The following is a 67,009-nucleotide window of genomic DNA, read 5'->3' as shown; positions in this document are numbered from 1 at the left end:
CTCACCCACAAGCAAACGGACAAACGGAAGTAACAAACCGTACTTTGGTGAAAGGATTAAAAACTCGGTTAGAACAAGCCAAAGGACAATGGGTAGAAAATCTTCCTCAAGTCCTATGGTCTTACCGAACTACACCAAAAACCTCCAACGGTGAAACTCCGTACAGTCTAGTGTACGGCACTGAAGCCGTAATTCCGGTTGAGATCGGCATACCCAGCCCCCGAACCCTTAATTTCTCAACAGAACTGAATGGCGACGGACTGAGAGCCGAACTAGATCTTGCCGAAGAAAGAAGAGAATTGGCCTTCATAAAAGAAGCCAAGTACAAGGAGCAAGTAACCCGGTATTATAACCAAAGGGTGAAAAAGCTGCAGTTTCAAGTGGGAGATCTCGTATTGAGAAACAATGAAGTAAGCCGAGCAGAAAAGCTGGGCAAACTTGAACCCACATGGGAAGGTCCGTATCGGGTGTCAGAAGTACTGGGAAAAGGGTCTTATAAATTGACTCACATGTCAGGAGAACAAGTACCCCGAACATGGCACATTTCCAACCTCAAGAAGTTCTATTTGTAAGAGACAAGGTCCGGTCAGTCTCGTGTCTAGTTCGGTCCTAGGGGTATGTGCTTTCATATTTGTATTGTTCTTTATACTTGTCGTTTTTTAAAAGGTTAAAATCTTTTTCGTCCTTTTTATTTGTCTCTCTATGTGCGTTTTGTCTCTCTATGTGCGTTTTGTCTCTCTATGTGCGTTTTGTCTCTTATAAATGTTACTGAGGTATATTGTTCTTTAAAGGCTGATCCCCTTTTTAGATCAATTATTAAAGACAATTGTGAGTCCAAGCTTCTAAGGAAGATACAAGACTCCACAATTCAGCTTAAGAAACAAGCAATTCGTCTGAAACGAACTGCAATAAGCCGAAAACCACTTCGGTTAACTAGGGAAAGTCCAATCCAAGCGATAAAACTCGCCAAATAAGGACACAAACTAAGTCCGGTCAAAGAAGAGTTTACTTCATAAGACCGAGGACGAGTACAGGGAAAGTCCAATCCAAGCGATAAAACTCGCCAAATAAGGACACTAACTCAGTCCGGTCAAAGAAGAGTTTACTTCATAAGACCGAGGACGAGTACAATAAATGAAATAAAAAATCGCTGAACTGTAAATACGCAGTGATAGAAGCGAAATGAAAAAATTTCATTTACTAAGTCTTGTTGGGCATACAATTCCGCTGCCCTACGAGAATGCGTTTCACTATTACAAAGGACTATTCTACTGTCTACGATTGCTAAAGTTGAGCCACCTATCCGAAAAATCCTCATGATGCTGAGTTCGGGCGTTCCGAGCAGATGAAGAATAAGTAGGTGGGCGAGATGCTCTGATCGACCTACCGCCTCTTCCCTGAGTCCGGGAAGTTCTAGCACCTCGGCGGCGAAGAGTCTCTTCACGAAGCATTCGCTGATCTTGCTCACTCATATTCACAACTCCTCTACGAACTTCAGGGCGTTCTTGTCTTGACGTTTCCGGTTGCTCCTGAGTCCGTTGCTGATTTGGAGTACAAATTTGAGTAAGTGGATTAGAGGTTTGAGTTGGAGTGTGAGCATCTGTTAGCGGGAAACGGCTAAGGAATCTCTCGATTGAGGGACGCCGGGAAAGAATGATGTCGTACAGAGAAGCCAAGCGCCGCAATGATTTCACAACTTGTTGGCAAGCCGAGCTCTCCAGCACATTGTTCTTCCGGAGTACATGAAGCTCCTCCCACAGTTCATCAACTTGATTCTGAACTTCAGATATAGTCATTCCCCCGCGCCCGCAGATGAAATCTTCATATGCAGTCCTCTCAGCGATGACAGTATTCAGCTCGGCCTCCAGATCTTTCTTTATGGACTCTAAGTCCTTATTGTTGGACTCCAGCTCCACTAAACGAGCCAAGAGTTCATCGTACTTCATCTGGTCATCTATAGCTTTTTTCTCAGCTTCATTTAAAGCCGAAGAGTATAGCCGCTTCCAGTGAAGTACCTCCAGCTCCTTAGAGTAAAGAATACGAAGCAGCTATGTCAGTTCGGCATTTCAGTTTACCGAGCAGGCAGTAAACCACAATAGGAGTAAAAGAGATTAAGAAAAAGCTATAAAGAAGACACGAGTGTAGAAAGGAGAATTTTTTCATTCAAAGAAAAAATTTACACAAGGAGGGCTTCAAGGCCATTTTACAAATAGAAAGAAACTAAACTAAGAGAAGGGAGACGAAATCATACTCCGCCAGTTTCGTCTCCGGCTTCTCTGTGGGTTTCAGCTTCTTTCTCCTTGTCTACCTCGGTCTCAGCCTCGGCCTCCCTACTCCCTCCCTCCTGCTCGGCGCCCCCATCGCCGGTCTGCTGATCCTCCTGCTCGGTCTCCCGGCCGGCCTCATTTTCCTGCTCACCCTCTTTGAAAATTGAAGCGGGTGAAACAGGCCCCAAGGAGGCAAAGATGGCCTCCATGTTCTCGTCACGGTCAGCACGGCAATTACGGACTCGTTCAGCAGAAAGCAGGACCGATGAAGACGCAAGCTCCTCAAGGAGCGGCAGACTCTGGAGGCGCGCTGCAATCTCTCGGCCATACAGCGGCAAAACGACTTCGGGTTCCTGCTCAGCGTTATCGGTCATCAATTTCAGCAGATCGCCGATAAGGGCCGAAAATTGATTGCTCAAAAAGAGTTTCTCCGTGTAAACACGGAGAGCCTCCCCCTGAGCAACCACGGCAGCAGCCTCCCTCTGTTTCGACTGCTCTCTCTGGATGATGAGCTGGTTTTTGGCACGCTGGGCTTCATCCTGAGCCGAGATCCTAGCGGCCCTTGCCTCCTCAAAGTCTGCCCGAGCCTGTTCGGCCTGGTGACGAGCAGCATTCAAATTCCTCTGCATCTCATCATAATCGCTGGACGCTTTAGAGAGTTCAACTGTGACGAGCTTGCAGAGCATATTGTTCCTCTGAAAATGGAAAAAGGAAAAAAGTCAACAGAGGGGCCACAAAAAATATAGGAAAGAAGCAAAACCAGAAAATCAAGAAGGAAATTCACCTCCACAAAGTCCTTTGGCCATAAAAAGGGCTCAGAGATATGTTCCGAAGTGGCCGCAACCGCTCCGGATCCACAACCCCCCAGGACAATGTCTCTCTGTGGCGCTTTTGGGGGTTTCTGAGTCTTCGCCTTCCCCTTTGCCGAAGTCGATTCCGGCTTTTTTGGATCCGAAGACTGACTCGAAGAGGTCTTCTGCCTCTTCGGATTCTTCTCGGCATCAGACGCCGAGCTGGTGGCTCTCTGTTTCTCCGGCTCCTTGGATTCGGAGGGTTTGCGACCTAGCCTGCTTAGCATGTTCACTGCCAAAAAGCGAGAAAACAAAGTTAGTTTTCGCCGCTAAAGCAGTAAAGCATAAAAAAGAAATCCTCACCCTCAGTCTCTTCGTCCGAAGACGAGGAATCGAACACGAAGTCACCCTTGACGAGCTCAGATTCCGAATACTGTTTCCTAATCATGGGAATCTTATTGAGCTCGCCCTCGAGCTCGTCCAACGGTTCTACCTGAGGATGAGGAATTACGGACTTCGGCCCTCTCCAGGAAAAGTCCGGAGCCGCTGTCCTATTGTAAAAAAAGAAACGATTTTGCCACTTCGGCCATTTGGTTTTACAGAATGCTCTGAAGGGCTGTAAAGGGATCAAGTAAAACCAGGATCCCTTTCTCTTAAACTGAAAGAAATTAAGGATTGCCCTCAGAGACAGATCCTTTTCTAGTCTACGCAGCTCGGCAGCAAAGGCCGATAAGTGCCTCCAAGAATTTGGAGTCACCTGACCTAAAGGAAGTTGAAAAAAATCAAGAAGCTCTACAAAGGCAGGGGGAAGAGGGAAACGAAGCCCGCATTCTAAGCAGGCTTCGTAAACGGTGGCATAACCCTCCGGCGGCGAGTTAGCCCTATGAATGTCGTCGGGAATCACCACTAACCCCCCAGGAAGAAAATATTTTCCGTGTAAGGATATCACAGTATCCTTACTCAAAATGCTGTGAAAATATTCTATCGTCTTCTCCCCGGACCTTTTCCGGCCAGAAGACCCCTTACCCCCCTTCCTACCACTACCTGATTCAGAAACAGATTCAGAAGAAGAAGACATGATTCTTACTCTTTGATGGTCGAAAGCCTCTGAAGAAATTCTTGAAGAAGCGGAAGAAAATTTTACGAAAAAGAGAGAGAATACAGAAGAAATAATCGCAAAAGTATTCCAATGATGAAGAGAGGAAATATTTATCAGATTCGCAAAGGCATTTCAAATTCGTCGCACCGTTTCAAATCCCACTTTTTCTGGATTCTCTGGCCGGATTTGCTGTCACATTTAATGCAGACACGTGCAGAGCACGCCTCCTGACCCCCTTACAAAATGCCGAAGTGATTTACTTCGCTTTTCGGGGGGGTGGTGATGGGGATACGAACTAAACAACTAAACAATAATTGCGAGCCCAATAGCAGTGACTGCCCATCAGCCCAAAACCCAAGAAAGAGTATCAGTTCGGCACAACCAAAGAGTTCGGTCACAGCCTATAGCTCGGTAGTATCAGTTCGGCACAACCAAAGAGTTCGGTCACAGCCTATAGCTCGGTAAAAGCCGACCAATCGAGCTCAACTCTCAGATCGGCAAAAGCTGATCGGCAAAGTTCAGCAGTTCGGTCTCAGTATTCGACCGAACAAGGAGATAGTGGACCCATGCAGGATCTCCACGACCTCCATTACACCCACGATCTATTTAGTGGTATTAAGCAGTTATCAACCCCACTACTAGGGCTGCAAACCACGATCTTAGTTCGAATGTATAAATAGAACTTAGATCAGATAGACAGGGTTAAGCTCTCTAGATCCTGAATCTTATAGCAAATCAGTATTGTAATCTGTAAGCGAGACCAAGCAATACAAATTTGTCCTCTCTTCTTCCCGTGGACGTAGATTTACCTCAGTAAATCGAACCACGTAATTTTCCGTGTTGTGATCGTTTATTACTTGCATTTATTCCCATCAAAAATTCGCCACATCATCACACTTCAACAAATAATCTCCTTATTCAATTAATTATGTTATACATTTATATTAAAGCAACACAACGAGGTAGCTAAATCGTATTATTGTCTTTATTATGTTTGTTGATTTCCCATTGCTTTTTCTTTGATCTACTTTACCAATGAATGGGAAAATAATTTAGTTAAGTTCGTAGATAATAAATCATCGAAAAAGTTTCATAGTCAATTACTACTACCTAACCACATAATCCAATAGATCTAGCTATCCATGGATGCAAAATAAAGATCAAGCATTACAATTGAAATCTTTGCTTATGTTGAAACTCTTGCTTTCATAACTTCATATGGCCCTTTTCCAAGTTAAAGACTAAATAGAAAGATGTAAAATATGATGATAAATTCAAAAATTTGAAGCATGCTTAAATATTTCAAATAATTGATAGAAGATTAAATAAAAAGCATATTTCAAAAGACACAAATTAAAATATAATCAAATTTATCGCATATTCCATATTAATATATGTGTGAGTTCAAATAAGAACTCTTTAGTATTTTAATTCTCGTGATATTTGTAATTTTGATAGAAGTTGATTATTGTGGTAATTAAATATGATAATGAAATGAGGAAAAAACGTGAATCAAAACGTTAATGCGTATCTTCTTGAAAAATACTCTGAAAATAGTGAAGATATCAGTATATACTTGCATTGCATATCACAGACAATGAAAATCAAGATATAGATTTGCTTCTCTTAAATCCCCATTGGAACTTGAAACATGTGAAGAAGAAAAGCATATGCTTATCAACTCCTCCATGATTTTTACTCTTTCTTTAAGGGTTAATAACATTTTATCAAATGTACCAACTTTGAACATATTTCCTAAAATGTCACTATACAAATATTTCTCCCTCAATACATGAAACGATGTTGTTAACCAAAAATTAGAAAAAGTGTAACTTTTTTGGGCCCCCAATTTTTATTTTCCTTAATAATTAGGGATACTTTTTAATACTATAAGATAAAAATTGGAGATATTTTTAAAAATTAAAAAATACTTGGAGACGCAATACACATTTAACATGTCTTATCTTTTTGTTATAACGACTATGTTCTACGTGTCGAGGAGGTAAAAGAATTTCACCTCAGACTACGACGAGATGTAACATATATCTGTCAATTATATAACGAGATGTTTTATGGAGATTGTCGAAATTTTCAGACATATGATGAATTACACCAAAAGTTTGGAACTTAAAACACTATTAAGCCTCAAATAAAATAGAAAATCCACTGCAATGGCTGGACAAATTGAGCTCCCGACAAAGTTGAAATCTTTGCAAAATGATTGATCATAACCATCAATAATTTGCAGACAAACTATTCAAATCAAACACTAGTATCAATAATATGCAAAAACCCAATATTGATCTTTTTCCCTTCACTAACTGCCCAACATGGGCAACAGACTCTTTGTCTCCCTAACAAATTTCAATTTCAAGTCAACATATCAAATTAGATTTAGATAAACTCATTATCATTGCAGCTAATACATTGCACTAATAATTCACATACATTTGCTCATAATCATCTTCAATCATTATCCTCCAAGTTGCTAACCACCATCTTCTCTATCAAATAATACATGCCACACTAAAAAATTCATGTCCCTGCATATTTGTCTATATATGCATAGGTACAACATAGACAAAGACAACACACAAACACAGACGACGATATGGCACAGGGAACCATCATCTCTGAACGAGCTAAGCTCGTGGCATCGTTGATAGTTCTGCAGCTATGCTTTGCCGGGTTTCACATAGTTTCAAGGGTTGCTCTCAACATTGGTGTTAGCAAGATTGTGTATCCTATTTACAGAAACATTATTGCATTGATATTGATAGGGCCTTTTGCCTACTTCATGGAAAAGTGAGTTTCTTAAACATTCTAAATGTATAATTATTATCTACACAAAACGTTTCCTAAATATCTTACACAATCCTCATCTACAGGAAGGAGAGAACACCTCTCACATTCTCATTGTTGGCTGAGTTCTTCCTACTAGCATTAGTGGGGTGAGTTCAACTAAGCATCAACACGAGCCATCTCGTTTTTCAACTACTTATCTCATCTTCCTATTAACAAAAAAATTGGTGTTTTCTCCTTGCCAGAATCACAGCAAACCAGGTGTTCTACATACTAGGTTTGTACTATGCATCACCAACCTTTGTATCAGCACTGCAAAACACAGTACCGGCACTGACCTTTATCATGGCGTCTGTTTTGAGGTAACAACAGAACTCAAATTGTAGTAAATTTCAAATCTAGAGGGAGAGAGAGATCAGATAGGATGAGGCTGAGGGCTTAACTTTGTGTGATGGTTTCAGGATTGAGCAAGTGAATGTTGCGAGGATGGATGGTTTAGTGAAAGTTCTAGGGACTTTGGTGAGCATCGGAGGCGCTACGGTTATCACCTTGTACAAAGGACCACTAATTTTGAATGGAACTAATCCATCAACAGAGAGTTCAAACAAAATGCAAAGCTGGGCATTGGGTTGTATATTTACCTTTTGCCACTGCTTATCCTGGGCTGGATGGATGGTCCTTCAGGTAGGATGATCTAACAATGCAACAAATTCAAATTCCATATCTTATACTTGTAAATTAATAATGCATCAGTTTGAATGTAACAACTAACTAGGCTTCTTCATGTGTAGGCTCCTACAGTAAAGAAGTACCCTGCCAAACTCTCACTTACATCATTCACACTCTTCTTCGGATTGATTCAATTCCTATGCATAGCTGCATTCACAGAAAGGGATCCAACGCACTGGAAAATAGTGTCGGGGGAAGAAATTTTAACCATCTTATATGCTGTAAGACTTTACACCGCTTTATTTTATTGTCTACATGCTATGATAATCACCTCATAAATCTCAACTATCTACCAATCATATACATATTGCAGGGAATAATATCATCAGGACTTGTCATAGTACTACAGACCTGGTGCATTCAAAAGGGTGGTCCAGTGTTCGTGTCCAGCTTCCAGCCAGTTCAAACAGTATTAGTTGCCGGAATGGCATCCATAGTTCTTGGTGATCAATTATACGCTGGAGGGTATGTCCTCAATTTTAATGTCAAAATAATTCAAGGCAAGTAAAAAAAGTGAATCAAATAAACAATCTGACACTTTCCCCACTCTTGCAGAGTCATTGGAGCTACACTAATCATGACTGGCCTGTATCTAGTTTTATGGGGTAAAACAGCAGAAGCAAGATATCAAAGCCAACACAAGGAAGAGACTCTCACAAAACATCTATTAGATGGTGACAACAGTAGTCAAGAGTGCCCTACAAGAGCTGATATTCCGTAAAAAAATCTGTCAGCAAATTTAGAGCCTTCACATGCTGAAAGGCTCACAAGTTATAGGTCATTTCCTGTATAATGTCCAAAACAGGCTCAGCATAAAAAATATTAACACGTAGATCTTCACTTGACTTGTTCAATTTTCCTTGACCTCCACATTATCAAATATAAAAATTAAGCACCAAGTGGAAGCAGACAAAAATAATACTACCATGAACTGAAAAAAGACACTGTGTGTTGAAAGTGTAAAATATCTTTCAGATCTATCATAAGCTGTTACAAGTAAGGACATGAAAAGGCAGTGCTTTTGTTTTCAACAAACAAGAAAAGTAAAGGAGGCCTAGAAAGATATTGCTCAAAAAACAGAATAGATAGCATCCAGCAATCTCACAATAGCAGCAGAAGGGAATTCAGTAACATAATATCTGCCCATTCTAAGAAACCAAATTGAAAGGCAGTGAAATAGTACATAACAAATAGGTAACACCATTCACTAGAAAAACTAATGAGTCAACTTGGAAACAGCCAAACAGTCACAAAATTGAGTAAAACTAACACAAAATATAGCAAAAGATAATAACTGAAAACAAACCCTCCAGTAGCCAATAACTTTAACAAATGACCACAGCTCTACCTCACGGTAACTATGTCATCAATCTTCAAGATCATCCTGACACACTCTGAAGCCAAGGAAATTGCACTTGTGCTCACTAGCAGGGGTTGCACTACATTCTCCTCCAAAATGTTGGTGATCTGTCCTTTCCTCACATTGATCCCTGCATTGATTTCACCTTGTGCGTGCCTGTTCCTCAGCTCGGTGACAATGGCGATTGGATTCAACCCAGCGTTCTCAGCCAACGTGTAAGGAATCACCTCAAGAGCTTCAGCAAAAGCTTTGATACAATACCCTTCCATTCCCTGGAGTACCTTAGCCCAAGCACCCAACTGCCTCGAAAGCTCTATCTCAGGTGCTCCACCACCAGCAATCAGAAATTTCTTGTTAACCAAACACCTTATCACACACAAAGCATCGTGCAAACTCCTTTCAGCCTCATCAAGCACCAGATGATTTGAACCACGGACCAGCACACTCGTTGTCCTCCCCATGTCCTTAATTCCCATAATCTTCACAATCTTCCCACCATCTCCCAGTGGCACCTCCTCCACAATATCAGCAAATCCCATCTTCTCAGCACGGAAGTGCTCGATGTTAGAGATTGGCAGGCAGTTCAAAGTCTTGGTGATGAACTCAATCTCATCCCTCTCAATGTCTTTAATGACTAGAATCTTAGCCTTAGCTAAGTAATGCAACGACAAGTCCGTGACAGCATCCCTCAAGATACTCTTCTGAATCAACAACACGTTGCACCCTGTAGCTTTTATCTTCTTAATCATCCCCAAAATATAATTTCTCTCCTCTTTCAAAATCCTATCCATCTGTGAATAGTCCGACACCACAATGCTCTGCTCTATATCAGTTTTAGGTGGGGATATCTGAAACTGTATCACACCTATCTTAGCATTTTCCACTCTAGTGGGGCCACCTGCAGCATGACTCACCTTCTTATCAAAAACAAGCCCATTCACCAATTCAGTGTCATCAACAGTCCCCCCTAGTTTCTTCACTATCTTAATATCTTTCAAATCAACTAAATCAGGCTTCTCAGAATCCACAACAGAAAGCACAGCATCAACAGCTAAAGGCGCCAAAAGAGTAGAGTACTGGGAGACAACCTTAGAGTTCAGCGACGTAGATGCAGATTTCACGAGCGAATCACGATCCGAGAGCTCCACGGGAACGGCGACAGCAGACAAAATCTCGACAGCCTTAATCGAAGCCTTGTGAAGCGAATCGGAAACCACGGTGGGGTGAATACCGGAGCTCAATAGAGTAAGCGAGGCCTTGAGCAGCGCGCCGGCAATGACGACGACCGTGGTGGTTCCGTCTCCGGCGACGACGTCCTGAGATTTGGAGAGCTCGACGAGGAATTTGGCGGCGGGCTGGAGGACCTCCATTTTGTTGAGGATCGTGGCGCCGTCGTTGGTGATAATGACCTCGCCGGAAGCGGTGGAGATCATCTTGTCCATGCCCTTGGGACCGAGGCTAGTCCGCACGGCGTTGGCCACGGCCTCCGCCGCCGTGATGTTGGCCATCCGGATGTCATCTTTACGCTTGTTGTCAACGAAGGTCTCTGTGGGCTTTGCCTTTGACACAGCCGCGGACGCCATTGAATGGGTGTTGAGAGAGAGCGAGATTTGATGTGTAAAACCCTAGAGAGAGAAAGCGCGATGGAGGGTGAGGCTGTGAGTGAAAGAGGGTTTTCTAGTGAATTGGAGATGCGCTGTGCGATATATGCAAATTCAAAATGGAGTGAAAAGGGTTTTTTCTCCTTTTTCAATATTTTCTATTTTTAATTATTACTACTATTTACTTCAAATCATTCTGTTTTTCTCTACAAAAGCTAACCTTTTGTCAAATAGAGTATCGATTTATGTAAAACTCATTTTTTTATTAATAATAATACTTAATTAGATTCTTATCTTCTCTCTATTTATTTTGTGAACAAATCTCATTATTTTCTAGTATTTCTTCTTATTAGTATCTATTTATTTTTATATATAGAAACTATTTTGGTCCACTAAATATTAGTAGTATTTGATTAGACGAAAATGTTTTTATCCATCTTAATTGTGAGGACATTATCTGATTGAAATGTATGAAAGCTAACACATCCCACCTACAAGTTAGTATCTGGAGCGATTTCAACTCGGAAAACTCTCGAACAAAAACAGTACTCCCTTTTCTTCACTGAACTTTCAATTCAATGCCATCTAAAATAATTTTCGTTCTCGGTCATAAATATAATCCTATGAAAAGTTGTTGTTTCGATATCAACTACACTAGTTGTTGCTACAAGGACATGGAGCGGATGCAGAAGGGGAAGGACATGAAATTTGCTTTGATAGTGTAGTGATTGAAGACATCGTCATGAACCACCGACGCATATGTGCATTACTCTACTACTCAATCGAATCCTAAAATGCATTAAATCTTGGATACAAACAATATCATTTTCTTTTATGTTGTACTATAATATTTTATCGTTTGGCCTATTCTTACTTAATATCATAATCCATTCAATATCGTTTTCACGATCATATTATAACATTTTCTTTGTTTAGAAGTATCATGTAAACGCAAATGCGATCTCATTTTTCTTGTTCAATCCGGCTTTAATTTTATTATTTATGTGAGTGAAAATTGTCAATGACATAGAATCAAACTAATACTATATTAAACATAACAAATAATGTTAAATTTAAAAATTTTATATCTATTTTATTTATCAATTATGCATAAAATATATTAAATAAATTTAAAAAATTTTGGGTGCACAAGTGATCGAGAAGAAATAACCTCTTACCTGAGAGCATCCACAACCGTGCTCTTGCCAGCGGCACGGTTGTGGGTCCGGCCCCACTTTTTCTGCCTGCTCTCTGGCAAGAGCACAACACCCACAGTTGTGCTCTTCCGCAAGGACGAGCACAATTAATTTAAAATTCAATTAAACAAAAACATTTCCATAATACTAAAATTCATTAAAAAAACCTAAATAATATTACAAATGACAAATAAAATAAAAAAGACATAATTAAAATGCTAAAAATTAAAAATTACATAATTAAAATACTAAAAATTAAAAAACTACTACTCGTTGCCGAATATCGTCCACATGTGTTTGATTAGGTCTTCTTGTAGCTGAATGTGGGTTCGGGTATCGCACATTGTGTGCCTTGTCTCGATCCTCTGGCCAACCGTCGTATGCTCACATCGGCATGGGGGAGACCTCGATGTTGAGCTTTCGGCTTCATCCTCGTCGTAGAAGCTAGCCGCCCTCGGCCCTTCGTCGGCTATAATCATGTTGTGTAAGATAATACACGTGAACATGATGTCGGCGATATTATTCACGTACCACAGCCGAGCCAGGGCCTTCACAATGTTGAATCGGGCTTGAAGGACCCCGAAGGCTCTTTCGACGTCTTTCCGCACGGACTCTTGACGCTGCGCAAAGAGAACCCGTCTCGGGTCGTGCGGGTTGCTGAGCATCTTCACGAAAGTCGACCACCTTGGGTAGATACCATCGGCGAGATAGTAACCCATGTGGTATGTAGTTCCGTTGACGGTGAAGTCGATCGCCGGTGCTATACCATTCATCACATCATTGAAGAGGGGTGACGAATAGAGCACGTTCAAGTCGTTGTTGGCTCCGGCAACGCCGAAATATGCATGTCAAATCCATAGGCGGTGGTCGGCGACCGCCTCAAGGATAAGTGTTGGGCCGCCGCCTTTGTGACCGCTTAAGTGTTGCCCCCTCCAAGCAGTCGGACAATTATTCCACCTCCAATGCATGCAGTCAATGCTGCCAAGCATTCCGGGAAAGCCATAGACTGATTCGTGAAGACGAAGCAACCGTTGGCAATCATCGGTTGTGGGTACCCGAAGGAATTCATCCCCGAAGGCTGAACGAACGCCCTCGCAAAAATTCTTTAGACAAAGGATTCTAGTGGACTCACCGATATGCAAATACTCGTCGAAGATGTCAGCCGTTTGCCCAGTAGCGAGTTGTCGGATGGCACATGTACACTTCTGCAACGGCGTGATACTTTGCCGGCCGACTGCATCTGGACCTGTTTGGAAGAATTCAACACGTGCGGACAATGTGTTGACAATTCGCATAAACAAGCGCTTTGACATGCGAAAACGGCACCTGAAGTAATCTGCCGGAAACCGCGGCTGGTCGGCAAAGTAGTCGGCAACGAGCCTTTCGTGGGCTCCCTCCCGGTCCCGATGGATGTAGCGGCGAGTTGATCTAGTTCGTTGAGGAGGAGGAGCGGGGGTATTCGATGCGACATATTCTTCGTAAGCGGCACGATATTGTTCGTAGTATTCTTGTTCTTCGCGCTCCGCTTCCGCCATGAGATGGGTGAAATCCATTTGCAGTTTTGAGTGAGGGATGAATGTGTTGATAGTTTGTATGAGAATTATGAATGAGAAATGATTTGATGCGATAAATGGATGATGAATGTGTGTATTTATAGATGATTTTGGGGGAAAAAAATTTAAAAAAATTCCAAAAATTTTAGAAAAACGGGCAAAAAACGGCAATATTTTTGGGATTTGGAAAATATATTTTTTTATTTTTTTATAATTATTTATAATTAAATAACGAATTTTAAATAAATAAAAAAAATATTTAAAGGCAACGGCTATGCCGTTGCCCAATCGCGTGCCGTCACGTCACCTGCTCGCTGGCACGGCGCAAGCGCAGTGGCGGCGAGACACGTCTGTGCCAGCGGCGCGGACGGACGCGGGTTACGATGCCACTCGAGCAGCGCCGTGCCAGCGGCGCAAGCACAGCGGCGGCAAGACACGTCCGTGCCAGCTGCGCGGACGAACGCGGGTTACGACGCCACTGTTGCGGATGCTTGTAATCCTTAAACCCTAACCACAACTCCCACACAGCATCAACGCCATGTCTTCTCACACACAGCACACACTGCTCATCGCTTATTAGCAACCCTTTCTCCTCAATGCTCGCCCAAAATCTCTTCAAGCCCAAGCTCAGAGCCATGTCTCTGGCTCATCTTACATGTCCCACAAAATCCTGGTCCTCCGCCGTGACGGCGTACCGCAGGCTTCACAATTTGTACCCGAGAACTCAAACTAGGAGGAATCTTCTAGCAGGCTTCTCTTTTTCCTGCTATGCTTCATCATCATCATCATCATCATCATCATCATCATCTTCGTCCAAGTCTTTTGTTGTGGTGAGGCGCAGCAGAAACGCTGCTTCTACGTTTTCCTCTCCGCACTTCTATCAGCGCAGTTTGAGCTACGGGAGATTTGTCTACGACGAGTATGCGTCGGAGGAGTCCGACTGCGAAGTCCAGTCTTCGCCCAAGCAATCGGTAAATTTGGCGCTGATTCAGATTCTCAATTTCTTTTGTTCACCGATGTGGAAATGCTGTTCTTTTACTCGTATTGTGTGTTTTCCCCTTTTCTCTTTTTCTTTCTGGGAATTTTGTAATTAAATTATTCTGTCTTAAGGACAAGTTAATTGATATTGAAATTTGATATAGTTAATTTGGATAATGGAGCTCGAATTTTAATTGATATTGAAATTTGATAATTAAGTTTGTGATTCTTTTTATATATCATTGCCAGGGTGCTTCCACGCTCGATAATGTTGAAGATTGGCAATGGAAGTTGACTATGTTTTTGCGCCGTGAAGACGAGCAAGAGATTGTTTCGCGAGAGAAAAAAGATCGGCGTGATTTTGAGCAGCTCTCAGCTCTTGCAACCAGAATGGGGTTGCACTGGTACTTGAAGGATATATATTTTATATATCTGCAACCTCACACTTGTTATATGCTACTATATGCATTGATGTTTGTTTGAGATAGTTGCTAAAATGAATATGCACGAAAATAGATCCTTGAACTTTCATAGTTTCTGTCGTAAAGCTCCTTAAGTTCTCACTTGGCTCAGTTAGGTTTCTTGAACTTTGGGTTCTCACACTTTTAGCATTCTCAAATGACTGCCATAGTTGGACCCAATTATGACAAAATAACAAAATTAAAAGACCTTCATGAACTAAATAAAAGTTTGAAGACCTAATGACATGAAAGATGAAAGTTTCAGAATCTAGTTATGCATGATTCTTTTCTAAAGGTCTAATCACAGAGAAGATGCAAGTTTAAGAATCTAGTTAAGCATGATTCTTTCTAAAGGTCTCTTTTTTATTTGCAGTCGTCAGTATGACAGAGTAGTTGTGTTCAGTAAAGTTCCACTGCCAAATTATAGATCTGATTTGGATACAAAGCGTCCTCAAAGGGAGGTATACCTTATTATATTAAAAAAAACTTTCTATTGATCATTTCTTTTGTTTCTTTTTACTATTCTAAAAACATTGATAGTCTCCAAGCACCTCTCTGAGAATAGTTTGGTTATGAGCGGTTCTACAACATCTCAACCTAATTTATGACTGAAGCTGGAAACTACATGATTTGTAGTTAACAACTTAACATACATATGTGTTTCTTTTGGCAGGTTCTGTTGCCATTTGGGTTGCAAAAGGAAGTAAATTCTCATCTCAGGGCACACCTTGCTAAAAAGGCTGTAAACAAAGAAAGCCTTCATAATGCTTATCCAGCATCCAATGTGGGTCAGGGTCAGTTAATTGATGAAGGACTGGAGGAGCAGGAGGCGTCCTCGACCAAAAGTGTTATAGCCGAGAGGGTTCTTCAGCGAAGGAGCTTGCAGATGCGCAATAAACAACAAGATTGGCGAGTTAGTGTGATCCAGATTTCTGTTATTTTCTAGTTATATATGCGTTACCATACCTATTGCTAACTTGCTAAATCTATCTTCAGTTCACTATTTTATAGTTGCTCTCTATCATACTGTGCTGGTGTCAGAGATTGATTTTCTAATAGTTGAATTCCTATTCCAATACTCCCTCCGTCCCATAAAAATAGTCTTTTTTCTCATTTTGGCCCCTCCCACAAAATTAGCCCACTTCTATTTTTAGTAAGTTTTTCTGTCTTATGAGGTGGGCTTCATTCTCCATTAATAATACTTCAACCATTTTTTCTTTCTATCTATCTCCTACTTTGCCAATTGCGCATTAAAACCCTTTCCGTCCCCGAAGTCTCCATTTTTATGGGATGGAGGGAGTATATTAATACGAGAAAGTATATAATTATAAACATATATGGCTCTGGTCGGCTGACAAAAGCATGTGTATTTGATGGACTTGATTTACTCTTTTGCATGGTACAGGAATCTTCAGAAGGTCAGAAGATGCTGGAGTTCCGGAAAAGTCTTCCATCTCATGAAGCCAGAGAAACATTATTGCGCACTATTTCTCAAAATCAGGTACTGGATTGAATTGATTAGTCTTGTTATGTGGCAATTCATTTGGCTTATGTTCTTCGATGGGTTTCAACTCTGTGCATTTTGAGTTTCTCTTGCTGACTCACCTCATCCAACACCTCTCAAGCTACCAAATGAGCACATATAAAACCCTTAGGTATTAGCTAATGTCATAAAATGGATCTTCGTATATTATTTAACATTGATTTGTCAATTGATATTGATCTTTGGTAAAGTAACAACAGTTACACGATTGTTCTGAGGCCAATCTACCATGTTCATATTAGATTTTTAAGAAAAGTAATTTCAACAGGTAGTTTGGTAATTTCTCTGTTGCAGTGTATGTAGTGAAATAAGGGGTATGTTCTGCTTAAAACTAGTTTTAGGCTCCACAGTAGAAAAAGGGTGGCATGCCGGTAGAGGACTAAATAAAAAGAAGGTAATATGAGCTTGATGTGGATCTGGGGCGTGGGGTAGGGCAGTGTTTAGGAGGGTGAAAATTTTCAGTTTTTGGTGCCATCGCTAGGACTTTGGTGCTTCACTCTGTGCTGTTCCTGGTCTCTCCATTGCTTGAATCAATTCTGTAGGAATTTAGTGGATTTATTGTAGAAGTGCTCAGTTATTTAGCTGTTGGCTAATTAAAAAATGCCCTAGAATCGTTTTGGCTTGTACAAAGACCTTAGTTGTTACTACCCATACTGATACAGACTGCTGATCCCGCCTAATTCATAGTGTTACTCGAGCCCAGTGATACTCAATAGTCAATTCTCACTGGAATAGTTGTTTGAGTCATTGTGACTAGTGGTTATTGGACAGTGCCTTGAGCTTCAGCTGTTCGAGGGACAGTGACACAGTGACTTGAGCAGTTGAGCTTCAGGTAGTGCCAGCCAGTTGAGCCACCCTTGACCTGAGTGACTTTGGTGGAAATCATGGTACCAGAGTCCGGATTTACTATTAAACGTTGCTGCATTATCTGAATAGATATTTCCATTAAATCTTTTGCTTTCATCCAGTATACATTGTTTGATATTTTTTGCTTTTTTGTATTATATTAATTTAATAAATTTGCAGATAAATTGCAAGTATCATCTAGCAATAGTAATCTGCCTGCATGACGACTAACATTTTTTGCCCATTGATCTATGAAGATTTCTCCACTTCTTTCTATATATATAAACCTTAATATATGCCCTCGAAAAATCCTTGACAAGTCTTCTCTCAAGAAACTGTGTCTAAGTTCTGTTTCTTCTTGACTCTTGAGTGCAGAACGGTAGAAGATCTACATGATTTTGCTTACTGAACTTGGTTGCAATTTGCTTTTGTAGGTTGTCGTTGTCTCTGGCGAAACTGGCTGTGGGAAAACTACCCAATTACCACAATACGTCTTGGAGTCAGAAATTGATGCCTCTGGAGGAGCTACATGTAGTATTATCTGCACCCAACCTAGACGAATTTCTGCTATAGCTGTTGCTGAGAGAGTAGCTGCTGAGCGTGGTGAAGAAATAGGGGAATCTGTAAGTCTCTTGCATATTCTGATTGAAAATGTTCTCTTATGTTTGTAGCATATATATAATATATTTACTTTATAGGTTTAATGTAACAGTTCTCAGTACGGATATTTATTTGAATCGCACACTATATGTTATAAATGTACAAATGATTTTCTATTGCGTCTGAAGGTTGGTTATAAAGTTCGCCTTGAGGGAATGAAAGGAAGAGATACTCGTCTCCTTTTCTGTACTACTGGCATCCTTTTAAGGAGATTATTGGTGGACAGAAACTTGAAAGGTGTAACTCATGTTTTCATTGATGAAATTCATGAGCGTGGGATGAATGAAGGTATTTCTTTGATTGCAGTTTTCTCTGTATTAATGAATTTCCTTATTTATGTATTCTTTGTTTTCAATGTCGTCCATTCCGTTGCAGATTTTCTTCTAATTGTACTGAAGGATCTTCTTCCTCGCCGACCAGAACTAAAATTGATTTTGATGAGTGCTACCCTAAATGCTGATCTTTTTGCTTCTTATTTTGGTGGAGCTCCAGCTATACATGTTCCTGTGAGTTGGAATTGTTTGAGTTCAAATTCCTAATTTCATGTTGCTTAAATGTACTCTAATTCACAAAGTAGTACACTAAAATTTAAATTTTATGAAAGGACTTTCTGCTCTATTCTAGTTATAAAGTTGCTTTGCTCTCTTGTTGCTTCCCTATATAATTTCATATTTTTCGATGGATACTACCCGCACACTTGCCCCACCCCTTCTGATCCAATAGTTGATTCAGTATTTTGGTCTATTATCAGGGATTTACATACCCTGTTCGGAATTACTTTCTGGAAAACATTCTAGAAACGACTGGGTACAGATTGACACCGTATAATCAAATTGATAACTATGGTCAAGACAAATTGTGGAAAATGCAGAAGCAGGGTCTCAGGAAAAGGAAGACACGGATAGCTTCAGCTGTTGAGGTATATTATTATCGTAAAACTAAAATCAGATTATGATTCTATGTCGCCTAACCTTTTTACTGATTCTGTTATGGATTGTCTTTGAATTCTTGAAACAGGAAGCTCTTATGGCTGCTGATTTTAGGGAGTACAGCCCCAGAGTTCGGGAGTCACTCTCTTGTTGGAATCCTGATTCAATTGGCTTTAATCTAATTGAGAATGTGCTCTGTCACATTTGCCGCAAAGAAAGGCCTGGTGCTGTATTAGTATTTATGACTGGTTGGGATGACATAAATTCTTTGAAACAGCAGCTTGAAGCTCATCCACTATTGGGAGATCCAACCAAAGTTTTGTTGCTTGCATGCCATGGTTCCATGTCTAGTGCAGAACAGGTTACTTCATGGATCCTTGCTGTGTAATAGTTGTTAAATTATGAGTGCACATCATCACTCACATGTTGCATATTTTTATGACTAATAATTTATGCTTAGTGTTGAGGGCACTTTACTGAAGGGTAGATCTAGGACATACAATTATGGGTCTCTCTCACTCTCACATAGTGAGGTTGCTTGCCAGGGGATTGATGGAGGATGTTATGAGCTGTTATAAATAGCTTAGTCATCTTAAACAGCGCCAGTTCATTTTTATTCTTTATATAACATTAATTTTGCTCTTTTTGGAGAACAGAAATTGATTTTTAATAAACCTGAAGATGGAGTCAGGAAGATTGTTCTGGCAACCAATATGGCTGAAACAAGTATCACAATTAATGATGTCGTTTTTGTGGTTGATTGTGGGAAAGCAAAAGAGACTTCTTATGATGCTCTGAATAACACTCCTTGTTTGCTTCCATCCTGGATTTCGAAGGCTTCTGCTCGCCAGGTATATGCATTTCTCAAGATTTTGAATTAGCTCTTTGATATGAAACTGTTTAAAGAAATATATGCATTTAGAAAGCAACATGGATGATTTTTAATTTCATGTATCAGAGGAAAGGTAGAGCAGGCCGTGTACAACCAGGAGAGTGCTACCATCTATATCCTAGATGTGTGCATGATGCCTTTGCAGACTATCAATTACCAGAACTTTTGAGGACACCTTTACAGTCTCTTTGTTTGCAAATCAAGAGCTTGCAACTTGGTAGCATATCAGAGTTCTTAGCTAAGGCCTTACAAGCACCTGAACCGCTCTCAGTAAGCTTAATTGTCCACCCTCCCTTATATGCAACTCATCCTTTAACCATTGGCTGTGCATTTTCACCCAAGTACTGTAGCTGCCTTATAAGGTTTTGTCTTTTATACATGTATATTTATTTGATTCTCAGGTTCAAAATGCTGTTGAGTACTTAAAGATGATTGGGGCTTTAGATGAAAAAGAAAATCTGACAGTGCTTGGTATATGTCAATTTTTACTAATTGTGTACATTGTATTTCTGATAAGAGCTTGCAAATATCCGTTGCTTTCTGATGATGATATGCTTTCTTATTCCAGGACGCCACTTGTCGATGCTTCCAGTCGAGCCAAAGCTCGGTAAAATGCTCATATATGGTGCTATTTTCAATTGCTTGGATCCAATAATGACAATTGTAGCTGGTCTAAGTGTGAGAGATCCATTCTTGATGCCATTCGACAAAAAAGATGTAAGTAGCATAACAGTTTAAGTCGTGTGCTTTAGTTGATTTGTTAGTAGGGATGAGCATTGTGCATTGTGCATTGTTAGAGCAAAATAGTAAGTCCACTCAGTGCAACTGGTTTTGCGATTTCTATTGAAAAATATTTGATGCGCTTCCAATTTTATAAGAATCCTTCTCCTCTTTAGGGAATAGGGACCAGTTACTCGATATTTCTTACTCTTATTCAATATAGATCTCCTAGTTTTGAGTTACTTGATGGCTGATAACTGTAAGTGTGAACAACTCCTACTAAGCTGTTCTCCAATCTCCATATGCAGGTTCGTAGTATTTCTTTATATTCTTTCAGAAGAATGTCTCTAAAAATTGGCTGTTGATATGTATAGGCTACTTAAGTACACACTACACAGTTTTATGCTCTGTTTGGTCTGTGCTATGTCTTGTCTCTCAATTAATGCTAGACCTTTAGCTTCAACATTGTAGAAAATAGAGTGAGGATTGATTGATTTTTCAATTCTGAAGGGATATATTCAGGATGCATTGAGTTAACCTTTGTTCCAAGCACAATGAATAACTTGGTAATCTCTTTTGACTCTTGCAGCTTGCTGAGTCTGCAAAGGCCCAGTTTTCTGCTCGTGGCTTCAGTGACCATCTTGCACTGGTCCGGGCCTTTGATGGTTGGAAACATGCTGAAAGGGAGCAGTCTGGCTATGAATATTGTTGGAGAAATTTTCTATCTATGCAAACTCTGAGAGCCATTGATTCTCTAAAGAAGCAGTTCTCTTATCTGCTCAAAGATATTGGTTTAGTTGAAAATTTTGAGAGTTGTAACACGTGCAGTCACGATGAACATCTTGTTCGTTCTGTTATATGTGCTGGTCTGTTTCCTGGAATATGCTCTGTTGTGGTGAGTAAATCATCATTTTTCTGTGTTCTCATTTCTCAAAACCAATTGTATACTTAAGTGAGGACACTGAGAATGTGAGTTCACTTGGGTTAATCTCTTAATAGATTTATTTCAACATGGTAATAAGGATGCATATTTTTCTCCACATCTTGTTTATGCTAGGTTGAAGAATTTTTTAGAAAGCAAGAAATATCCAATGAATGCATTGTTTGGTTGCTTTACTTTGATATAAACATTTAATTTTTTCTGATGGCCAGTTCTTGTTCATTGGCTCATAGTTTTTGGCTGCATTTTTATCGGGTACTAGTGTTGTGTGTTAGAACTAATTCAAAGTATATTGATCCAGAACAAGGAGAGGTCAATATCATTAAAAACAATGGAGGATGGTTCGGCGCTGTTGCATTCAGTAAGATAGTTCATCACATGTCACTAAATGCTGTATTTTCACGTTTGTCATGTACTAATGATTCCACACGTTCTTGTTCAGAATTCTGTGAATGCCCAGGAAGCCAAGATTCCATTCCCATGGCTTGTTTTCAATGAAAAAATCAAAGTCAATTCAGTATTCCTTCGAGATTCAACTGGTGTATCTGACTCTGTGGTTCTCTTATTTGGAGGGAATGTTTCTAGCGGCGGACTAGTAAATCTATGCTTTCCCTGTTTCTCATAATTATGCTTTTCTCATGATTGCCATTTTCTCAGCTATTTTCATTATCTTTGTAGGATGGCCACATGAAAATGCTGGGTGGATACATGGAGTTCTTCATGAAGCCAGAGTTGGCTACTATGTATCTTGGCATAAAGAAAGAGCTTGGTGAACTTGTTCAAAAGAAGGTATATATCCGTCTGTTATGTGTCTTGCTCATTGTTGGCATATCTAATTATCTGTGCCTTGTTGTTTTCCTTCTTCGTTTAATCTCATGCTTATACGACTGCAGCTCTCGAACCCAAAGTTGGACATAAAGAGTCATAACGAGCTTCTAACAGCAGTGAGATTGCTGGTGTCAGAGGAGCGGTGTGAAGGTAGATTTGTTTTTGGGCGGCAGCTTCCAACAGCCTCGAAAAAATTCGAAAAGGAGATTCAATCAGGTTCAGCCAACGTTGGAGGTAGTAATGCAAAATCTCACCTCCAAACCCTGCTAGCTAGGGCAGGACATCAGCCGCCTTCCTATAAGACGAAAGAATTAAAAAACAACAAGTTCAGATCTACTGTTATGTTCAATGGTCTAGATTTTGTTGGCCAGCCTCGCGGTAGTAAAAAAGAGGCAGAGAAAGACGCAGCTGCAGATGCTCTGACGTGGTTGACTGGCGAAAGCCAATCGTCTCAAAAAACCGTAGAGTACATGTCTGCCATTCTGAAGAAAAGCAAGAAAAACAAAGATTATTCTTCTACAAGGTGGCAGTAGTTAGTTCCTTGTAGGAAGCATATTTTGATGGAATTGGATCAGCACACCACCATGAACAGATGGTCTCCATAGTTTTATTGTTTCAGAGCAATATCGCGCCTTGGTTTCATGCAATTACAGGAAGTAGTCGACGTTTTGCTGGTATAGAAGCTTTTGATTCTTACCGGGTGGCTGCTCTTTAACACAGCCAGACAGCTGATTCTCTAACATTTTTGATGCAGCAGCCTTCCCCCATTATCTGTATATATTACTTGAAGTGGATACAACGACACCACAAGTGAGTTCTTCCATTCATAGGAAAAGTCCTCTTGCCTGCCTTGATACATTCACGAAGTTGGTGATTTACGTTTCTTAGATTAATCGATCAAGTAAGGTGGAGTTACGGCTATCTCAGTGGTCAGTTGTATTATATAGGATTTCCGTAGTATGAAAAGATTAAAAGGTGAATAAGGCAGCATATTTATCATAATTTAGTTGATTCATTCCTATCAGTAATTGAGTAGTATAGTATGTAATGATTTTGACATTCGGTATTGCCATATGTTGGCATCATTATCAGAGTTATGCCCGAAACACAGGTAGCCATGACCGGTTTTCCTGTTTATATTAATGTTGAAGAGTTATACTAATAGTGATTCGTATTCATTTTTAGAAGTCTTTGATGGCCTCTTGCAATTTTGATGTTGCAGGTTTTAAAATTGCCACACTTTTATTGAATTTTGTAGATTTGCATTCTTTGGTCTTTTAGAATGATTTTAAGTTGTCTAGTTAGTGTAGATTTGGGGTGATTATCTAGTGATAGATAAGAGCTTCTAGGAATATAAAATTTCAATATATTTATAAGTCTGCGTTTGCTTTGAGGTACTGAGAAAATGAGGAATAATGGAAGTGTAATTTAATTATTGGAACATCATTACATTTCAATTTAATTTACAGATTCCCATGCACCAAGAAAAAACCCTAACTAACTATTACAAACAAGCTCCATGGCTTCCAATAGAGTTGAACTAAACCTAAACAAATCAACACTAACATCTTGTTCATCCAAATAAATCGAACGATAAACATTCCATCCCTTATTATATAAACTTTGAAGATCAAACACCTCACTCCCAACCCCATATTTCTCAACCAACGAGCTCTCCCTCACTTCCACCTTATACTCCAAATATCTCAAATTCATATCTCTCGAAGAGTTTTCGAAGCAATCCTTCGCATTAAACTCCACACCAAATGGCACAATCTGCACCACAATCGCATTTTCGGGAAGAAAAACCATGTTGGTCATTCCGGCACCATGCACTGCCACCATAACGTCGAAGTCATTCACAAATCTCGCCACCGATGAAACATCCCCTCCCATTTCCCTCATGCTCACGTTGAATCCAACGCTTCGTGCCAGCTCAGCCACTTCGTATTCGTTCCTCAGGCGCCGTGTCCTTTGCCTCGAGATGATGAGCAGGCGAGGGCGCCGGCTCTTGTTCTTGCAACCACCGACAAACCCCCTCTCCAATTCGTAGGTGGTTTTGAGAAATTTAGTGAAGTGAGTGATTGAATAGTTCGGTGAAATCGATTTATCTATGCTTAACACTTTGTGAGATTTGAGCCCTGCGATAATTCTTGGGAAACATAGGACCTCATTTTGGTTGGCCATGTCGATAATTTCGTATTTTGACAACATGTTTAGGATTGGTTTGTATTTGGAAATCCACCAAGGATTCATGTCAACTACGAGGAAGATTACCGTCGTGTTGAATTGTCGAGAGGTCAAGTAGAGTGGGACGAGCACGTCGGTGAAGTCGTGGAAGGGGTTTCCGAGGTAGCCACCGGTGGAGAAGACGACGGCCGGGTCGGTGAATCGCCGGGTGCAAGTTGGGGTGGTGTTAGGGTTTTGATAAGTTATGTTGATATTTTTGATCATTTTCATTATGCTTTGCTCGAAATTTCGGGCGTAGGGTTTGAGGTTCCAAAAGGAGGTTGTGTTGAGTTGTTGGGTTGTGGGTATGAATATGGTGGATGAGTTGGCATGGACCCTAATCTCACCATTTATTTCGTACACTTGTGATCTTGAATTGGTTAGGTTTTGAGTGATTGGTGGTGTTACACTCTCCACGGAACTATCTGAAATGAGGAAAAGAAATTATAGCATGTTATAACTAGAAGCACTCCAAAATCATTAGATTCATTATTTCAATAATACTCGTTTCAAAATTAATACTACTATGATATGAGGGGATGTATTCAAGTTCAACATGTAAATATTGTCCAAACATTCAATCGAATCGCAGCCTCACAATTTTGTCATCTAATGGTTAGATTAATATCACGTGTCATTTACAATGTAGATTTTCATTCTAATAATGTACACCAACTAATAATGCACTCCCTTCATTCCATAGTAATGGAGACGTTTCTTTTCGACACGGAGATTAAGAAAATTTGTGTTGGATGAGTTAAGTAAATGGAGAATAAAGTGGAAAATGAAAAAGGTAGAGAGATGAAGAGAGAAAAAAGTAAGGGGGAGTAAAGTAGGTGTTAAAAATGTGTTGACTTTTACTAAAAAGGGAAATGACTCTATTACTATGGAACGTATCAAATGGCAAAATGACTCTATTACTATGGAACGGAGGGAGTAGCATTATAGTCTAATAATGTAGATTTTCATGCTAATAATGTACACCGACTAATAATATAGATTTTCCATCAATTAATGTAGCTCGGCTATTTTGATCACAACAATTCAATTCAAGGACCCAAGGGTTGTGATCTGTTTGAAGCTTAACACTAAAGAGCTGTGAGGACCGTAATACACCCCTATGATATGAGAGATATATAGAATTTACTAAAAGAAATAAAAATAAAAATTTGACCTAGCCTTTTGTAATAAAAGAAGAATCTGGCCTATGCCTTCTGTTTAGTAGACAATCCGACAAACTATTCTTGTAGCAAAAGTTGCCATGATACTCAGTCCAGAAAAGAAAATTATCCATTTTCACTTATAATAATAAGGTTTACACAGCTCATTAGTCACATATTTGAAGTGACTCCACTAAAATCACAATATCCACTACACAGTTAATTATTTTATTAAAATTTGTGCTGTCTATAATAATATGATAAACTTTTCGTGGACCAGATGATGTACATGTATGGTAAGCTCTCAAGATTTATTTTTTTTGTGAAAAGAGACAAAATTGTTTTAATGATGTGGTTTGACTATAAAGATGTGAGGTGCCGGCTACCATTTTTTCTAATTAAGTGGAAAAGATGATTAATTAATTTGTCAAACAAAATCCCCTTATTTAGAGTACTTCCGACAAATAAAGACATTAAATTGGTTGATATCACTCATACAAACAAAAGAGTTAATTTATATCAACGGAAAAAATCATTTACAAGCAATCACAACTTCAAATATAAACAATTTACGAAATAATAATCTTAAACAATGAACTAATTATTGAATTAAGTCTTACATGATTGTGGTGGTTTGTGTAAAAATCATGGATTAAATATGCCCGGTCAATGGATTTTGACCAAATAATAAATGTGACGAGACATTTAATTTTGTGAAATTAAATGACATAGCGTCGATCTACATTTTACGTAGATAAATGTAGTATATTCACTTTCTCAAATCCGATTTCCGGTGAGTGAGAAATAGTGGATTAAAGTTGGGCATAATTAGCTTTTAATTAAAGCTTGGAGATGGAGCTTAGGGAATAATTAACTAGTGTTAATTATCCCACATTGGAGGATTAACACATCTTTAATGTGTATAAATTAAGTGACTTTATGTTACTTAATAATTATAGTGGACCAAGATGGGTGAAAGAGCCCACACGCGCGCGCCGCCGCCGCCGCCCGCCCGAGCCCGTGCCCGTGCCCGTGCCCGTGCCCGTGCTCGCGCTCGCGGTCGCGGGCCGCGGGCCCGATCTCGATCTCGATCTCGATCTCGATCTCGATCTTGGACTTGGACTTGGACTTGGACTTGGCAATTGGTCTTTGGGCTTGGTGCTTGGCCCACGTGAGAAATCCACACGCTCCACACACGGGTGGCACATTACAGCCACACGCCTGTAACCGACGTCAGTTACGTTTTTGCCATGATGAGCCTTCAATGGCTGGTTGACCCTGCATGGTGGTTGGCCTATAAATAGGCTAGCCATACCACTGCATTAGGACACACACCTACAAGCATTCTCTGCATAAGCTCTCTCCCTCTCCCTGCATTGTCTTTCTGTCGAAGCTCTGCCCTCTCCTCCATCCAGTTCGCCGGAGCTCTGTTGATTGCGGTGCTGCATCAATAGAGACGTAGCCGTTTTACCTTTGGGGACGACACGCCAAACCGAAGAGCACTACCGGGGCTAATCACACTGGTTTAGTAGTTTCGATTATACGTTGTATTTTTAAGTTCAGTTCTTCCTTTCCTTTCTTTTGGGTTGTATTACGCCCGGTAGTTATCTTTGTAATCCCAGAAACCAACAATCGCAAGACGAGATAGCTTGCCTTTGAAGGAATTTGAACTTCTAAACTGAACTAAAACTTTCGAAATATTAAACACCTTTTGCTGGAGATGTCGACGGAATCCAACACTGCTGCTGCCAACGCCACCGCCGCCATTCCCTCCACCATGGCGACCACTGGACCGGTCAACACTTCATCGATTCCCTCGATGATGCCAACTCCTGGCTTCCCAGCCGCTTCATCCACCGTCCCTTGGGTTTGGGACAACCCCTTCGGGGCGTCCACTGGTTCCACCTTTGGTGGTTCGGTTGGTTCCACTTTTAGTGGTTCCTTCGGATCCTTTAATGGATCGAGTGTTGGTGCCTTCGGGCTCAATACTAGTGTTGGATCTTTCGGGATCAACACGAATGCTGGGGCCTTCGGGTCTCATGCGGGTGCTAGTCCCTTCGGGGCTGGTACGACCATGGCGGGCTTTATGCCCAACATGAATGGTGGGGGCTCTATGCCCAACCAAGTTGTTGGCTCCTTCGGGGGCAACGGAATTGGTTCCTTCCAAGGACCAACTGCGGCACCTTTGGCACCAAGAATGATGCCACCTGCCGAGAAACCACCCAAGTTTGGAGGATCAGACTTCAAGAGGTGGTATCAAAAGATGTTGTTCTATCTGACAACATTGGGCGTCGCCAACTTCCTCACGGAGAACGAGCCGCCCGCGCCAAGCGACCAAGAGACTAGGCTCGAAGTCATGGCGGACTATGAAGCTTGGAGAAAAGGGGATTATCTATGTAAAAACTTTATTTTAAGTGCATTAGATGATAGCCTCTATAATGTATACTCCAATGTAACCACATCTAAACAAATGTGGGAAAGCCTAGAGAAGAAATATAGCATAGACAATGCTGCAGGGACTGAACAGGTTGTAGCATCCAAGTTTATGGACTACAAGATGGTCGACTCTCGACCCATCATGGAGCAAGTCCAAGAGCTCCAAATGATCATCCACTCCTTAGTGGCTGAAGGGATGACCTTGCCCGATAAGTTCCTAAGGTGCACGATCATTGACAAGCTCCCTCCAAGTTGGAAGGACTTCAAGAGTTATCTCAAGCACAAGCGAAAGCAGATGACCCTTGAAGACTTGATCGTGAAGTTGCGCATTGAGGCCGACGTGCGCAAAAGTGATCAGAAGGCTAAAGGCTTCACCCCAAATGAAGCCAAAGCCAACCTGTTGGAGCGGGGCGGTCCCTCCAACAAACGCCCTCGCCCAAACCGTCCAAATGACAAAGGGAAGGGAAAGCAGCCTTCAAGGAAGTTTGAAGGCGACTGCTACAAATGTGGCAAACCGGGCCACTTTGCCAAAGACTGCCGCAGCAAGAAGAAGAAGCCGGCAGCCCACGTCGTTGAGAAGGAGTTCAAGGACTGGGATGAGAACGACCTCATTGCAGTGGTCACTGAAGAGGTTAACCTTGTTGATAACAAGGGAGGCTGGTACATCGACACCGGCGCTACTGCTCATGTTTGCTCCGACAGGAGCAAGTTTGCCTCCTACACTGCTGTTGAAGGGAGGAAGATCAACATGGGGAATCAAGCATCGTCAGAAGTCCTCGGCGTTGGCAACGTGATTCTCATGATGACGTCTGGCCTAACTATCACTTTGAAGGATGTGCTGCATGTCCCGGACATCCGCAAGAACCTAGTGTCAGGATCAATACTAGTTAATAAAGGGTTTAAACTTGTATTTGAGTCCGATAGGTTTGTCTTGTATAAGTTTGGAAAATCCATCGGAAAAGGTTATGTAACCGATGGGCTTTTCAAGCTTAGTGTAGCAACTCGAAGTGTTGCGAAGCCATTGGCCAATAAGAATAAAGCATCTACTTCCTCTTATTTGATTGAGTCTTCAAATTTGTGGCATTGTAGATTGGGACATGTAAATTCAAAAGCCATTAAAAGATTAGTAAATTTAGATTTACTAAAGGCTAATGAATTGGATATCCAAGATAAATGTGAAATTTGTCTTGAAGCAAAAATGACTAAGTTGCCGTTTCACTCGGTTGAACGAAGCACAAAACCCCTTGAATTAATTCACACGGATGTATGTGATTTAAAGATGTTGCAAACTAGAGGTGGTAAAAAGTACTTTATCACTTTCATAGATGATTGCACAAGATATTGCTACATTTATCTTTTAAGAAGCAAAGATGAAGCAATAGAGGCGTTCAAAAATTATAAGAACGAAGTTGAGAATCAACTTGGTTGTAAAATCAAAATGATTCGAAGCGATAGAGGAGGCGAATATGTAGCCCCGTTTGAGGAGTTATGCAACGCAAGTGGTATAATTCATCAAACAACTGCTCCATATTCACCACAATCTAATGGTGTTGCAGAACGCAAGAATCGAACTCTAAAAGAGATGATGAATGCACTGCTACTCAGTTCAGGATTACCACATAACATGTGGGGGGAAGCTGTTTTGACAGCAAACTATATCTTGAATAAAATCCCTCTCAAAGGAAAAGATGTTACTCCTTATGAGTTGTGGAAGGGAAGGAAGCCATCCTACAAATACCTCAAAGTGTGGGGGTGTTTGGCAAAGGTGATGGTTCCTCCGCCCAAAGAAGTTACAATCGGACCTAAGACGGTTGATTGCATCTTCATTGGATATGCACTTAACAGTAGTGCATATCGATTTGTTGTTCACAAGTCTGAAATATCGACTATCACAGTAGGAACAACAATTGAGTCGAGGAATGCTGTATTTCTCGAAAATACCTTTCCTTGCAAAGATAAGGAAAAGGTATCAACCAATTCTGAGACAAGAATTGAAGAAGCCACTAGTTCTAAACAAGTGGAAGAAGAAGCCACTAGTTCTAAATCAACAGATGCGGAACCTGAATCGCGCAAGCGTGCAAGGCCCGATCCAAAAGATACAGTACTAAGACGTGGTAATAGAGTCAGAACACCAAAAACTTTTGGTCCTGACTACATTGCTTTCATGTTGGATGAAGAACCAACATCGATAAAAGTAGCCCTGGCCCAGACGGGCTGCATTGGAGAGAAGCTGTTCAAAGCGAAATTGATTCAATTTTGCTGAACCACACATGGGTGTTGGTTGATTTGCCCGAAGGTGCTAAACCTTTAGGATGCAAATGGGTTCTTAAAAGAAAGTTTAAGGCCGATGGAACAGTTGATAAGTATAAAGCCCGATTAGTAGTAAAGGGTTTTAAACAAAAAGAAGGACATGACTTCTTCGATACCTATTCACCTGTAACAAGGATTACATCTATCCGGGTGCTTCTCGCTATTGCTGCATTGCACAATCTCGAGATTCATCAAATGGATGTAAAGACCGCGTTTCTGAATGGTGAACTAGAAGACGAAATCTACATGGAACAACCCGAAGGGTTTGTAGTACCTGGACAAGAGAAAAAGGTATGCAAGCTCGTGAAATCCCTATATGGATTGAAACAAGCGCCATTGCAATGGCACTTGAAGTTTGATAATGTGATGTTATCAAATGGGTTTAAAATCAACGAGTGCGACAAATGTGTCTACATCAAGAGCACTAATAACGGTCATGTTATAGTGTGTCTCTACGTTGATGATATGTTAATCTTGGGTAGCAACACTCAAGTAATTAACGATACAAAGGCCATGTTAAAGAGAAACTTTGACATGAAAGACATGGGTCTAGCCGATGTAATTCTTGGAATGAAGATTCTAAGAACGAATGATGGAATCATCTTAACACAATCACATTATGTTGAGAAGATATTGAATAAATTCAAAGCCTATGATGGCGCGCCGGTTAAGACTCCAATTGAACTCGACGTTCACTTGAGCAAAAACAAAGGCGAGCCCGTTGCACAAGAAGAGTATGCACGGGTCATCGGGTGCATTATGTACTTGACTAATTGCACTCGACCTGACATTGCTTGTGCAGTGAACAAGTTAAGTCGTTACACGAGCAATCCAAGCAAAGAGCATTGGAGAGCTCTTGTGAGGGTTTTGAGATATTTAAAACACACTCAAAATCTTGGGCTACACTTCTCGAGATACCCCCCGGTGCTTGAAGGGTACTGTGATGCCAATTGGATATCCAATAATAGAAACTCACTTTCAACAAGTGGATATGTCTTTACTATTGGGGGTGGTGCTGTATCGTGGAAATCCACAAAACAGACATGTATAGCCCGATCAACAATGGAATCGGAGTTCATTGCCTTGGATAAGGCTGGTGAGGAAGCCGAGTGGCTTAAGAACTTCCTTGAAGACATTCCATGTTGGTCTAAGCCAGTGCCACCAGTGCTGATTCACTGCGATAGCCAAGCGGCTATTGGAAGGGCAAACAATGGTTTCTATAACGGTAAGTCTCGACATATACGTCGACGACATAACACCGTGAGACATTTGATCACAACAGGGGTGATTACAATTGACTATGTGAAGTCAATAGATAATCTAGCGGATCCGCTAACCAAAGGGTTAAACCGTGATCAAATGAATAAGTTGCTAGAGGGAATGGGTTTGAAATCCACAAACTAAAGAATTGTCATAGTGGTAACCCAACCATGATGACTGGAGATCCCAAGAACTTGGTTCAAAGGGACAACTAAGCTATGAGAGTTCATGGAAAAACACTCAAACTATATCTATTCCCTAGAGAGCAATAGAGTGTTGGAGAACTTGCCTCGTGGTAAAGGCTAAGTCTATGACTTTTAATGGTTCTTAAGGATCTCAAAGAGATGGAATTCTCAAAGAGACCAAGTATGGCAAGGTACTTGACTAAGAATCACCTACGTAAGTGCGAAGTGTGGTCGCTTCATAAAAAACGCACTTATGAATCCAAAGTGGTGTCCAAGACCGCAATGGACACAAAACGTGAGAACGGATGAGGTTGAGGTGTTTAAGTGTTAACACCATTGTCTCGGTGCACGCCGTGGGGGATTAGTTCAAAGCATCGCGCTACTAAGCCGCCTGTGTATCCGATGGTGTCGACTATGGAGGGTTCAAAGTCAACAACTACCTATCCTTATGCTTATATACCTCGCGAGGGTTGAGCTTGTGTCTGCATGCATATGCATTCGGCTATTTCCACTCATGTGGGGGATTGTAAAAATCATGGATTAAATATGCCCGGTCAATGGATTTTGACCAAATAATAAATGTGACGAGACATTTAATTTTGTGAAATTAAATGACATAGCGTCGATCTACATTTTACGTAGATAAATGTAGTATATTCACTTTCTCAAATCCGATTTCCGGTGAGTGAGAAATAGTGGATTAAAGTTGGGCATAATTAGCTTTTAATTAAAGCTTGGAGATGGAGCTTAGGGAATAATTAACTAGTGTTAATTATCCCACATTGGAGGATTAACACATCTTTAATGTGTATAAATTAAGTGACTTTATGTTACTTAATAATTATAGTGGACCAAGATGGGTGAAAGAGCCCACACGCGCGCACACGCGCGCGCCGCCGCCGCCGCCCGCCCGCCCGAGCCCGTGCCCGTGCCCGTGCACGTGCTCGTGCTCGTGCTCGCGCTCGCGCTCGCGGTCGCGGGCCGCGGGCCGCGGGCCGCGGGCCCGAGCCCGAGCCCGAGCCCGATCTCGATCTCGATCTCGATCTCGATCTTGGACTTGGACTTGGACTTGGACTTGGACTTGGACTTGGACTTGGACTTGGACTTGGCAATTGGTCTTTGGGTGGTCTTTGGGCTTGGTGCTTGGCCCAAACTATTCTTTTTGGACCACCGCCGAGTCAGCAATCCAAGTGGCTTGACACGTCGTCAAGCGAGGCACAGTCACGGTTGCCACGTGAGAAATCCACACGCTCCACACACGGGTGGCACCTGTAACCGACGTCGGTTACGTTTTTGCCATGATGAGCCTTCAATGGCTGGTTGACCCTGCATGGTGGTTGGCCTATAAATAGGCTAGCCATACCACTGCATTAGGACACACACCTACAAGCATTCTCTGCATAAGCTCTCTCCCTCTCCCTGCATTGTCTTTCTGTCGAAGCTCTGCCCTCTCCTCCATCCAGTTCGCCGGAGCTCTGTTGATTGCGGTGCTGCATCAATAGAGACGTAGCCGTTTTACCTTTGGGGACGACACGCCAAACCGAAGAGCACTACCGGGGCGTATCTCGTCTTGCGGGAAGAGGCCTCCTCGACTCGGCTAATCACACTGGTTTAGTAGTTTCGATTATACGTTGTATTTTTAAGTTCAGTTCTTCCTTTCCTTTCTTTTGGGTTGTATTACGCCCGGTAGTTATCTTTGTAATCCCAGAAACCAACAGTTTGCTTATTTCTTGTGTGCTCATCAATATCTTGAGACCAGATGCCATTGATATCCCAAAATCCTCTGCAGAAAAACTTATGGAAATGTTATTGTAGGTCTTCATGATAATCATGCAAATTTAATGACTTTATACGTTAATTGCAAGATTCGTACTTTTAAGATAAAAAAATCAGATTTTATATGATTATAATTAATGCTTAAAATGTGAAAGGGTTCCTATGATTATATAGAAATTAATCAGATGAAGGAGAATAATGATTTGAAGTCATTCTATAAAAAGTTCAATTTTTGTGTTCTCATGAAAAATATGGTTATCACGATAACCAACAATGAAGTGGAGAAACATGGAGTACATTTTTGCGAAAGAACAATCCATCAATTAAGAAGGTGTAAAATTTGATATTGAAATGAAAAATGTACTTACTAATTAGGGGTAAGTTGGCAATAAAAGGTTTGAAAAGAGTGAATGCCATAAAAAAGCAACAAATGAGAGCTCCCAATCCCATCCTTTTCCTTTCATACTGACTGAAACTTCTTCCTAATATCGCCTTTTGCTTCATTCTATTATTCACACTTCAACTTCTCTTTATTCACAACTAGACTACTAGAGGTGTGTGTGTGTCTATATATATATATATATATATATGTTGTGTTTCTCTTTATTGGAATCAATTGCTAGCATTATTTAATGACAATGTCAATGCCCCCAATGATAGTTGTTCATTATTTGTATGTATTACTCACTCCATTATGTTTTACATACATTGTTGCTTAATATATTTCTCTCTCTCTTGCGGGTAGCTATGAAAAGGCCATTGGAGTTGACACAAGGAAAGTTATTTGTAATTGTACTATTTAATTAATCATTCAACTCAACTGGATTCGTCCATACTTAATTATTTATTTATTTATGGAATAGTTTAATTTGAGTTTTAGGTGTAGTATGATTTTCAATGCAGTTGTGCTGCCCCCTTCAAAATATGTAAAGAAGGGGAATTCATTCGAATAAGAGTTTAAAAATAAATAAATTTGGAAGCTTAAAGGTCATTATACTTCCAATTAAATAACATGTTCTCTATTACTACTAATAAATCTAAATAAATAAAAATCACATGTCCACCGGTGCTTATTACTGCATCCATCCGTCCGCTATTAAATGTCCAATTCTTTTTTCCGTCCGTCGATAAATGTCTCATTTCACTGTTACTATTGTTGACAAATGATTCTCATATTCCACTATCTTTTTTGACCATTTTTTTCATAAAGTCAAACAATTTCTTCAAATCTGAGCCTGTCAAAATTGAGAAATCTATTGACGGACTGAGGAAGTACTATTAACTTGTGAGCATGAAGATTTATCATTTGTTAACGCGAGACGTGCTCTTTCGAGGATAGGGCACAAGGGACGGCCTAGACTTGGTCGAGTATAATGAGATGGTTACGACGATTGACAGATATTATTACCGTCGTCCAAGAACGCGACCTTAACAACGAAAAATCTAATACTGCATTTTTTACTTTGAGAATAATATCGCGGGAGGCCAATGAGTGTATTTTAACTTGATAGGAGACGCACAACGCTAGAAAAAGATGGGTGATGAAACACAAGCTGGGGTGGAGCGTGTAGCCCGCTGCGTTGCGGGAGTGGCCGAGTAGCGGTCTGGCACCATCATCACCGTAATGCGTCCACTGGAATGGTGGAGTTATAGACTCTTTCTCTGGCCTTGTATGTCTACACAAACAAACAACACAAAATTCAACAATAAACAACATCAATCTTAAAGTCTAAATTCATCTTACTTGATGTTCCCAGTTAGTCCGTAACATGATGATCGAAAGGCAAACGACTTGAACCAACAGCGCGCATATAATCCCCATCCACAGACCCTACCAATGCACCAAACAAATCAGTCACAATACTCAACCTTATATGATAGCATATCCATACCCATCTTTCAAATCCATACCTTTCCTCCTACATGCGCAACGAACGCTAGCAAGATGGACACAGGGATGCCCACAAGATAATACGATCCGAGGTTGATGCACGCCCCAATTTTCTGCCATCCGCATCCTCTAACGGCCCCTGCACACACCAACACCAACACCCTCAATTTTGGCACCACCATTTTCATATTTCATTACTTACGTGGTAGAGTGGTTGATACCTGATAATACTGACTGGAGGCTATCTATCAAGTTGGATGTAGCAAGAATAGGCATCATTTTTGCTACATATGTCACAACTTCTGCCTCGTTGCTGTAAGCATATCCCCACACATCGCGTATTACAACAAGAACCAGCCAGAGTACAACGCCCTCCGTGAGTGCCATTACTAGCACCACATGCAGAGCTAGACGAGCTGCTTGTGGGTGCTCGGCACCAAGCTCATTTGATATCCGCGTGCTGCCATTCACCAGATAAGATTGAAAGACTAGAGAACATTAAAAACAGATGAAAATATGTTGGAATGTGATAGATAACATACTCTTGAAAATTCATTTCTTAACAAACAATATTCAACAATGCATCATATTTGATTACCTTACAACACAACTGAGCCCAAAAGGTATCATCCAAACCGTCGAAGACGTATTAAGGCTGTGAAAAACAAGAAAACATCAGTCTCAACACAAATTGAAGTGATATTATCCTCTCATAATTAACTTGAACCAAAAATTTACCAGATTGAAAGAACAGATGTTTCCAGTGCCGGATTCGGAAGCAGACCAGACAGCAGTACCATCATCTGAAAAGACCAACTCTCCAAGCTGTTCAAAACACCAAATATTCCATGAAAAAAACACTTTGGATATTCGATTTCCACGACTGATCACTCACCAAACCATCACTGCAGAAGGGAAGCCGAGTCTGATGAAATTGAGGACATCTTGCAGGGCTTCCCTTGAGTATCCAGGCCATGTCTTGGAGCAAGACGGAGAGAACTTGATATAAAGAGAGAGAAGCAGAACATTGAGCCAGTAAGATACACAGCTAGCCAAAGCAGCTCCCTTGCTACCAAGTCCAGACTCGAACACAAGAATCCAACACACAACGAGGTGCACCACAGTTGTGATTCCGGAGCTTATCATCATTGGGAACACGATGCTCTGAGTCTGCAGGAACCTGACTTGGCATTGCAGTATGCCGTATCCAAAGACACAGGGGATCATGTAGCCAGCATAGGTCCCCGCCTCCATGGAGATGGTGGGATCTTGGCCTAATGCTTCGAGGATGGGACCGGTATTTGCCCAGATTATGGAGAGGGGTATGCAGACTAGGAGAAGAACAAACATGGCTCTCTGAGCGTGGATACCGAGCATGTGGTATTGCTTGGCTCCATACGACTGACCACACAGCGTGTCTAAAGCACTCGCCATTCCCATCTAGTTGAATAGGAATATAAATCAAACTAGATATAAATGAAAGGGAGATGTATAAGCAGTAATAGAGAGAGAGGTTGGCAGTTAATACGAGCAAGCTAAAACCGGTGACAGAGGCAAAGGAGGTGGCGATGGAAGCACCGGAGAGAGCGAGTTCACCCAAATGGCCGACAAACATAACTGAAATTAGCTGCAAACAAAACTGCAAGAGAGAAACTGAAATCAGAGGTCCAGCCAGCCATAGTTGCTTTCTAAGTTCCTCCAAAAATGCTTCTTTGCTATCAAAGATGGGACCATTTATTTGAGTCAATGGAGTCCTCAGTGAAGAAGTAGGAGTATTATTCTCCTCCTCCATCCTCTTTTTGTTCTCCAACCAGACTGGGATAGATTGTTGAAATGTTTCAACTGCAAGTGCTAAATGTAGCAATATTCTCGGGTGTATGCACGAAATGATGTACAGTATTTGATAGTATTATAATGATGGCAGGTTAAATAAAATTAAACTAATCATATCGATGTGAAGTTTGTAAAACGACATGTGAAGTAGACAAATCTAGCATTTTCACTCTGTTTTATTATGTGCTTGATTAGATACATGCGAACACACACACATATATATATAGCGACAAAGAGCCCTATATTTTACTACTACTATTGAGACATTTCACTATTTAAAGGTGACGTTTCTTTTCAAATCAAAATACTAGTAGTACTAGATAAATTACACTCCTATACATTGAAACTAGTACACCTCCCTCCGTCCCCAAAGAATATGCACTTTGGGATCGCGATGAGTTTTAATGCAAAATTGAGAAAGTAAAAAAGAGGTACAGAGAAAAAGTAATTAAAGTATTGTTAGTGGAGAATGTGGCACACCTCATTAGAATGAAAAGAGTTTTCAAAATTGAAAAATGCATATTCTTATGGGACGGACTAAAAAGGAAAGAATTCATATTTACGTGGGACGGAGGGAGTAGTATAATTTTTTGTACTAACTTATATCATTCACTTTCTTTTATTCATGGACAAGAAGAATAATATTTGTAATAATAACATAAATTAATAAATTATTTTTAGAAATTTCAAAAGTATAGGGGTATGTGTGTGTGTCTCTGCTAACTAACTGTTGCAGAGAAGAGAAGGAGAAGCGAGTCCGACTGTAGGAGAGTTTGAGAGAGTGGAAAGAGGGGAAGTTGGTGGAGGGAAATAGAAGATAGCTAGGTCGGACCCACTGGAAAAATTAATTTTGCTTTTACTAAAAAGAATTTTCAAAACCATGTGATTTGATTGTCACTTTTACTTTAATTTGTCGTATTATTTGTATGCCGAGTGAAGATTATTATTTGTTGTAAGAGATTCATAAAATGGGCTATTTGTACTACTCCCTCTGTTTCTCCATCTGTTTCTCCTTAGTTGAGTCATTTTTTCATTTTGGGAAGGTCGCTCATAATTGAGTCATTTCTATATATAGAATTTTTTTCTCTTTCTTACTTTACTTTCTCGTACTTTATTCTCTCAACTTTATTTACTTTCTGTTTTATTCTCTCTACTTTTTTCTCTCTCTTACTTTTTTATCTATTTATTTAACACATTCAACGTCCCTTTCTTAAACTCCGTGCCGAAAAGTTTTGCCTCAACTATGAAGAAACAGATGGAGTAGTATATTTTTTTACACTGTTTCTTTACATGTAGCAAGTCGATTCCACATAAATGGTTACCACTTCACTAGTCGTTTTCTTCATATCTACATTTTATTTCATTTTACAAATCTGGCTATATCTTTTTTTAAAAATCATGACTTCTAACTTTAATAATTTCTAAACTATACTCGCATGCCAAATAAAGGTGCCACGGTTCCGGAACCGGCGGTTACGGTTCGAAACCACCAATTCTAATTTTGGAAATTGCCGAACCGAAACCGAACTGCAAGGTGTTTCGCGGTTACGGTTACGGTTTCAATTTTGGTTTCGGTTCTGAATCGGCGTTTTTTTTACGATTTTTCATGGTTCCTAAGGTTTTCGGCGGTTTTTTGTGGTTCCGGCTCAGTTTCACGGTTTTCCAGTGATTTTTTGCGGTTCCGGCACGGTTTGGTTTGAAAATTTTGAACCTGAACCGAACCATGAGTCTAAAATCGACGGTTTTGGTTCGGAATCGTAACCACTGGTTATGGCTTCGCGGTTAACCGTCGGAACCATAAACCTTGGACACCTCTAATACCAACCAACAAATTCAAGACTTCGTTTCGATAATGAAAATATAAAAATTAATTCAAAATTATAGTTACGCTTCACTCCAAGTGGTGGATCCAGAACTTTTGACTTGGGAGTGCAATGGATAAATATACAACATTGCAGCGTCGGAGTAGTCAGACTCTTACCGCGACATTCAGCACCACATTGTCGGTGGCCGGTGATTAGTCGTCGGAAGGCAACGCTGCATTGTTTTTTTCACCTTTTTCCATCTTTTCATTTATCTCCCTCTATTTCTTTTATTATGATACTGAGCAATGTGTTGTTAATTAATTAGCTCTAAAATACGTATAATAGTTATGCATAATAGATGTTTAAATTGAATGGTAAGTGTGTAATTTTTTACTTCCTCCGTCCGTACTAGAGGCTTTTCCTTTTAAGTACTCATTTTTAAAAAAATAATACTACTAATAAATAGTTTAAGTTAAGAGATAATAATATAAAGTCTTACTTTACTTTCTCTCCACTTTAACTATTTGTTAAGTATGATTTCTTAATCATTCAGCTTATACTCAAGCTTAAATTTAATTCCCATGCCTACGAACTAGTAGAAGAAGACTTGTCGAGTCGGATACACGAAAACAAGCAAGCCTGTTGTCGAGTCTTAGCTCGATCTTGATGCCTGAGAATCCGTATGAGCGCACCGCATTTCTGGGCTATATGTTTGTTGATGAAAATGTAAATGTTTTAATTAGGAAATTTTCGATCCTAGCCATCTCTTATTGATAAATCTATTAGGAAATGTTCACTTTGAGGAATATACTTTGTATGAATATCATGTTACAAAATCGATATTTGCCAGAAAGCAAATTAATAAGCAACTAACTTCCTCCAAAAAAACACATTGGCCTCCAATTCCATCATCAGCGTAAGACCTCCACTGGAATGGTGGAGTTATAGACTCTTTCTTTGGCCTTGTTTGTCTGCACAAATAAACAACACAAAATTCAACAACAATGAATCAAACAAAACAACATCACACCAATCTTAAAAGTCTTAATTCATCTTACTTGATGTTCCCAGTTAGTCCGTAACATGATGATCGAAAGGCAGAAGACTTGCACCACCAACGCGCATATAATCCCCATCCACAAACCCTACAATGCACCAAACAGACAATCCAACCCTTATCAGTCACAATACTCAACCTTATAAGTATCTATCTATACCCATCTTTGATCTTTCAAGCCCACACCTTTCCTCCTATATGTGCAACGAAAGCTAGCAGAATGGACAGCGGGATGCCCACAAGATAATACGATCCCAGGTTGATGAACGCCCCCATTTTCTGCCATCCGCATCCTCTGACAGCACCTGCACAAAGTCACAAACCACCACCAACGCCCTCAATTTTGGCACGACCTTTTCGTATTTCATTACTTCTGTGGTAGGGAGGTTGATACCTGATAATACACACTGGAGGCCATCTATCAAGTTGGATGTAGCGAGAATAGGCATCATTGTTGCTACGTATGTCACAACTTCTGCCTCATTGCTGTAAGCATATCCCCACACATTGCGTATTAAAACAAGAACCAGCCAGACTACAACGCCCTCGGTGAGAGCTATTACTAGCACCACGTGCAGAGCTAGGCGCGCTGCCTGTGGATGCTCGGCACCAAGCTCGTTTGATATTCGTGTGCTGCATTGATCACATAAGAATGGAAGACTTGAACTATGCTCGAGAGAGAAAACATACTCTTGATTTTTTTCATTTCTTAACAAACAATCTTCAACAATGCATCATGTTTGATTTACCTGACAGCAGAACTGAGCCCAAACGGAATCATCCAAACCGTCGCAGCTGTATTAAGGCTGTGAAAAACATGAAAACATCAGTCTCAAAACAAAGTATATTCTCTCATAACTTCAACCGAAAATCTACCAGATGGAAAGAACAGATGTTTCCAGTGCGGGATTTGGAAGAAGACCAGACAGCAGAACCATCATCTCAAAAGACCAATTCTCCAAGCTGTTCAACACACCAAACATTCAGTGAAAAAAACCCCTAAATGTGATCATCAAGCTGAATTTTTGTATTAAGGTTTGAATCACTTAATTATTTGATTTTTGGATATTTTGCTGTACGACTGATCACTCACCAAACCATCATTGCAGAAGGGAGGCCTAGTCTGATGAAATTTAGGACATCGTGAAGGGCTTCTCTTGAGAATCCGGTCCAAGTCCGGGAGCAAGACGGAGAGAACTTGATATAAAGAGAGAGAAGCAGAACATTGAGCCAGTAGGATACACAGCTAGCCAAAGCAGCTCCCTTGCTACCAAGTCCAGACTTGAACACAAGAATCCAACACACAACAAGGTGCAGCACAGTTGTGATCCCGGAGCTTATCATCATTGGAAACACAATGCTCTGAGTCTGCAAGAACCTCACTTGGCATTGCAGTATGGCATATCCAAAGACACAGGGGATCATGTAGCGAGCATAGGTCCCGGCCTCCATGGAGATGGTAGGATCTTGACCTAATGCTTGGAGGATGGGACCGGTATTGGCCCAGACTAGGGCGAGGGGTATGCATACCAGGAGAAGAACAAACATGGCTCTCTGAGCGTGGATTCCGAGCATGTGGTATTGCTTGGCTCCATATGACTGACCACACAGTGTGTCTAAAGCGCTCGCCATTCCCATCTAGATGAGTAGGACATAAATCAAACTCTATGTTGGAAATAACAAAACATGGTAGGATAGTTTTTGTAAAATACAGGAAATATAAGATGGTTGAATAAGCAAATTAATCAATCCATTAAAGTAAACAGTGGATTAACTTGAATGTTTTTTTATCAATCCATCATATCCTATGAGCTATCACACAAAAAAAGTTGAGAGAAAGGAGCAATGTGAGTGAGTGCAGGGTGATGGTTTGCATCATTTTGCAGTGAATGCTCAGATAATCAATCCAATTGACAAATGTTTGTACATTTTGGAGACCTAGATTTGTGCAATCACTATCTTATTTAAGCAGTATACTAGTATTATGTACCAGCAAGCTAAAACCGGTGACGGAGGCGAAGGAGGTGGCGATGGAAGCACCAGAGAGGGCGAGCTCACCCAAATGGCCGACAAACATAACAGAAATTAGCTGCAAACAAAACTGCAGCAGAGAAACTGAAATCAGAGGTCCAGCCAGCCATAATTGCTTTCTAAGTTCTTCCAAAAAAGCTTCTTTGCTTTCAAAGATGGGAGTGAGACCATTTATCTTTTGTGAGGTTTGAGTCAATGGAGTCCTCAGAGTAAGAGAGGATGTATAGCTCTCCATCTCTTCACCGCTGCCTGATTATTGCAACTGCTATTGTCGCTATATATATAGATGCATTTCGCAAATTTTCTTGGAACGGAAAATCATTTTGAATGGAATTAGTAACTTCCGGGCACACTCTTCTTGACTATAAAGCTCATGATGAATATCAATTCATTTTTTTTTGTTTTTATAATATCTAGTTTAATACTATATATTAGTTTTATAATAGAATATGAGTATAATGAGTTAATAGTGGAGACCATTTACCAAAAATAGAAAAAAAACAAAGTGGACAAAATTTCATGGACGGACTAAAATGAAAAAACTGAATAACATTTTTTATTACGTAAATGGTACGTTCATTTTGTAACTAAATCCTGATGATTTGTTAATTGTATGGGATGGGATGAATATTAGAGTAAGGGAGTATAGTGTAGTGCACAAATTAGGGAAAATGATGATGTGAAAAGGAAGAGATGTATGATCGTTGAGTTATAAAATAAGGTGTTGATTGTGGATCACATAACATAATTAAAATGAAGTTGAGATAGTGTATCCGAACTTATGCAAAAAGAAAAAAAAATTAGGCTCACATATATGTGTGAGTCTAATTTTATTGTCTAAGTTGATTGACCAAAATGGCCAACCAATTTGGCTAGTCGTTATCTTGTATTATTAATTCTACTTGAATTTAAATTCAAATTCTCTATAAAAAAATTTCATGAACCCAAAATTCCGTTTTGATAATACAAATCAAAAGTATATTTCGTCAATCCACCTCAATAATACTTCTTCTCTCGTGCAAACCACACTAATCAAAATTCGATTTCTATTCTTTGATTTTGGTCAATTACACTATTACTAATTTAATCATATCGGTCAAACTATATCTCTTATTATCAACCATTATATAAGTAGTGTTGAAAATGAAGCAAAATGCAACACAAGTATACTCGTTTATGTAGAAAAAAGAAAACATAAGAGGAAGATCATAAACATAAATACTTGTCATTAACTCTATTTTTTGGAGACGAAAAAGTTAATACTCCTATCACATTGCTTAAAAAGCCTTGGATTGCAATAATTTTCAATAAGATTGAGTCATTGACACAAGCCTGCAGTGGAATATATCAAGGATTATGATAGGAGATTCTATATTAGATTTCAAAAAACAAATTCAGCAAATCAAAAGAAGATAAAGAAGGCAACATCAAAGAAATAATCTTTAACTTGCATTTCTCTTCTAATGCAAATAAATATAGCAAGAGAGAATGAATGTATATGTTTCTATACATTTAGCAAGAAACCAAGACATTATAACTCACAAGGCGTAAAGCATCACTAGCCAACACGATTACAGCGGACCCAGAATGCAGTTCCCCCGCTTCTGCCTCGGGCAACAGCGATTTCCTCATCAATATAGAACCAAATGAAAAATGGATCCGAATTGGTTGGCTCCCTTTCATCATCTCCTTTGAAACTAAACTGAAATGGATCGAGCGGCCCTACTTTTATCCGGATTTTTTCAAATATGAAGGCAAGTATTCTTTTCTTCCATGATAACCTGCCCTCAAAGCTCAGTGATCCAAGAGGGCCAAGATAAACTCCATTCTCTATCCTCTTTCCCTAAAATATTCATGTCAAAAAAATATTCATACATGTAAATATAAAGAGCAGTCTTTCTCCCTTTTTACAAACTATTTGTGCTACACTACTAGCATCTTTAAGGCCACCCAAAATAATTGACAAAGAAGTTGAGGAATTAACATCCATTTAAAGAGTAAATTCATTGACAGATTTTTTTTTTTGGCTTTGTGGTCTATCATAAGTGTGGAAAACATATCTAAGACTTTGTTTTATAGAAAGAAAATGGCCATATGAGTAAAAATGCCATCTAATGTCAAGAAACGTTGTTTTCAAAGGAACGGTGTGAAATTAACCCAAAACAGAGCCAGCAAATATAAACCATTGATCATTTAAATGACAGCAAACATAGTTAAACATAAAGGGTCCAGAAACTCACAGCTGCATCAAATCGCTGGATGGCTGTGATCGGGAAATATCTACCGCGAGTTAGCTTCTTCTGCCGGTTATCATATCAGCACCAAAGAGAAAAGAAATGTGAGCCTACACACACGATAAAGTAGTGACGGAACAAGTGCATAAAAGTAACATTGTAACAATAACCTCAGCAGTAAAAACGAGCATCCAAGTTCTTCCTGGTGACTCCGTTCCTCCTAGTGTTTGAAGAAACCTAGAGGGATCGATCTTTGCCTTCTCAATCACAGAAAAGGCATTGAGAATCTCTTCCTGTGGAACTTTTCTCGTTTTAGCTGCATTCTTAAGCACTCTAACACACTCCTCTACTTCCTGTACAGAATAGATATCCGTAACTTAAACAGTAGTAAGATCGAATATCTCATGACTAGCGGTGATTTGTGCTATCATCGGGTTAATACTTGTGTGTGCGTGAATATAATGTGAACTGAACATTGAATCATAGAGAAATATATACAAAAACAATTTTCTAACCAAGATTTTGAAGAAGTTACAAGAAAATGTTCCATCTCACATGAAGTACTAGCTGCTGAATTTGAAAATTTTGGGCAAACTAAGTCTCAAGTAAATACATTCTGGATATCCAATGTATTCTTGAGCCTAAATTTAATGAAATTATGCTTCGACTATTGGGTTATTATTATGCATAAGACAGAATGGATGATATGGACAAGGTCGAGAGATTGTGAATAAAGGTGGTACTCTAGCAAGCACTAGGTAAAATGAGAAGCGAAGGGTGCTCCCCTCGCGATAAAAACACTTATAAGGCAACATGGTGTGCTCCTTTGCAAGGTCTTTCACAAAAGAATGCGCAAAACATCGAAGGAATCGGTGTTGCATTTCCTTTACTTTCATTAAATCTGATGATCTCATATTCAATTCAAAGTGAAGACATCTTGTCCTTGGACTCACTTCTTCATAAATCATTTTAAATTGGATTCTTGCAAAAAAACCTCATCAAAGCTGACACAAGAGACTACAGACTAAATGATCAAAATCATCTAAGAGCATCCACAATGGGGCGTCCTATAGCCCTCCCTATAGGGCGCCCTATACTCCGCCACATCAACATTTTATCCTCTGCCCCATCCATCTGCTGTGGGGCGCCCTATAGCCCGCCCTATAAATATAATTTTAACTACTATTTTGTATTAATTTTTTTTATTTTTTATGTTTTCAAATGTGTCAATTATTAGCAAAATAAATATAAAAACACCATAAATTAAAGGAAAATCCTACATTCACTTAATTAAAAAAAGTTATAACTATAGGAAGGTATGAAGAGTGGAAATTGAGATAAGGAAGAGAGTGGAAAGTTGTGAAATGAAGTAAAAATGTGGTTATATAAATAGAAGAAATAAAAAAATGAATATGTGTGCATCGTCGGACCTATCGTCCTTATCCACCGTAATGGGGCGGAGGATAGGCCGGAGGATGCAAAAAATTGGTCATCGTCCGAGGAGGATGCATCGGGCGGGCTATCCTCCGCCCCATTGTGGATGCTCTAAACTGAAAGTTTTCAATTTTGTCTCCTAATCCCAATTCTCTGTGATTCTTTCCAATAATTCCTTCCACCAAGATTACTACTTTACTCTAAAAAGCTTCCAAATAGTTCCATTGAGAAACTCAATCAACATTGACATAAAAAAGTGATGGTGCCACGACTGAAATGAGGGATAGCAGCACAAACCATAGTTTCTGCAAATCAAGAGAAAGTAAAAGCAATTAAATAAGCACCTTATCGAGCTGTGGTTGTTCCTCGGCGATAAGTGATGGTGTGGTGGAGATTTGGGGCTCGCCATCAACAGTAGCTCTGAGACGTTGTAGAGAGGAGAATGTGGGAGTAGTTGTTTTGTGCACAAGTTTAAGGTTGAAGGGTGTGCGAAGAGAGCAGATGGAAGGCGTGGGGGAGTGTGAAGGAGAAGAAGCCGTGAAGCTATTGAGAAGAGAATAAGCCATAGCCACCCACATACTGCCGATATCTCACAATTTTCATTTTATCATAATTGCCTCAAAAATCAAAATATGCTCTCAAGCTCTATACAAAATTAACATCTCACATGTCAGGTTTTTATGAACATTATCAAATGAAAACTCAACAATAAAAACTTTACATTTTATTGGTGAAAGTGGTTGAGACTAATAGTTCATATCAATTTAACTTGATTAATTAAATAAGTTGTTGAGACTAATAGTACAAATCCGTTTAATTTGATTAATTAAATAAGTCATTTTATACTGCAAAATTATGAAAAATGATTATTAATTACAGTATTAAATGTTTGCTTGTCGAATTTGCACGGATTAAACGCTATAAATATCTTAATTAAAGTGCCCTTGTGGTACAAGCTTTAATATTATTTTTAGTTACTATCTGATGAAATTTTGAGATCAAATAAACTTAAAGAAAGGACAATAATACTAAGGGCATCCACAATGGGACGCCCAATGCGTGTCATCGTCCACCCCATTGTGGGTGCCCGCCATCGTCCGCACCCTGTCCACGCCCGATGCATCGTCTTTGGTTGTAGCGCGGACACAACTGCGGACGATGGCCTATCGTCCGCGCCATTGTAGGCTCGGCGGACGATGGGCGCGGACGATGGCCTATCGTCCGCGCCATCGGACGCCCCATTGCGGGATCGCCGGACGATGGTCGCGGCCGCGGAGCAGATGCGCATGCCTATTCGACGTCGGACGTCTGTCCGACGCGACCACGCGGCAGCTCACCAACGTCTAGTTGAAGACTATTTTGCCGATCAACCACGGTGGGGATCGACTGTTTTCCGCCGGCGGTTTAGAATGCCGCGTTACCTATTTCTCAGCGTTGTCCGGACGTTGTCGTCACGTGATGAATACTTCACGTATCGGGAAGACGACATCGGCAGACCCGACCTTACACCGTTGCAAAAGTGCACGGCTGCACTCCGTCAGTTGGCATACTGCACCACAGCGGACATTTTCGACGAGTACCTCCACATCGGGGAGACAACAGCCCGGGAGTGCTTGAAGAGATTTTGTAGGGGAGTTGTGGAGGCCTACGACGACACATATTTGCGCAAGTCGACTGTCGCTGATTGCTTGGGGCCGATGAAGATGCATGAGACGGCGCACGACTTTCCTGGGATGCTAGGGAGCATCGACTGTATGCATTGGGAGTGGAAGAATTGTCCGACGACGTGGAGAGGCCAATTCACTAGTGGAGACAAGGGCAGCCACCCGACTTTGATCCTCGAAGCCGTCGCTGACCATCAGCTCTGGATCTGGCATGCGTACTTCGGCGTAGCCGGGTCGAATAACGACATCAACGTCCTCAACTCCTCCACCCTCTTCGCCGAGCAATGCAACAACAACGGCCCGAGCATCGATTTCACTGCCAACAGGCGCCGATACCACATGGGGTACTACTTGGCCGATGACATATACCCACGGTGGCCTGTTTTCTGAATACGATCAGCTGCCCAATGGGTGAGAAGATGGTTTTATTTGCGCAAAAGCAGGAGTCGATGCGGAAGGATGTCGAGCGGGCATTTGGTGTGCTCCGATCACGGTGGACAGTTGTGAGAGGGTCGGCTCGTCTTTGGTTCAAGGAAATCATCGCCGACGTCATGTATGCGTGCATTATCATGCACAACATGATAGTCGAGCATGAAGGTGGGAGCATCACCGAGTGGAACGATGATGACGGTGCATCTAGCTCGTCCAGCATGGCGACCGAGGCCCCCGCTAGAGGATTGCCGTCGGGCTTCGACGAGGTTCTAGCTAGACAAGCCTCAATGCGCATCCAACAAGATCATGCGCAACTCATGAACGACATGATTGAAGAAGTGTGTGCCTGTAACCGTCGTCGTTGAGTTTGCGTATTTTTTTTAATTCGTATTGTAATGTATTAATTTTGTATGTATGAAATGAAGTTTTTTCCCAATTTTTTGTTATTTAAATATTCAAATAAAATAAAATGTATAGGGCGCGCCACAGGGCGCGCCTTAAGGTGCCCCATTGCAGGTGAGAGTAGGAGGATAAAACTGCTGGTGTGGTGCGTCATACGGTGCGCCTTAGGGCGCCCCATTGTGGATGCCCTAATTAATCACTTTTACTCAAACTTGCATATTGTTTTGGTCGAGGGTGAGATTAATACAAGCTTTTAATGGGTAGGATATAATAGTTTATTGGTTTATTATGTTTTGTACTCTCAACTTCATTTTATTAAAAATAATCAATTAGATATAATTAATTAGAAATTTAATAAATATGTATGGACTATTGATTCCGATTAAATATTTAACTTAGATAAAAATTTTGATATTGATATGCACATAAAAAAGTGAGATTTTTGCAGCAACTTAAATACTCTCTCCGTCAATTAAAGATGACTCATTTTTCTTTTTAATTTATTCAATACAAAAAGGACTCATTATTAAAATTGAAAACTTATTTATCTCTACTTTATTCTCCTCTACTTTTCTCTCTTTAGCTAACAAGCAAAATAAAACTGCATAAAATCATATGGCTCGAAGGAAGTACTCTTTTTCTTGTCTCAGATTCCAAAGTGCAAACCTAAACAGTTAAAAGAACTACCAAGATTCCATTTTGAGTTGCCTGTAACTCAGTTCGTTTGATTTCTCGAAAGGGGAAGGAAGCACCGGCCAAGTCTGGGCTTATACCAACTAATTTAGGGATTAAAAATCACAGTTCGAATGTGGTTCGTCAATTTCTTTTCCTTTTTTTGTGTTTTTGTATAGCGTTTTCCCAATTTTGTGTGTAGAATGCGTGATTAAATGCTTCAACTATGTATGTTAGTTTCTAAATTTGGTTTAGTATTGTGGGATTCCCATCAAATTTAGTTAGTGGCTCAGATTCTAATTTCCATTGGTGAGCTCCAACTGTTTGATTAATTTCCACACTGGGCTTCCTTTTTTCTTGTGAGAAATTATTCAATTTTCTTAGCTGTTGTTATGTTGAATGCGTGGTGATAGGGATTTTTGGAGGAGGCATAAGAGAAAAGTGTATGTTGCACTTGGAGCTTTTGGGGGCGGGTATGTACTGTACAAGCTCTACGATGCTCGGAGACGTAGTCTTAGTGCTCTGCAGAGGCAGCTTGCTGATGAGAGAGAAAGCGAGGAGCTCATCAAAGCCCAGTTAAGATCAGCTAACCCTTGTGCATTTGTTTGTTATTGCTACTAAAGAAGCTTAATACTCATTTATTTTTTTTGTTGCTTGGTAGAATACAAGCGCATTTTCAGAGCGTCCAGAGAATAGCCGACACGGCAACGATGCCTCATGTGATGCATTACTTAGATATTCATTTGGCTGAGAGCTTGGACCTCACACCTTTGACAGAGAGATTAATTCAAGGAAAGGACCAAGCAACTGCTCTAACCAAAACAGAGAAGCTTGAACTATGGGACAGACTTAAAATATTGAGTATGTATAAAATACTTTCGCTCATGTAACCTGTATGTCTTTATCTAGACCATTTCATTAATTTTTTTTATCCATTGGCTGTGATGTTTTACAGGTTTTACAAAAATGGTATCATCTATTTGGGCGTTGACTATGCTGTGCCTCTATATCAGGATTCAAGTCAATATCTTAGGGAGACATCTATATATTGACACGGCACGAGGTCTTGGAAGTTCTCATCTGCTTGTAAGAATGATGCTATCTTTAGTAAAATTGAGAACACTTTTATTTTTACCAATTGATGTGTGTTAAGCATTACCAATCTGGCCTATTTGTAGAGGAGAAGGTTTTATGTGTTGTGTGCCATGTGTCTTCAAAAATGTTGTATTATTATCAAGCTAATTTCTTTATGCTAGAAAATATTTCAGAAACGTCTTATAGTTGGGCCGGTTCTTATATTTACTTTATGTTTTATATGTCTGATGTTCAAAGTGACTTGAATCATTATTCCAATGGTCTCCCTGTAGCAGGACAGACAAATTACATCTCTCGAGCATTTTATTATTCATAACCTTTTAGGTAGACTTATCCAACTTGTTAAGTGTACAATTTTTTAGAACAAAATCTAGTTGATATGAGTATGAGTAGATATCTGATGCGCCAAACCCAAGTTGATATTGGATGAATCTTTAATATGATCGATTGACCATGCTTTAGGAAGGGTATATGGTTGTTGTTATTATAAAACAGAGAAGACCCCGCTTTTCACCAAAACGTGCTCTAACCAGCCCTGTGGCAGTCACATTAACAGCAGTCGATATTGTTGATGCTCATTATTTGACGTGGGTCATATTTACCACACTCTCTCAAAGATAATTCAATGTTTTAAGTAAATATTATTCCTCTTTCCACCAAAAGTATGGCACCGGTTTTCATAAAATGTGTGGTAGATATTTTGTTATTGTAGAAGTGTCTCACCCAGGGAAAATAGTGGGTTAAGATGGTGGGTCATGGTTCATTGTTTGTGAATAAGGAGTATTAATAGAGTAAATCATAAGCAGTGTGGTTTGTTAGAAGTGCTCTCACTCTTTGTGGACACTGGATGCGGGAAGCCTGATTAGGCAATTGTTGCACGCTCTTGGTGGACGGAGCAATTACTTTTTTGTGCTAAATTTTTCTCTGAGTGGTAGAAGTTGCAAGATACCCAACCCCCACAGTTAAGCTATGAATTTAACATTTGTGTGCAGACCACATTTCTTATAATGGCTCTGTTTTAACCAATAACCACCAAAACAGTACTTACTTACATCTGCATTGGAGATGTCCAATGTTATATGTTCCTTGTTCCTTGTGTGTCTATTGTATTTCAAGATATGTTTCATCTACTTCTTAATCTCTTTTTAATGGTGCTAAACATATGTAATCTTATTAATGCTGTAGCCTACTCTGTTTATGTATATATAAGAATGGCTCATCTATGTGATCCAGGATGAAGCTGAAATGATTGACAAGAATGATGAACAACAGTTTTTGGCCTGTGCTGATTATCTTTCTAATCGTGGTCTGCTTTCTTTGATATCTGATACAGAGGCTGTGACATCAGAAGTACTCAAGGGGTATGTATGCCTTTCTATGCATGTAATATGAGATTAAAGATTTCATTCCCCCCCCCCCAAAACTTTCCTAAATTTTAGGTTTATGCTGTTTCATTGCATTCACTATTCATCTATATGCCTTCTCTGCTCTTCATATTGTATTTTTTTTCTATATTTTCTAGCATTTCTTGCAAAAAGGCATCACAACTTGACAGATGGTTAAACTATTGCTATCTTGTGACTATTTATTATTTAAAATATTTTGAAATCCATCTAATTGAACTGTTTATTTCCTGGAATTTCACATCTTTGCTGTAATTATGCCAAGGCAGCGGATCTAAAGAACAGCTGATTCAGTTGGAATTTATAAAGAGTTATTTAATTGGGTTTTTAAATCTATTTAGTTCTTATCTGAATTGATCTTTAAGAGGTGTCATCAATGGGACAATTGTGTGTAGTACCCTCTTATGATAATTGCAGGAAGTTTAAGAACTCGAGAAATCATTAGGTAGAATTGGAGTTTTCTGGTTTTAATCTCCGAGCGACTTACAATTATAAATTTTCAGTATGCATATTCTTCATTCTGTTATTGTAGTGATAGATTATTAATAATGCAATTGTTTGGGATTTTTTCCTCATTTGTAATAAATCTATGTGATATCTATCATGTCACGAATTTGACACTTCCATCTATAAGCGAAGATACGAGTTATATGCAATATTGATTAAGTTTGTAATTTTGTCCTTATCTCTTTCAAATAAATCTGTTTTAAATTTCAAATTTAACTTTAGCACGGTTGGAATTAGCTGTCGATGAAGAAAGAAAGTTAGAAAAAATAAAGTACTCTGGCATGCAATGGGTAGCTGTACCCACCTTGGGAACCTGATTAGCATATGACCTTAAACATCAGCTTATAGCACGGCTGGAAAAACAACAAATTCACTTGTTAACCCATTGAGTTAGTGTGGAAGAGTATTATTTTCCAATTTCCTTTTATGGGCTATGGAGTTGCAGACGATATAATATCCCATACGAATTTTTGGGGTTAAAGATCAGTGCTACTAGAACTTGCTCACTTGGTGGTGAATAGTTTTACTATGCCTTGATTTTCAATATTCTTTATATAATCTAGAGAGTGAGTTATAACTTGTACTCTTATAATCATAATGTGCTACTCAACTAGTTGAAAGTTATTTTTTATTCTGCTGTCCGTATTCTGGCATTTCAGTCTTATGTATATATATATGTTCTTTTATGTGTGCTTACCTTGCTGCTTTTTTATGAAGTTTCTTTAATTCGCTGTTCTTTGTTGCACCTTTAAGGCATTTGGTTTAGTCTTGACTATGTTATGTGGATATCCTTAAGCTCCAGTGTATATGTTGAAATCTTGATCTGACACTACGAATAGGTAGCATCTGGATACTCTATACCACTCTTTAGTCTCCATGTCTGAGAACCATGCCCGATTCCTATTACATTGTTTCTTGAATCCTAGTCATCTCAGGCAATAAGTGTTTTTGATATCAAAAGTGATTATACGATATTACTTTTTTATTTGCAGAAAACACCTGAAAGATATCTTCAGCACTATGTTAGTTCACGATGCTATTATACACATATTGGAGACTTTAATGATTAGGCATAGCCCCAGTCAGTGGGTGGGTTATCTGATGCCTGAAGATGGCGATGTTTACAAATTTGTTGCGCCATCCAACAGCGGTGGATCAGATATCTCACATGTTACAAAATTTGAGTTGCTCATTGGGGAAACACGCGCAGTGTTGTCAAGGTACAGCTTTCGACTTCAGCATCTTATTGAACTTGGTTGCACACTATGTATTTGTTTTTGCATCTGAGTTTTACAAATCCATCATTTGAAGAGATGTTTAAGAAAAACTGAGCGAGGGACCTCCAAATTGTACAGTGCTTCCTTTTGAATACGTTCAATACATTGCTGTTGTTGGGTTTAGTCTTACTTTGTGCTGTAAATTTGCATTCTCTTCCTTGTGTTGTTTCTCTAACAGATGCTGAATTTACATTATGATGATGTCCTTATTTTATGTGTTCTCTTTGTTCGGACAGTGCTGAGTTTGCCAATGTTGTCGAAATATCTCTAAGAGCAGTGGTGAATGCTGTCTTGGAGGATCTAAACAGCCATTGCGGCAAAAACAATTTGATGTCCGGGATGCCACTTGCCAGACTCGTGCCGAGGATAGCTCTTATGGCTCAACAGCTTCTTACGGAATCGAACAGAGGTAGGTACATCCAAATGATTCGGAACATACCTGAAGTCGAACAATTCTTCACCCTTTTATACTCGAGCACGCCCGCATAGAGCAGAATCACCGTCTCAGTTTATGTGAAACATGACAAAGTTAATTCAAGTATGTGGTGATGATGTACAAGGTTTTAAAGAGAAGACATTTTTTGTTGTAATATCTTCTTGCAAATGTAACCCAGGGCTATTTGTTTAATTAATTTCAGTTTCATTGGTGATTTTATAGTCTTTTTTTTGCAACAGCTTTTTGTTTAAGAAATACTAGTATTGATTATTTTTATGTATCCCAGTTTAAATTTCTCATGAAATAATATGTTAAATGCCATCTACAGATACATGCAAAAGCAAAAAACGCATTGTGGGTTTTAAAAATTATTTATGTTCCATTTTACATAATTCGGGAACAAAAATGAGTCATGGCTGATTATTTAGGTGGATTAGAATTTTATTTAGGTGGGCTTTTTTGGTTAACTTTTTTCCCTTTCTGTTTTGGTCCGTTCCATAAAAATAATTTATTCTATTTTGCTAACTTCTTTCTCTTTTATTAGGTGAGCTCAATTTTTCATTAACAATACTCCAATTACTTTTTATTCTATCTCTATTTTATTTTATCAATTGTGTATTAAAATATATTTTATCCCAAAAGTCTCTATTTTATATAGAACGGAGGGAGCTATTTAAAGGGATATGTGCAGAAAAAAATACCTCACCGTCCGCAAAAAATAGTAATATTGAAGAAATTATTTTATCTCGAAATCATCATACCATTTCTTTTTTATTCCTACATAATAATATAACCAATAATATCAAAATTAATTTGTAATTAAATTTAAAATATAGAGACATTATGCTCATGTACAATGTATTCATTTTTTTTGTTTAACCACAGGTGTAACGAATCCGCCTTCGATTAATCCTGCTCGACCGGGCTTAAGGCTGAAAATCTTCCAGTGGGTGGCGGGGTTTGAACCCGTGACCTCAAGATTACCACAGCTCCGCGCTGCCAACTGTTCTTTTAATATATTAGCAACTCTAAATTTTTTAACAACTAAATGTGACACAAGTAACAAACGCTTCTTCTATTCACACTAAACTTTATCCGCTTCGAAAAAAAATTACCCTTCATTATTGCAACAATATAACATTTACGCAGTAAAAAAAATAGTAGTAGTGGTAGTAGTAGTAAAGATAAATGTTTACCTAGGGATATACTGATTCCACATGTGATATATATATCGCAAAATACAGAATGGCATTCCCCATTCCATTATGTTAACACGGCAACTAATATTTAATGCAGTTTCCAATTCCATAATGTTAGACACGGTATTTAATATATAGGATGAACTTTTAAAATGCTGATAAACGATTTTTAAACTTTACATTTTTGAAATTTGCCTTAATACATCTTCAACCATTTGCATTAAATTCAAATTTATTTAAATGTAAATATATCTTAGTATATTAAAATTTCTCTCTGTCCAAAATTAACAATTCCAATTTGATATTTTTTATTATTCGTGAATATTATTCAATTCTTTTTACTACTTTTAATTAATTTTATATCACTCACATTTATTATAAAATTAAGTACATATACTTTATCAATCCCCTACAAATAGACTAATTTTGTAATGATATAGGTTTTAATGAGTATTAGTAAGAGAAATACAGAGCAAAAAAGTGTAATTGCCTCATTTTTTGCAACACGATTTATCATTGGTAATCTTCGGGAATTGCAAGTAAACAATCTTATTGATGGATTATTGACCGACATTGGCTTGTATCAAAAATTTTTTATCAACGAACATGAATAGTTGGAAAAGTTAGTGACAGATTTACCGTTGCCTTACTCCATCATAAGCCCAATCCCAGAGTTGAAGCAAAGATTACTGAAGAACTCCGTCAGTGATAATTGATTGCATTTGTGGGGCCGATGGATGAAGTTTATGTTATAAATTTACAATTCAAGTACTCAAGAGCATATATATATATAATACGGTATCTTTGAACAACATGTATTTCACGTAATTTAACTAGAGTAGTTATTGGATCGAAAACTTACATTGACGATCCATAGCGGAAGCGATTAGGGAAGAAGAAAACTTCATTGAATTCTCTTGGATTGAGTGGCCGCAAATCCAAGGATTTGTTTCTCTTTTTCCCCATTTATGTGTATTCTGTCATGTATGTGATTTAATAATATCACCACTTTATTATACCGAGAGAGAAAAACCTTAATTATCAAAATGATTAATACGCCCTTTCAATTAAAGTAGTTAGTTAAATAGTGTAACATGTCTATAACTTGACAAATATAACATGATATATCCATTGCATTTAGGATTCAGTCACATGCCACACATTTTAGACATAAAACATAAAAGTTATAGTTTGTCAATAATTATGTGCACACGTTTCTTTTTTCTTTTTTCGTTCGTGTAATTAAATACAACATCTTACTTTCAGCTACCATATCAGTAACCACTAAATTAATAATCAACAAAATAGAAATTAAGATGTATAAACCTAAAAGGTATTGGTTAAAAGTAACGACTAAAGTATTAAGTTAAAAAAACGCACATAATATCAAGTTCGCAGTTAGTTTATGAAACATGTTATATCTATGATATTTGTTAGGTGTGTGAGTCGATTGGTGGGCTTGTTGGGACTTCATGAACTATTTCACCATCTCTTGCATCATCGGAAAAGGATTTTCTATCTTTACTCTTTGCTAATGCTAGAATTCGTGATGCATTTCATGTTGCAATTCGTGACACATTTAATTAAAGGAAATGAGTGCAGTAAAATTCAATGGTATTACACCAAAAGCTACCACTCTTTGCACGCATTCAAAGCTAATGTTAGAAATGAAGGCAACGTTAAATTCAGAGATGGTGATGTGCTTCGAAAACAAGTGCTTGTCAGTTTGAATTTAATTTGAATGGAATCTAATTCATGTGCTGTAAAATACTAGTACTACCAAGGCCAATTTATAATACCCTATCCCTATTTACTCTCTTCTTATCTCTATTGCCTCCTCCCTCCATATATGCTCCTCACACCCATCTCACTCACTCACTCACTCACTCACAAGGGTTACTTCAAAACCCACGTTTTCTAAAGGCTAGAAAAAAAATATCTTGGTCTTCATTTCTTTCTTCAAGGCAGAAAGCCCTAATTTCTCTTTTTCTTGCTTATTTCAGATATTTTATTCTAAGAATATCTGCTTTAAGCTTTGATATCACCATGTTTTTCACAAGAAAGAGCTTTGATATTCTATTCTATTCTAATTTGAGGTATGGAAGTAGAGCTCCTTGAAGTCCAATAGAAGATCTTGCAGGGAAAAACAAGCTGTTGATCTATGGATTCCTCAGCTCCATAAAAAAAAAATTATAGAAATTGGAATGATTTGTGGATTGTATATGTCAGGAGCTTCTGTTGCCCATGTTTGAGCCTTCTTTGGATTGAAGGGGGCTCTACATTTTTTGCCTTCAATTAATTTATATTTACACTCTTAATTAATTTCAGTCTTGTAGCTACTCCTCCTAATGCTTTTGTATGTTTTAGAATTTTGTTGCTTTGTGGTTTGTTTCTCCGTTGACACTTGTGTTGTTATATTCAACTCTAGTCTAATGACATTTCATTTTATCCTGTATGGAAACTGAATTTCTTGAAAATCATGAAAATGTCTCCTTTTTAAAATGGGCTTTTTGCTATTTTTGGTTGTGGGTGAAAGTCAAATTCTTGAATTGAGGCATTTTTTGTTCAATAGTTTAGGTAGATTTGTCTCCTATGTTTTTGTGTTTGTTTTCAGTGGGTAGTAAATTTGCTTTGGATTTGTGGTTGGATCTTACCTTCTTTAGGCAATCTGCAACGTTGTCTCTTATCCGTCTCTTAACCGTTTCATCCCTTAACTATTCATAGGCCTCAATAATCTGCCAACGTACAACAACATTCACCTATATCCATGAGCAGCAACACACAAAACGACGCCGTCCACGCCAATTCAAACCATGTCAAGCTCCGGTGTTGATCCGGCCAGTTAGCCCCGGCCCGGGAGGCTGATGCCCTGTAATTGAGCAGGCAGAGAATCACTGCAGCGAGTAGAATCCCGATCAAATCAGCAACCGCATCCTTGGCAGATGCACCAGCTGATTTGAAATAGCCCAATTCGTCGGCAAACTCCTTAGCGGCGCCGGCAGCAAATGATAGGAGTGATCCGATCCAAATGCTGCGGCGGCGGAGGAATGGGTAGCGAGTCCCAGCCGCGAGTAGAGAGGAAACGACGGAAATGAAGAAGCAGAAAAGAACGTCATACAGCGGCCAACCAGTCGTAGCCGTTTTCCATCGAGCGGCAGCTGCGAAACTTGTGCTAGCCTGAAGATTTAGCAACTAACGTTACTAATTTTTTTTCCTTGAATCAAATGAGATAATCTGTCTGCTAATCTTTATAGTGGTTTAATCACCAAAATATGATTTTCATACTTTGTTGTTTTGGAGAAGAAACCATTTATGTTTTACGTTAATTAATTTGCTTATTCTATACCAGAAAAAAATACATCGAATTCATGGGGTATCAAATTCTCAATTTAGAATATATGACTTAAACACAAAAACATTAGCTGCTAAAACAGAGGCAAAGTATGAGATTTAATCCCGATCAAAAACAAAATTTTAAAATTAAATAGCTTCCAAGTTCAAGACCGACAACCAATACTCATGCTAATTAATCTTGCTGATCAACTCATTTATCTTATCCTTCCTATTTCCAGAATCTCCTCCATCTTCGAACCTTTTCTTCTTTCCTTGCAGCACCTTTTCCGGATTGTTCAGCACAAAGGGGCAGAGGAAACTGGTGACTGACTTGAAATGGGGACCAACAACAACAATCTCATTCACTATGTCTTCTATGCATATGATGCTATGCTTACCCAATTCCTGCAACAAGAATATTATCGTGTTAAAATTTCTTACCAACCGATCGATCCACTGGGAAATGACAAATATAACTAGCTGTACCTGTTCCACAATGTTGTTATCGGTTAAAGGAATCCTCTCCTTGCCGACTCTTACTACACCTTTCTTGTAGATCAAGTCCTTTACACTCTTCACATTGGGATATCTACACCACAAACAATATATGCTTCAGACTCATGAATTGAGAACTAAGTTGCTGCAGGAAATTAATTGAGCTTTCTTCACCAGAAAGCTCACTGTTCAGCTGGACAAAAAAGAAGCAAACTTTGAAAGAAATGGGAGCACAAGAAAGATGGTAGCCATCATGGAACTGACTTAGGATGTTTAGCATTACGTTGTGCAAGGTATTATATTTAAGACTTAACACATGTCTACAACTGATTAAGCACCAGGCTTCAAGAGAATCAAATTCAGTTATTGCAAAAGTTATGAGCAATGATGATACAATAACTAAAGCACAATTTTCATACTGCTACAAAAGTAAAAAAATGTTCTATTTGACTAAGACACACATGTGATGGGAGAAGGATAGGCAAAAGACTTGGCCTTGAAGTCATCAATTCTTTTACCACTTCAATAGCACATTTCCGTCATCCATACATACATATGAAATGAATAGTTGCTCTGTAAAAGTTACCAAAGAATTCCAATTTGTGAATCTAAATTATTGAGGATAGTTAATGGACTTCTAAAGCAAAAAAAACAAAGTATGATAGGAATATGCGAATGACATACCCATAAGTTACATACGGCTCCACCTTTTCCAACATTTCCATTATTCCTGCACTAGCCTTCACAAATACTCCAGTCCGTATTTTCCTTAATTTCAAAGCATACAGAATCTTCCGAGTTTTTGGATGCATGTCAGTTTTTCTGGAAAAAAAAATTCGACACTCAAGACACTTGTAAACCAAAAACAACAAGCAACACAAGCATGGTTATTTAAGCTGACCCTCGTATGCGAATGACAAACAAAAGATTGGATTCCGGTGTTACTGATGCTGATCTGATTCGCTTCCCCCTACTCTTCATTTGAACTAGGTCCAATTCCTGGAAGCAAAACAGCAGATATGAACAACCCTAACTCTTATACATGACCAATGAAGCTCTTCAGGAAAATCAAATTCGCATATTTCAACAAAATTGTTTACAGCAAGCTCATGACAACATCAAAACCAAGTTTTAACACAGAAAGACAAACGATATACTAACATTTATAATTTAAGATACCTTCTACTTTAAACAATCGACCAAAGATATCCCAACATATAAGTGCACAAAAAGAAGAAAACACACACACACATAAACTTTCACCTTTGAACATCCAGAAAATCGGCAGACTTGGAAGATACAATTATACAACACACATATGAGAGAAACGAAAAATAGCAAAGGCAGTGTTCTTACCTTATCGCGATATTCTCGGATGAATTGCTCGGGCTTCTTGATGATAAAATTGCCGGTTTTCTGACGCTTAGCCCTCTCCTCCTGCTGGAGTTTTCTTCTAACTGCCCACTGTTCATTAGTCTTCCTCTTCTTCAGCACAACCTCCGGTATGTAATTTAGAGCCGCTGGGGCCGCCTCCTCCGTCGCCATTTTTGTATTTTACTCGACGAAATTAGCGATAATGCAAATAGAAGAGAGAATAATTGGAAGAGAAACAATCGATTTCGAGGAACTACGGCAGACGTTCCAGCATCGACGGCGGGAGAGTTAAGAGAGGGAGTCCTGTCTAAACCCTAATAAACCGAGAGGAAGGATAAAGTGTGAAGTTGAGCCGAGTTCAATTCGATTAATGGGATTAAGTATTTCATTTAGGCCCAATCTGTTCATTTGAAAGAAGCCCATTACCCAAAGTAGATTCTTATAAATTTAACAATATTTCAAAATAGGAGTATTATATATTTATATATACACATTAATTATCGAACAAATTTTGAAAAGGGGAAGTGATTAACAGACGATTAGGGTGGGAAATTCCACAATTATTAGTTTACTGAATTCTGACTGTAGCTAGATGATAGATAATTATGAATGTGATGTGCCAAAAGCAAATGTGATCATGCCCGATTATTCAAACTATTTTCCCATTCTTTTATTGAACTTTTTATTTTTTTTTATTATCTACTGGAAAACATCAAATTATGTTAAAATACACATGTAAATAACAATTTCAGTGTCTTAAAATGTGGGTCGGATAATGATAAAAGCTTATGTAGTAGTAATATTTTAACGACGATGTCTTATTGATTTCCGGATGTATTAATTAATTACTACATCAATTACTATTAATTTCAATTTTGTTTTCATGATTTTGTAATTATATTTGCAATATATATCCACGACCTTTTGAATTGGAATAAGACTAAGAATTCATTGTACTTAAAATTAAATGAGTTTAAATTAAGAGATTACAAAATATAAGTGTTATATCACTACATGACCAAATGGTCCAAATCTCATATGAAAAGTGTTGTGTGAAAGAAAGTGATATGTATTCGAACATGTTATGTACATAGAGCTATTAAAAGTGGTGTATATTTGTTTAACCAAATTTAGCTCAAAATATAAATCAGTCTATAGTTCTATAATATACTTATACTCCTACGAAGTTGGTCCTTGTCACATAATGTAAAACATACATATACAATAGAAATAAAGCACTCATTTTTTTATAATAAGTTGTTGAATTTTAATCATTTAATTAAACATATTCAAACTTGCATTTATAGTACATAAGCTGTGAAATGAATCGGCAGTATTCAAACTCAAATGCAATTCCAAATTCACAACGCAAGAAACAACAATGCACACATCTTTTAACGTGGTTCGATCGAAATGATCTACGTCTACGGGAGAACTCTAGTATCCTTTGTATTGATGAAGATGAACAAGAATTACAGAGATTACGCACGCAAGAATCTATACAAACACACCACCACACAGCATCTACACAAGTTGAGCAAGCTAAAACTCAGTAGCTACACAACTAACCGACGCCAAAGCCAAAGAATGAACGATTCCAATCGACACTCTCTAGATCGAAGCTCCTCTAATCTTTCTTCCCGATTGAGGATTATCTTTCGCTCTCTTCTTCTTTGATCTCTCTTTGGTGAATGTGTATTTTTTTCTCATACTCATGCGGTTATTGTGTATCAGCTTTATAGTTCACACTCTAACCGAATTTTGCAAGTCGTGATCCCATGGAGTGATCTGCACGTGCACCCTCATGAAGTAACCGAATTAACTAACTCTCTTCACTTCATGTTGTGAGACACATCAATGCAACAAATCTCCACCTCGTCTCCAACATCAACACTTACTATCATGTCCTCCAACACCCCATTCCTTCTATCTCCTCAGAATGTTCACCAACTCCAAACAATAAGCAAACTTTGAAGCTGGTATTAAATTTGTCAGAGCATCAACTGGATTATGCTCAGTCCCTATCTTCTTTATCTCTATCACATCCTTCTTGACTTCATCACGAATGAAATGCAACCGCACATCTATGTGCTTGCTCCTATCATGAAATGTCTGATGTTTTGATAGACATATCGCATTGCTGCTGTCACAATTCACTGTAACCTTTCCTTGCTCTTCTCCTAAGTCTCCCAACATTCCCTTGAGCCAGAAGCTTTCTTTCACTGCATCTGTAAGTGCAATGTACTCAGCTTCCATCGTAGATAAAGCCACTATAGATTGCAAGTTAGATTTCCAAATCACAGCAGATCCAAACATGGTAAATATATATCATGTCTGTGATTTTCTATTATCCTTGTTGGAGGCATAATCTGAATCACAAAACCCTTCAAGAATATCTCTGGTCTGATCTCCAAATCCCTTGTACATGATACCATAATCTGAGCTCCCTTTCAAGTATTTCAACAACCATTTAAGAGCCTGCCAATGGACCTTTCCTGGATTGCTCATGTATCTACTTGTGAGGCTTACAGCATGAGCCCAATCTGGTCTAGTGCATATCATTACATACATTACACTTCCAATGATGTTAGCATATGGGATGCTCTTCATCGCATTCTGTTCTTCCTCAGAATTTGGACTCTGGCTTGCACACAATTGAAATTGCTGCCACAGTGGTGTTGAAACATTTCTTGATTCACTCATTTGGTATTTGTTGATCAGCTTCTCAATATAGTGTTGTTGACTCAACCACAATATCCTTCTCTTTCTGTCTCTTATGATATCAATGCCCAAAATTCTTTTAGCTACTCCCAGATCTTTCATTTCAAATCTGCACTTGAGGTCATTCTTCACTCTTTGAATTTCATTGATATCTGATCCTGTGACTAACATATCATCTACATACAAGAGTAAGAAGGCTACTGATTTTCCATCCCTTTTCTTCATGTACACGCAGCTATCATATTTGGAACTTTCAAACCCAATCTTCTTCATATGTTGATCAAACTGCAGATTTCACTGTATGTTGGACTGCTTGAGGCCATATATGTTTCTCTTCAGCAAGCAAACTTTATTTTCATCCCCGGTCTTTACAAATCCCTCTGGCTTTTCCATGAATATACTTTCCTCAAGCTCACCATGTAAGAATGCTATCTTAACATACAATTGATGCAGCTCCCAGTCATTCTTTGCCACCCAAGCCATAAGCATCCTTATAGAGCTATGCTTTACTACTGCAGAGAAGATCTCATTATAATCAATTCCTTCTCTCTGATTGTATCCCTTAGCCACTAGTTTGGCTTTGTATCTGATCCTATCTCCTTCAAAAGCCTCTATTTTCTTCTTATAAATCCACTTGCATCCAATAAGTTTCTGCAGCTTCTTTCTGGTAACAAGGATCCAAGTTTTGTTTTTCAACAGGGAATCAATCTCTTCCTGCATTGCCTTAATCCATTCATCTTTCTCTCTGGATCTGATGGCTTCTTTGTAAGTGCCTGGTTCACTGGACTCAATCTCCTCTGCTGCACAAAAGGCATAGTACACAAGATTTGCATTGTTATATCTTGCAGGTTTTATGATATTGGTTCTCCTTTCTTTGTCCATTGCTAGCATGTAATCATGAAGGTTGCTATCAGTAGATTCTCCACCTTCATTCATGACCTCATTTTCATCCTCATTAGGCTCATGTATCTGGTCCTCTACTTCAGAAGAATCTGAGTTTTCAGTAAGTTTATGACTTTGACTTCTGTCCAGAAACTTCACCTCAACCTGAGCATCTGAGTTATCTGGTACTATGCTTTCTTTCTGCTCCTTGTAAGGCATTTCTGACTCTCTGAATATCACATCTCTACTATTCACCACCTTCTGATTTCCTGGTTCCAGAGACCACAACCTATATCCATTTACTCCATTCTGATACCGAAGCATCACACATTTGAGAGCCCTTGGCTGTAGTTTTCCTTGCTTAATGTGAGAGTAGGCTCTGCATCCAAAAGGTCTCAACATAGTGTAGTTTCCATGGTGTCCATACCACCTATAATCTGGAGTCCCATTATCAATAATTGTAGTAGGACATTTATTCATAAGTGTGACAGTAGTGGATGCTGCTTCACCCCAGAATTTATGAGGCATCCCAAAGATATTAACATGCATCTGACTCTTTCAAGGATGGTTCTATTGGCCCTCTCAGCCACACGTTTTGTTGAGGATTATTTGGAACTGCCATATGTCTTTTAAACCCCTTTATCTTGCAGAAATCTTCAAACTGATGAGAGAGGAACTCTAGCCCATTATCTGTCCTTAAGCATTTCAAACCAGATCCCTTCTCAACTTCAACCTCTTTGCACCACTCTTTGAATTTGATGAAGGCTTCAGATTTCTCTTTCATGACGTACAACCAAATTTTTCTGGAGTAATCATCCACAACAGATAGAAAATACCTGCATCCACCCACTGATATGGTCTGAGTTGGTCCCCATATATCACTATGTGCATAATCTAGCACTGATTTGGAAGTGTGCTTCCCAGTTGGATACATTAGCTTCTTACTTTTTCCCAACACACCCTTCACATTCCCTAGAGACCATCTTTCTGTCTGCTTCTATCACTCCATCCTTTATAAGTCGATTTACACCATCAATGGACACATGTCATAATCTCTTATGCTAGATATCTGCATCTAGCTTCTTGGCTATATGAAGCTCATTTGTTATTACCTCTGCCTGCAAGTAGTAAAGGTTATTGAACCTCCTAGCCATCATTATCACCTTAGATCCCTTCAACACCTTCAACTCACCACTAGATGAAAAGAATGAATATCCTTTTGCTTCAAGTACTCCAAGAGAGATGAGGTTTCTTTTAATGTCAGGAATGTACCTGACTTCAGTAAGGATCTTATTAGAGCCATCTGTCATTCTGAGCTTCACATTTCCCATTCCCTTAACTCTGCAGATCTGATTGTTTCCAAGGAGCACAGAACTAGTAGAGTGCTCCATATTGTGAAACCATTCAAGCTTCGGGCACATGTGAAAAATGCAGGCACTATCCAAGATCCATTGCTCATTTACATCTCTATCTGTAATATTCAAGGCATGAGCAATTTCCACCTCTTGAGCAACATCAGCTGTGTTGACTGCATCTGCTTCCTCTTCCTTCTTTTTCTTCCAAGAATAGCAGTTCTTTTTGAGATGTCTGGGCTTCTTGCAATAGTGGCAAGATCTGGTCTCTTTCTCTTCTTTCTTTTCATTCTTGCCCTTCTTATTCCATTTTTTCTTGAAGTCCTTTTTGTCAGCATATTTGGTAACCATGGCTTCACCAGCTTGGTCCACTGGTCTTGATGTGGAGCATTTTTGGAATTCTTTAGCCTTCAAAGCCGTTAGAACTTCCTCACACGTCAATGAGTAATCCCTCCCATACAATATTGTGTCCTTAAGCTGATCAAAACTCTTAGGAAGGGCATTCAACAACATGATTGATTTATCCTCATCCTTCAACTCTCCATCCACAGACTCAAGATCGTCCACTGCCTTCACAAACTCATCAAGTTGGTCCATGATCCCTTTTCCTTCAAGAAATTTGATGGAGTAGAGTCTCTGCTTCAACAATGTGTTAGCAAGTGACTTGGTCATGTATATTGACTCCAATTTGCTCCAGGCATCAGACGGAGTCTTCTCCTTGCATACCTCCCTCAACACTCGATCCCCCAAGCTCAGCATTATAGCACTATGGGCTCTCTCCATCATATCAAGTTTCTTGATCTCCTCTTTGTCATCAAAATCCGCCTCTTTATCTGGAGCCTTGTACTTCATAGCTTCCCACAGCCCTTGTTGTATAAGCATGGCTTTCATCTTCACCTTCCACAAACCAAAATCATTCTTCCCAGATAACTTTTTGAAATCGAATCTTGTTGCAGCCATTGTCGTCGATCATACACCTTCCCACAGATGGCGCCAATTTGTGAAATGAATCGGTAGTATTCAAACTCAAATGCAATCGCCAAATTCACAACGCAAGAAACAACAATGCACACAGCTTTTAACGTGGTTCGATCGAAATTATCTGCGTCCACAGGAGAACTCTAGTATCCTTTGTATTGATGAAGATGAACGAGAATTATAGAGATTACGCACGCAAGAATCTATACAAACACACCACCACACAGCATCTACACAAGTTGAGCAAGCTAAAACTCAGTAGCTACACAACTAACCGATGCCAATAGCCAAAGAATGAACGATTCCAATCGACGCTCTCTAGATCGAAGCTCCTCTAATCTTTCTTCCCGATTGAGGATTATCTTTCGCTCTCTTCTTCTTTGATCTCTCTTTGGTAAATGTGTATTTTTTTTCTCATACTCATGCGGTTATTGTGTATCAGCTTTATAGTTCACACTCTAACCAAATTTTGCAAGCCGTGATCCCATGGAGTGATCTTCACGTGCACCCTCATGAAGTAACCGAATTAACTAACTCTCTTCACTTCATGTTGTGAGACGCATCAATGCAACATAAGCTACTTGATTTTAATATAATTTTCCACTCAGAAAAATAAAAATCTCAATCTAGCAGAAATTTTTAAATTTTCGAATCTCGTTAAAATATAAAAATATCGTATTAAATATTTTTAAAAAGTATAAAATACATACAGTTCCACTGCATATCATAATGAGTGTACGTTTACGTCGTTGTTCAATCCGGGGACCCCGAAGTACGCATGTCAGATCCATAGCCGGTAGTCGGCAACGACCTTGAGTATAACGGTGGGTGGGTGCCTTCGTGGCCGCTCGTGTACGACCCCCTCCACGTCACAGGGCAATTCTTCCATTGCCAGTGCATGCAATCGACGCTGCCAAGCATCCCGGGGAATCCGTGCACTTCTTCATGAAG

General features: G+C 39.3%; 9 protein-coding genes and 1 long non-coding RNA gene across 13 annotated transcripts; 4 read left to right on the top strand and 6 right to left on the bottom strand.

The window, feature by feature from the left end:
• The first annotated feature begins 6,622 nt into the window (after positions 1 to 6,622).
• On the top strand, positions 6,623 to 8,542 carry LOC121752926 (WAT1-related protein At3g18200). Its single transcript, XM_042148029.1, has 7 exons — positions 6,623 to 6,962; positions 7,046 to 7,108; positions 7,205 to 7,321; positions 7,421 to 7,643; positions 7,751 to 7,909; positions 8,002 to 8,153; positions 8,244 to 8,542. Exons 1-7 carry the CDS (start codon positions 6,769 to 6,771, stop codon positions 8,407 to 8,409), a joined length of 1,074 nt encoding a protein of 357 aa, XP_042003963.1. The 5' UTR covers positions 6,623 to 6,768; the 3' UTR covers positions 8,410 to 8,542.
• Positions 8,543 to 8,753: 211 nt separating this feature from the next.
• On the bottom strand, positions 8,754 to 10,740 carry LOC121752925 (T-complex protein 1 subunit delta). The gene has a single exon (XM_042148028.1). The coding sequence runs from the start codon at positions 10,629 to 10,631 to the stop codon at positions 9,033 to 9,035; it is 1,599 nt and encodes a 532-aa protein (XP_042003962.1). The 5' UTR covers positions 10,632 to 10,740; the 3' UTR covers positions 8,754 to 9,032.
• Positions 10,741 to 13,925: 3,185 nt separating this feature from the next.
• On the top strand, positions 13,926 to 23,382 carry LOC121752055 (DExH-box ATP-dependent RNA helicase DExH3-like). 4 transcript variants are annotated; one of them, XR_006040238.1, is made up of 20 exons: positions 13,926 to 14,369; positions 14,626 to 14,780; positions 15,211 to 15,298; positions 15,511 to 15,750; positions 16,243 to 16,338; positions 17,661 to 17,849; positions 18,015 to 18,174; positions 18,262 to 18,392; positions 18,638 to 18,805; positions 18,904 to 19,176; positions 19,472 to 19,666; positions 19,774 to 19,977; positions 20,109 to 20,178; positions 20,276 to 20,424; positions 21,017 to 21,322; positions 21,669 to 21,728; positions 21,810 to 21,962; positions 22,046 to 22,156; positions 22,261 to 22,869; positions 22,953 to 23,382. XR_006040238.1 is itself a non-coding variant. In XM_042146938.1 (19 exons), the coding sequence occupies exons 1-19, from the start codon at positions 13,995 to 13,997 to the stop codon at positions 22,726 to 22,728; spliced, it is 3,591 nt and encodes a 1,196-aa protein (XP_042002872.1). In that variant the 5' UTR covers positions 13,926 to 13,994; the 3' UTR covers positions 22,729 to 23,382. The 4 variants fall into 4 exon arrangements, 2 of the variants coding, with proteins under 2 accessions (XP_042002872.1, XP_042002873.1); XR_006040237.1 differs by having other exon boundaries at positions 22,950 to 23,382; XM_042146938.1 differs by having other exon boundaries at positions 22,261 to 23,382.
• A 310-nt stretch (positions 23,383 to 23,692) lies between these two features.
• Positions 23,693 to 24,649, bottom strand: LOC121752693 (alpha-1,3-arabinosyltransferase XAT2-like). The gene has a single exon (XM_042147797.1). The coding sequence runs from the start codon at positions 24,647 to 24,649 to the stop codon at positions 23,693 to 23,695; it is 957 nt and encodes a 318-aa protein (XP_042003731.1).
• A 10,330-nt stretch (positions 24,650 to 34,979) lies between these two features.
• On the bottom strand, positions 34,980 to 37,316 carry LOC121750597 (protein DETOXIFICATION 16-like). Its single transcript, XM_042145159.1, has 8 exons — positions 36,971 to 37,316; positions 36,338 to 36,882; positions 36,181 to 36,267; positions 36,041 to 36,097; positions 35,664 to 35,902; positions 35,463 to 35,581; positions 35,296 to 35,382; positions 34,980 to 35,227 (listed from the first exon to the last, which is right to left on the bottom strand). The coding sequence occupies exons 1-8, from the start codon at positions 37,232 to 37,234 to the stop codon at positions 35,168 to 35,170; spliced, it is 1,458 nt and encodes a 485-aa protein (XP_042001093.1). The 5' UTR covers positions 37,235 to 37,316; the 3' UTR covers positions 34,980 to 35,167.
• A 2,497-nt stretch (positions 37,317 to 39,813) lies between these two features.
• On the bottom strand, positions 39,814 to 42,481 carry LOC121750127 (protein DETOXIFICATION 16-like). The gene is made up of 8 exons (XM_042144589.1): positions 42,128 to 42,481; positions 41,231 to 41,775; positions 41,014 to 41,100; positions 40,887 to 40,943; positions 40,532 to 40,770; positions 40,324 to 40,442; positions 40,139 to 40,225; positions 39,814 to 40,051 (listed from the first exon to the last, which is right to left on the bottom strand). The coding sequence occupies exons 1-8, from the start codon at positions 42,401 to 42,403 to the stop codon at positions 39,992 to 39,994; spliced, it is 1,470 nt and encodes a 489-aa protein (XP_042000523.1). The 5' UTR covers positions 42,404 to 42,481; the 3' UTR covers positions 39,814 to 39,991.
• A 1,114-nt stretch (positions 42,482 to 43,595) lies between these two features.
• LOC121750301 lies at positions 43,596 to 46,499 on the bottom strand. The gene is made up of 4 exons (XM_042144820.1): positions 46,181 to 46,499; positions 44,573 to 44,755; positions 44,409 to 44,468; positions 43,596 to 44,011 (listed from the first exon to the last, which is right to left on the bottom strand). The coding sequence occupies exons 1-4, from the start codon at positions 46,412 to 46,414 to the stop codon at positions 43,727 to 43,729; spliced, it is 762 nt and encodes a 253-aa protein (XP_042000754.1). The 5' UTR covers positions 46,415 to 46,499; the 3' UTR covers positions 43,596 to 43,726.
• A 2,462-nt stretch (positions 46,500 to 48,961) lies between these two features.
• LOC121752137 (peroxisome biogenesis protein 3-1-like) lies at positions 48,962 to 53,962 on the top strand. Its single transcript, XM_042147046.1, has 7 exons — positions 48,962 to 49,145; positions 49,420 to 49,581; positions 49,668 to 49,867; positions 49,962 to 50,092; positions 51,335 to 51,462; positions 53,004 to 53,231; positions 53,525 to 53,962. Exons 1-7 carry the CDS (start codon positions 49,141 to 49,143, stop codon positions 53,775 to 53,777), a joined length of 1,107 nt encoding a protein of 368 aa, XP_042002980.1. The 5' UTR covers positions 48,962 to 49,140; the 3' UTR covers positions 53,778 to 53,962.
• Positions 53,963 to 56,747: 2,785 nt separating this feature from the next.
• On the top strand, positions 56,748 to 58,218 carry LOC121752142. Its single transcript, XR_006040264.1, has 2 exons — positions 56,748 to 57,019; positions 57,648 to 58,218. It is a non-coding gene; the product is annotated as an uncharacterized LOC121752142 (long non-coding RNA).
• Positions 58,219 to 58,372: 154 nt separating this feature from the next.
• LOC121752140 (60S ribosomal protein L7-1-like) lies at positions 58,373 to 60,463 on the bottom strand. Its single transcript, XM_042147050.1, has 5 exons — positions 60,108 to 60,463; positions 59,653 to 59,750; positions 59,436 to 59,573; positions 58,743 to 58,845; positions 58,373 to 58,661 (listed from the first exon to the last, which is right to left on the bottom strand). The coding sequence occupies exons 1-5, from the start codon at positions 60,294 to 60,296 to the stop codon at positions 58,446 to 58,448; spliced, it is 744 nt and encodes a 247-aa protein (XP_042002984.1). The 5' UTR covers positions 60,297 to 60,463; the 3' UTR covers positions 58,373 to 58,445.
• Between the last annotated feature and the right edge of the window lie 6,546 nt (positions 60,464 to 67,009).

Source organism: Salvia splendens, chromosome 10 (genome assembly GCF_004379255.2).
Source record: "Salvia splendens isolate huo1 chromosome 10, SspV2, whole genome shotgun sequence".
NCBI lineage: Eukaryota > Viridiplantae > Streptophyta > Magnoliopsida > Lamiales > Lamiaceae > Salvia > Salvia splendens.
Note: the sequence above shows the minus strand (reverse complement) of the source record. Positions and strands in the feature narration are given on the sequence as shown.

Coding starts and splice junctions, on each gene's coding strand:
- LOC121752926 (XM_042148029.1), top strand. CDS start 6,769: ATGGCACAGGGAACCATCATCTCTGAACGAGCTAAGCTCGTGGCATCG. Junction 7,109..7,204: donor TTCCTACTAGCATTAGTGGG/GTGAGTTCAACT, acceptor TCTCCTTGCCAG/AATCACAGCAAACCAGGTGT. Junction 8,154..8,243: donor GATCAATTATACGCTGGAGG/GTATGTCCTCAA, acceptor CCACTCTTGCAG/AGTCATTGGAGCTACACTAA.
- LOC121752925 (XM_042148028.1), bottom strand. CDS start 10,631: ATGGCGTCCGCGGCTGTGTCAAAGGCAAAGCCCACAGAGACCTTCGTT.
- LOC121752055 (XM_042146938.1), top strand. CDS start 13,995: ATGCTCGCCCAAAATCTCTTCAAGCCCAAGCTCAGAGCCATGTCTCTG. Junction 14,781..15,210: donor ACCAGAATGGGGTTGCACTG/GTACTTGAAGGA, acceptor TTTTATTTGCAG/TCGTCAGTATGACAGAGTAG. Junction 18,393..18,637: donor CTCCAGCTATACATGTTCCT/GTGAGTTGGAAT, acceptor GTCTATTATCAG/GGATTTACATACCCTGTTCG.
- LOC121752693 (XM_042147797.1), bottom strand. CDS start 24,649: ATGATCAAAAATATCAACATAACTTATCAAAACCCTAACACCACCCCA.
- LOC121750597 (XM_042145159.1), bottom strand. CDS start 37,234: ATGGAGGAGGAGAATAATACTCCTACTTCTTCACTGAGGACTCCATTG. Junction 36,268..36,337: donor CCTTCTGCAGTGATGGTTTG/GTGAGTGATCAG, acceptor TGTTTTGAACAG/CTTGGAGAGTTGGTCTTTTC. Junction 35,582..35,663: donor CCTCCAGTCAGTATTATCAG/GTATCAACCACT, acceptor TGGTGTGTGCAG/GGGCCGTTAGAGGATGCGGA.
- LOC121750127 (XM_042144589.1), bottom strand. CDS start 42,403: ATGGAGAGCTATACATCCTCTCTTACTCTGAGGACTCCATTGACTCAA. Junction 40,443..40,531: donor CCTCCAGTGTGTATTATCAG/GTATCAACCTCC, acceptor GACTTTGTGCAG/GTGCTGTCAGAGGATGCGGA. Junction 40,226..40,323: donor TTGCACATATAGGAGGAAAG/GTGTGGGCTTGA, acceptor GGTGCATTGTAG/GGTTTGTGGATGGGGATTAT.
- LOC121750301 (XM_042144820.1), bottom strand. CDS start 46,414: ATGTGGGTGGCTATGGCTTATTCTCTTCTCAATAGCTTCACGGCTTCT. Junction 44,756..46,180: donor AACAACCACAGCTCGATAAG/GTGCTTATTTAA, acceptor TATTCTGTACAG/GAAGTAGAGGAGTGTGTTAG. Junction 44,012..44,408: donor TCCAGCGATTTGATGCAGCT/GTGAGTTTCTGG, acceptor TGAATATTTTAG/GGAAAGAGGATAGAGAATGG.
- LOC121752137 (XM_042147046.1), top strand. Junction 50,093..51,334: donor TTGGAAGTTCTCATCTGCTT/GTAAGAATGATG, acceptor TATGTGATCCAG/GATGAAGCTGAAATGATTGA. Junction 53,232..53,524: donor ACACGCGCAGTGTTGTCAAG/GTACAGCTTTCG, acceptor TTGTTCGGACAG/TGCTGAGTTTGCCAATGTTG.
- LOC121752140 (XM_042147050.1), bottom strand. CDS start 60,296: ATGGCGACGGAGGAGGCGGCCCCAGCGGCTCTAAATTACATACCGGAG. Junction 59,751..60,107: donor TCCGAGAATATCGCGATAAG/GTAAGAACACTG, acceptor TTTTGCTTCCAG/GAATTGGACCTAGTTCAAAT. Junction 58,846..59,435: donor GAGCCGTATGTAACTTATGG/GTATGTCATTCG, acceptor TTTGTGGTGTAG/ATATCCCAATGTGAAGAGTG.